General features: G+C 40.0%; 5 protein-coding genes across 7 annotated transcripts in view; 4 read left to right on the forward strand and 1 right to left on the reverse strand.

Annotated features, from left to right (window-relative positions):
• haao (3-hydroxyanthranilate 3,4-dioxygenase) overlaps positions 1-2,316 on the reverse strand; it is a 9,096-nt gene extending 6,780 nt beyond the window's left edge. The window contains exons 1-2 of the mRNA XM_034122643.1: positions 2,128-2,316; positions 1,926-2,004 (exon numbers count right to left, since the gene is read on the reverse strand). Of these exons, the coding sequence (XP_033978534.1) occupies positions 1,926-2,004; positions 2,128-2,216 (168 nt within the window). The 5' untranslated portion in view covers positions 2,217-2,316. The remainder of the gene's footprint in view (positions 1-1,925; positions 2,005-2,127) is intronic.
• Positions 2,317-4,555: 2,239 nt separating this feature from the next.
• On the forward strand, positions 4,556-18,925 carry papolg (poly(A) polymerase gamma). Of its 3 annotated transcripts, XM_034122605.1 has the most exons (24): positions 4,561-4,900; positions 6,004-6,162; positions 6,343-6,409; positions 6,579-6,660; positions 9,123-9,232; positions 9,983-10,036; positions 10,711-10,822; positions 11,035-11,124; positions 11,235-11,373; positions 11,478-11,550; positions 12,976-13,096; positions 13,251-13,335; positions 14,175-14,228; positions 14,320-14,439; positions 14,920-15,029; positions 15,153-15,274; positions 15,366-15,523; positions 15,674-15,921; positions 16,438-16,643; positions 16,730-16,807; positions 16,897-16,950; positions 17,088-17,191; positions 17,295-17,395; positions 18,224-18,925. In XM_034122605.1, exons 1-24 carry the CDS (start codon positions 4,884-4,886, stop codon positions 18,397-18,399), a joined length of 2,640 nt encoding a protein of 879 aa, XP_033978496.1. In that variant the 5' UTR covers positions 4,561-4,883; the 3' UTR covers positions 18,400-18,925. The 3 variants fall into 3 exon arrangements, with proteins under 3 accessions (XP_033978498.1, XP_033978497.1, XP_033978496.1); XM_034122606.1 differs by lacking the exons at positions 16,438-16,643; positions 16,730-16,807; positions 16,897-16,950; positions 17,088-17,191; positions 17,295-17,395 and having other exon boundaries at positions 4,559-4,900; XM_034122607.1 differs by lacking the exons at positions 11,478-11,550; positions 12,976-13,096; positions 13,251-13,335; ... (10 more) ...; positions 17,295-17,395; positions 18,224-18,925 and having other exon boundaries at positions 4,556-4,900; positions 11,235-11,377.
• A 3,485-nt stretch (positions 18,926-22,410) lies between these two features.
• On the forward strand, positions 22,411-39,480 carry rel (v-rel avian reticuloendotheliosis viral oncogene homolog). The gene is made up of 11 exons (XM_034122608.1): positions 22,411-22,478; positions 22,922-22,954; positions 24,094-24,233; positions 25,249-25,397; positions 26,324-26,415; positions 34,758-34,898; positions 35,661-35,765; positions 35,954-36,172; positions 36,587-36,652; positions 36,763-36,828; positions 38,075-39,480. The coding sequence occupies exons 1-11, from the start codon at positions 22,472-22,474 to the stop codon at positions 38,977-38,979; spliced, it is 1,923 nt and encodes a 640-aa protein (XP_033978499.1). The 5' UTR covers positions 22,411-22,471; the 3' UTR covers positions 38,980-39,480.
• Positions 39,481-53,304: 13,824 nt separating this feature from the next.
• Positions 53,305-58,138, forward strand: pex13 (peroxisomal biogenesis factor 13). The gene is made up of 4 exons (XM_034122640.1): positions 53,305-53,536; positions 54,543-55,261; positions 56,062-56,184; positions 57,083-58,138. The coding sequence occupies exons 1-4, from the start codon at positions 53,463-53,465 to the stop codon at positions 57,445-57,447; spliced, it is 1,281 nt and encodes a 426-aa protein (XP_033978531.1). The 5' UTR covers positions 53,305-53,462; the 3' UTR covers positions 57,448-58,138.
• Positions 58,139-58,565: 427 nt separating this feature from the next.
• kiaa1841 (KIAA1841 ortholog) overlaps positions 58,566-70,814 on the forward strand; it is a 13,602-nt gene continuing 1,353 nt past the window's right edge. The window contains exons 1-19 of the mRNA XM_034122628.1: positions 58,566-59,108; positions 60,460-60,611; positions 60,759-60,939; positions 62,190-62,286; positions 62,485-62,723; positions 62,869-62,927; positions 63,290-63,450; positions 64,175-64,261; positions 64,377-64,487; positions 64,609-64,732; positions 65,154-65,306; positions 66,141-66,283; positions 66,373-66,469; positions 66,569-66,601; positions 66,781-66,880; positions 68,827-68,912; positions 70,269-70,297; positions 70,494-70,567; positions 70,672-70,760. Coding sequence (XP_033978519.1) covers positions 60,462-60,611; positions 60,759-60,939; positions 62,190-62,286; positions 62,485-62,723; positions 62,869-62,927; positions 63,290-63,450; positions 64,175-64,261; positions 64,377-64,487; positions 64,609-64,732; positions 65,154-65,306; positions 66,141-66,283; positions 66,373-66,469; positions 66,569-66,601; positions 66,781-66,880; positions 68,827-68,912; positions 70,269-70,297; positions 70,494-70,567; positions 70,672-70,760 — 2,013 coding nt within the window. The 5' untranslated portion in view covers positions 58,566-59,108; positions 60,460-60,461. The remainder of the gene's footprint in view (positions 59,109-60,459; positions 60,612-60,758; positions 60,940-62,189; positions 62,287-62,484; positions 62,724-62,868; positions 62,928-63,289; positions 63,451-64,174; positions 64,262-64,376; positions 64,488-64,608; positions 64,733-65,153; positions 65,307-66,140; positions 66,284-66,372; positions 66,470-66,568; positions 66,602-66,780; positions 66,881-68,826; positions 68,913-70,268; positions 70,298-70,493; positions 70,568-70,671; positions 70,761-70,814) is intronic.

Below are 70,814 nucleotides of genomic sequence, written 5' to 3' on the forward strand. Positions count from 1 at the left end.
ATTAATTCATTATGGAGACAGTCCATTTTCAAAATAATTAAAGATTTATTGAATTACAATTAAAGGTAGGTAATTTTGGAGAAACCAGCTTGAGTGCGCTAGAATTTGAAAATACACAGCCGGAGAAAATCTGTTACTTCCTTACAGAGCCCCTCCTCCAACACACACGAACACGCACATGACCAATGAGGGCACGAGATAAGTTTGTGCACAGATGGAAGGCTGACAGGCAGGTAGGCCATCCAGTTATTTTAGCCGGGCCGGCTAAAATGATTGGTCGTGCTTTTTACAGTACTACGGCTTCCACAGATGAAAATTTGTTATGGATTTTTTGTCAAAGCACTTAAGATATTCATTGCTATCGAGATGTTAAGAGCATTCCATGGAATATAACAAAAAGTGTATCTCGAGCCGGTTTCTCAAACTTACCTACCCCACCTTTAAAATTGACCTATCATGCTATATTTGAATAATATAGTGTAGGACCATACCTATATAAGGCATATTTATACTTTTTTTTTTTCAAAATACCAAACAGATCATGCATTTTAGCAGCGTCTCCAGCGCTTTCGAACGGCAATGGCCGTGGCTGTCTCCTCCTGATTGGTGGAGTTGGCCCAATAGCCGTAGCGCCACCGTCCTGACGTCAGGACAGTGTTCAAATCTGGATCAGTTTTTATCAGATCCGTTGCAGCCCCTTTTTTAGAGATTTGGGTATGGAGGAAAATAGAGAGGGTTGTGTTTTCTGACACTTGGTGAGTTCCCTGGAACACCGGGGACACATATTCATGTATAAAAGACGTACAAAAGTGCATTTTGCATGATAGGTCCCCTTTAAGATAAGATGTACTTTATTTGATCCAAAATCTGGAATTGTTATCGTTGCAGCATTTGATAAAAAAAACAAGGCATTGCACATAATTAGAAATTAAAAAGTAGAAAATAAACAATTATATAGCATGTATGTAATATTATAAATAAAACTGAATTGTAAAAGTAATATGTTACATTTCCCTGTGAAAATAAGGCATACAAAATATGTGATTAAATGCTATTCAGCAAACACAACGGCGGAGCTGCAAACATTATTGAAGTAACAACTACTACTGTTAGTCCAGGAAACATAGGCCTACTGTGTGAACCAAGGCCTAAACAAAGACCCAAGTTTACCCAGTAAGCTGTTTATATGTGAAGGAAGCGCCATCTCATAGTAAAATCCTGGGCTGCAGTCAAATAGTCCAAAAATCAGCTAATCGTCTATTCCTATCGTCTATTCCTTGACCTCTGTGTGAAACGTCACGGGGTTAAGGAATAGTGGATAGGAGAATTCAAAAGGACTTAGGAGAAGAGTGCTTTGAGAATCGACTGCACTTATCCGACGTATTTATGATGCGCCAGCGGACGCCATGAATGTCTGCTGTGGGGAAAACTACAGTTTTCTATACGGCGGACAACTGTAAACTCATCTAGAGACTCTGCACCGCGCTCTGATGCTGTTGGTTTATGCTTTATGAACGTGGACAACAGAGAAACATATTCTTCATCACCAAAGTTGGAATTGAAATACAAAAGGAAAGTGAAATGTATGCTTGTCACCCTCTCCCTCCGGTCCACATTAATAGATCAGCCACTGGGATTGGTTAGGTTTCTGGCTGGAATTCGGTAGGTAGATGGGCATCTAGATGGCTACATCTGTACTTTGATCCTGTAAACTTCAGTCAAAATCAACAGTGGCTGGTGGAGTTTGCCCTTTGTGGCAGAAGCTTTTTGAAGCACAACCAAAGGCTAAAATGTTAACTCTCTTATCTCCCACTACTGAGTATATGGAATGGCTGGGACCAGTGATGCTCAAAGGATTTTGAAGTTAGCATCCAATCATCTATGTTTGAAATAGAAAATGTATGCAGAATAAAAAAAGCAGTTACCTCCTCTCCTTCCTCAATATGATAATCCTTCCTTGTATTTGGACCTCCAACAAACATGATAATCAACTGGGAGAAATGCCTGAAGAAAAGGGTATTAAAGACAAGCTTATACTCAATACCCTCAAAGAGACAATAGAACTCCATAAGTGGTTAAAACATACACACATAACAATGTGGCTTTAATAAAAGTAAAATTACTCACATGAGCTTGTTGCACACTGGTGGCAGAAAGGCATTCTCATTCTGTGTGATCCAGTTTCTCACATTCACAAGAGGAGGACTGCTGCTCATTTTTAAAACTAATTGTGCTTTGTGCTAAAGTGTTAAGCTTCTCTTATAATCTGCTGCCTCGACCAGTATAAACAATGTGACTGATATACCAGTAGTCCAAAATACAGAAGTTCAAGTAAGCCAAAGGGGAGGAGCTCTGTTCAGACAGATGAAAGGTTGCTTGCTCTTTCATAATCAGTAACTTTGATTTGTCCTGCAGTGACTCTGCAGGCAGAATCCATGAAATTCAACATTACAAATGTAACATTGAGAAACAAACAAAAATAATAATAATTGCACAATATTTTCTACTTGGCGAAACATAAACCTTTAGGTGTAAATGCATAGAGTACATCCATGTTTTTACCACATTTAGTTAGATATTTGGGTATGAAATCATGATGAGCAAAGACTACGGAAAGCGATTCAAAACACAGTGTTATATTGATTGATCTTTTATAATGCGTCATATTTGACAAGGAATGTAAACAATGTGACTGATACAAGACTTTCAAATCAGAAGCTGGAATAGTCCAAAGGTGGGGGTGGGGGGTTTCTATTCCCTGGACAGAAGAAGGGTTGCTTGCACTTTCATAATAAGTCACTTAGCCTTGTTCTGCAGTGACTCTGCAGACCTATAGGAATCCATTGTAACAGTCATGAAGTCAAATTGGAAAAGCCAATAGGCTACATACAGTAGTTTAACACAGGGCTCTTGAGTCATGGGTGATTCCTGTTAGACAAGAACATCAACACTTTGACATTGGGCAATAAAACACACAGATACAATGTGTACAATACTATTTACTGAGCCAACCATGACTCCCTTTATGAACATTGACTGTTCACACTGAAGTCACTAAGGTTGGTACTTGGTGATCAAAACGTTTTAAGTTATTTTTGACACTCATTGTAATTCCTCGAAATGTCCACTAGATGGTGCTGTTTGCTCTGGTAAAATTAGATGAAAGCTGTGCATTCTTCAGAAAACCGGAATCTTTAGCAGGGTCTTCCCGCCAAATTAAAGGGAGGCGGGATCTGTAGGATCCACGCCTCCATGGTAGGATCGACAATGGACTAGGCTCTTTACCGTCTTACGTCCGATGGATCACATGAACCAAAATAGCTGCAGTATTCAGGCAAGAGGTTTTATAAATGTAGAGTCCTTTGAAAGTAAGTTGCCAACAATGTTGGACGAAGTACGCAGATCTTTCACAAGTAGTAATCCCATAGTGTAGAAATATTGTGTTACAATTTAAAGTCCAAATTGAGTGTAAGCAACAAAATATCAGAATCAGGGGTATAAAGTTTATCCAAAATGTTTTTGCATTCATTATTCAAACCTAAGTACTTAAATTGTCAAATAAATGTTGTGGAGTAAAGAATATCATAATAAGTACAAATACTGGACATAAAATACACACTGTTTTCACACATACATGTACATATTATATATCTAATATATAGGACCCAAATATGTTTAAATGTTCATTTTAATTCATTTCTTATTTTAAAGTTACTTAACTGTATATAATTGTATTTGTATCTTTGATTGTATTAATCTCTAATCTGTGTGAATCTGTGCTGTCCTTCCCCACGGGGATTAATAAAGGTCAATTTTATTTTATTTTATATTATAATAGCCTCTGTAAAGTATTATAAGTTTAAAAAAATGCTTTTGTCCTCAAAAATAATATTGACATTTTATCCAATAATTTGTTTTCAATATTTTAATACGTATTGTTACAACAAATAGATTAATATTGTTGTTAAGTTATTGTTTGCACCTTAATTGTAAAATTAATTCCACTGTGTCACTATGTCACAAACTTTCTAGTGCCAACTCCTTTTTTATCTTTACTGATAAACATTGCTGATAAAGTAAATGATAGTCAGACATTTAAGACCAAACCCACATATTCTCACAAAAAAACATGGAGAGAAAAAATATGTGGGCCTTACAATCTTTCCTTATTATTTACAGGTATCAGGGACAGGATTCAAAGACAATGTAATATATCTATGCATTTTAACAATGGTATGACTTGGACAGTTCCAATGTTTAAAATACACAACGTATTTGAATTGTCACAAGCTAACATACAGACATTATCATTATATTGCTACATTTGGCCAACGTATCCTCTCAGCTAAGTATTCAACGTAAGCGTTTATTTTAAGTAATTTATTATAATTGTTTCGACATATGTTGTATTTAGCTTCTTCAAACCCAGCGTGTTTACAGGTGTGTAACACGGCGCAGTGTGTGTGCAGCTAGCTTGTATAGAGCATGTATAGAGCTTGTGTTGAGGCCTCGGTGGTCACGTGATAGGAGGTGCCTGCCTTCTGACGATGGTTGCTCAGCGTGCTGCGCGAACACAAATGCCGTTACATTTGTAGTTTTGAGTAAAGAAAAAGTCTACACTAGCTATTAAACGCATGTCAGGTGCTACCTTCCAAAAATACTGTGCGTTTTGTTAATGAATTAGATATGAATATCCCCGCAGGATTGCGTGCTGCTCATACGTTATTTTATAAGAAGTGATTCCGGTTCAGTGGGAAGGTTTGAACTGCTCCAAAGTGACCATTGTTGTAATCAGGTCGAGGCTGTTATCATTTCCACTTGCTGGCTTTCTTAGTTTTTTACGGGTTTACAGCAGAAAAACAGTGCAAGCTTTTTAGAGTGTCATGAAAGAAATGTCAAGGTAAGTCATGCATACGGTACATTTTCCTTTCATGAGCATCTTTGTTCGCGTTTAAGAGAGTCCTAAAGAATAGGCTAAAGGCTAACGTTAGCCAACTGTCACAACAACCAAACAAGGCCTGCAGCCACCATTTGTTGGCTAGCGCGCTTGTTTGTTGTTTCTTAACTATGGTGGGACTATGACCATCAAAATGAACGGATTGCACGTGTTTTTGTTTGATAAAATGTCAACCCTTAATTAGGACTAACCGGAAAGCGAGTCGTTAGTTAGACAAATTCTTCCGTAGCAGCAAGCTAACGTTTGCTAACTTGCTAAATTAGCTAATTTGTTAGCGCCTGCAACCTGTTTGTAGCCTCTCGGCTAACGCTCGTTCGCCGCCAGCCTGAATACCAACATTAACGTAAATCACTTCAAACTCATGCCTGTATTTTCGATAAACTCACTTTTCAGATTTGGAATTGCTCACTACTATGCTATCATTAACACGCGTGGTGTTATGTTATTGTGGTGGGAAATCCGGGGTGGATACTTCATTTAAATCGGTCGTTTAGTAGTGTTGGACTTGGGATTCTTTAAGTAAACACTAAAATGCTAAACTCGTTAAGTTAATACAGGTTCGGGACGGTCCTGACATTATTGAATAAACTAAAAACACCATATCCTATGTTTTAATCCAATGCCTAAACGAGACTAGGGTCGAATGAAGAACAGATTATTAAACTACACTCAACTGTTATTGTGGCGTGAAGTTTACATTCTCATTCAATATTGTGTACAACGAACTGTTATCTGAATCCACCCAGTTTTGCTTTGCAGACTAATTCCAAGTCTTTGTTCAGATAACATGGATATATCTTCCTCTGATAACGTGCTCCCCTTTTGACTTCAAAGTTAAGCACATTGCTGCATTACACAGGTTCGCGGTAATAATATAAAGCAGGGGAACATAAACTAGCAAAGCATTGCACTCACAATATGTGAATGATGCATTCCTTCGTCTTAACTTTGAAACCTGGCATGAAAAAACGAACATGGACAGTGTCGTGTAGTAGCTGTCATTTCATGTTTTGACTCCTATTCCCTTGTCGTGACCTCTTTTGCAGCGCCATGCCTGGTGGGCAGCAGCCTCAGAAACATTATGGCATCACCTCTGCCATCAGCCTTGCACCCCCACGAGAAATAGACCACCAGTACACCAAGAAGCTCTGTGATGCTATGAAACCATTTGGGGTGTTTGAAGATGAAGAGGAGTTGAACCATAGGTAAGAAAAATAGTCTAATTTTATTTTAGCCATAACACTACTAGGCATCTTGAGTGCATACATTTCATAGTATTATGTTTGAATCTACATGTTTAGGCCAAATTAATTTGTGAAGTTGTGGTATAATTTTCCTTCTCACTATATGATTGCCCCCACTAAAATGTTGTTGTTCTTTTTTAGACTTGCCGTTCTTGGGAAGTTGAATAACTTTGTTAAAGAATGGATATCAGAGATCAGTGAACTAAAGGTGGGTTCTGTCGAATGCCTTCCAAGTAAAATATATGATTTATGTTGTATTATGGAGTCTTTTAGCTTAATGGTGACTATTAATTCAGAGACACCAAAGCTATCCATGGTTTTGCCCTAATGATCAAACGACATCATACTGATTTCAATGTTTATCCTTCTCTCCACAGAACCTCCCACCATCAGCTATAAGCTGTGTTGGGGGCAAGATATTTACATTTGGTTCATACAGACTTGGAGTGCACACAAAAGGTATGTCAAGTCATTGCGGAGACATCATCCATCAACTTTGATTTCAACATTTGTACTATGCTTGGCTATATTGGTATTCAAAAGGAGCAAAGAGAGATTGAGTTATCAGAACATAACTGCGACACAGCAGTCAACCCTGTCTAAGCAGGCGTATCTGTTTGTTTTTGAAAAGTTCAGTTCACCCTGACCACATTGCATTTAGCTGACGCTTTTATCCAAAGCGACTTACAATAAGAAGATACAAACTTGAAGAAAACAGAATCATATAAGTACATCAGGTTTCATAGAACCAAAACATTTCAAATGCTACTCAACTAGCTTTAGATAAGCCAGTCCTTTGTTAGTATATAAGTGCTTTGATAGTAATTCTATTGCTCGAAGTCGAAAGAGATGAGTCTTTAGTCTGCGCCGGAAGATGTGTAAGCTTTCTGCTGTCCTGATGTCAATGGGGAGCTCATTCCACCATTTTGGAGCCAGGATAGCAAACCGAGGTGTTTTTGCTGATGGGAACTTGGGTCCCCCTCGCAGTGCGGGTGCAGCGAGCCGTTTGGCTGATGCAGAGCGGAGTGCACGTGCTGGGGTGTATGGTTTAACCATGTCCTGGATGTAGGAAGGGCCAGATCCATTCACAGCATGGTACGCTAGTACCAGTGTCTTGAAATGGATTCTTGCAGTTACTGGAAGCCAGTGAAGTGAGCGGAGGAGCGGCGTGGTGTGGGAAAATGTAGGAAGGTTGAAGACCAGACGAGCCGCTGCATTCTGGATGAGCTGCAGAGGTCAGATGGCACATGCAGGTAGACCAGCCAGGAGGGAGTTGCAGTAGTCTAGGCGTGAGATGACGAGAGCCTGGACCAGAAGTTGCGTCGCTTTCTGGGTCAGGAGGGGACGTATCCTCCTGATGTTGTAAAGAGACTGTATCTGCAGCAGTGGGTTGTAGCAGCGATGTTTGCAGTGAAGGACAGTTTGTTATTTAGGGTCACACCCACTAGGGCTGCACGATTTTGGGGAAAAATCGAATTGCGATTTTTCTGAAAAATATAGCGATTCGATTTGCAATATTTGTTTTTAAGCGACCCAACGGAAGTTTATTGTAAAATGCGGCCATGTCTCCGGCTAGGAAGGTCGCATCAACATGCTCCCGTCTCTAGCACCCCCGCAGCCCGAGCTACGAGTGAAAGAACTAAACTTACATGAAGCTTCCGTTGGGTTGCTTTAAAGTCAAGCTTCAGTTTAAGATTCACCCTGTAATAGATGTAAAACATGTGATGGAGCATTACTAACCTGACTCAGATGGTTTGTTTCACCAAACCATCTAGGAAAGCTCCATTGGAAGCCATTTGGAAAGGGCAGGCACTTTCAAAAATACTTAGACAGATTGATCCAATCACCTGCCATCACCTTCTATCATGGGCCACTTCTGATTGGTTAACAATGGCTGGTACATGTGGAGCACAGCACTTCTGATTGGTGTGGATGACTGACACACAAGAAAAAAAAAGTTAAATAAAATCGCAGGCTTTGTGATTTGATAATTGCATCGGTTCAAATCGCGATTTCGATTTAAAATCGATTAATCGTTCAGCCCTAGGTCACACCCAGATTCCTTGCAGTCTGAGTCGGGGAAACAACAGAGGGCCGATGTTGATTGTTAGGTCAAGAGTGGGACACTCTTTTCCCGGAAGAAAAATCAGTTCAGTCTGGTCAAGACCACACTAAAGCACGAGGTTAAAAGAAAAGTCAGTTAATTATTCAAAATTCTGTACGCTTTTTATGGCGTAATTGATTCAAACATGTTAAAAGTTAGTGAGCAATTGTAATTCATACCTTTCCCTGGTTTTGTACAGACTAGCCTATGTTATGCATTTCAACATTTTTCATTGATTGCAGAATATAAATATATATGTAACAGTAAATACTAAAACCTAATTATAAGGACCCTTACTACATTGATTTGACTTCACAATTATTTTTGGATTTGTCAGGATTTCTTTTATCAAAGCAGAATTTGAGACCATTGAAGATGTACAAGCTTTAGTGTAGAGAAATGGATATGGTGGCGGCACAAAAGGTGGAAGATAGACACTCACCTGTAGTCTTACAAACATCTTAAAAAGGTTTTCTATTTTTCCTATTTACCTGCCTTTTTACAGGGTTTACTTAAGGATATCATTGTCTAGAAATAAACATCTTGTCTTTTATTTAATTTTTAAAAAATCGAATCCTTGAAACATTGTCAGCTTTGACTGTACAAAGCAAGGCCAGGCACATTACTACATTCTAAGGTTGCTGCACTTCACTTGAGCTACTCTTCGTGTTGTTTTATAACACAAACTCTCTTTAACCTTGACTGCCGAAACTTTAATCAGTTTATTTATCAGATTGTTATGAAATTCATAATCCCTTTAACCTACTGGTCAGTGGGCAGCGTCGAATACTCTTCTGAAAGTGACTGTTTCTTACAGGAGCTGATATTGATGCCTTGTGTGTGGCTCCACGCCATGTAGAAAGAAGTGACTTTTTCTCATCTTTCTTTGAGAAATTCAAACAGCACGAAGAGATCAAAGACCTGAGGGTAAGTTTCTGTCGCATGTCTGGCCGTTTCCTTGTGGAGGAAGCCCATGTTTCATTCCCGAGTTCAAAACATTCTTTGCAAATAGTGCAAAAGCAACTTGCCTACTTACATCACCGCTCCCGAGTGAGAACTGTGGAATTCAAAATGCATAACAAAACCTAACATTGCTTAATATTCCTCAATTATATCCTGAAAGCCGAGACACTTTATTTTGGCTGAATACATTGGAGCGTTATAATGAATGAACCCTCAGCAGAGCGCAATACCCAAGAGCATTAGCCTTGTTGTTGTAAGGTCTGCTCCTAATGTTAATTTCCCAAGGTGTGTGTCTTAATTGGCATCAATATAAATGATGAAACAATATGTACACCCCTTTCAGTTTGTATTTGTTATGACACTAAATTCATTTTTTATTGGAACAACCAAATTTAGATGCTATGTTTAAGTGTTAACGTGCAGTTTAAAGTAAAAACTATTCTAATTTGATATCCCAAAATGAAAGCTGTTGGAGCCTTTGGTGAAAAAGGGTTACACATGTGTTTATTGGATATTGTAAGGAGGAGGTGATGATTGATTTGAACACACCCAGATCCCCAAAGACATCTTGATGTCACCTAGTTATTTGACATGTCTTTTTACAAGCTCTGTTTTCTCGACTTTGATTTTCACTTGTTGATCATGTTGATGTCAGTCGACTATACATTCTCTCAGATGTGTTGTTAATATTGTCTTTTTTGTTGCTTTCTCAAGGCTGTCGAGGATGCCTTTGTACCGGTGATAAAATTCAAATTTGACGGAATAGAGGTAAGTCACTTTGAGATGCAACTGTTGAATTCATACAGGGGTATTGCATAACGACAGGCATACTTCTCAGAAATTACCATTCTGGCAAAGCTTTTATAGATGTGTAAGTGTAGTAAAGACATTGGCAAGACAGTGATTTGAAAGATGACTTCCTGTCAGCTGTAGCTGTCCATTACAATAACATACAAATATGTTTTTGTTGAGAACTTCATCAGAAAAATGGGTACAGATTAATACCCAAGGAAGCACGGTGTTGATGGTGAAATAGTTTGGAACAGCAATTCTATAGAAATAAGCTAAATGAAGGGGTAAGGCGTCTGCCCTTTCCAAACAACCCCTTATGAAACCGCCATTGCACTTGTCTGTCTGCATTTGGAACCTCTGTTATTCTTCGATCTGCCAATTGTACTTTTATTGTCCCTTTCTTCATAATTAAAACAATATTTCTTAATCATTTAAAAGCTCATCTTGAACCACATCTTTGAACTTTCTTTCCTGTCCCCCAAGAAACAAAGTTCAACCAATTTTTTTTTTTATATATATGATCCAAATAAAATAAATTTTTGTGCCTTGTAGTTCGCTGTTACATATTTGTACTACCCAGTGTGTCTAGATACGAGTTGGGCAATTTAAAGTCCTTAATACTATACTTTAATACTTTCCTCTCTGTGCAGATTGATCTGCTTTTTGCCAGACTGGCCTTACAGTCCATTCCAGACAACCTGGACCTGAGGGGGGACTCCATCCTGAGAAACTTGGACATACGGTGCATCCGCAGCCTTAATGGTACGCTACATGGACTCTATTGCATTCAAAAGAGAAGAGATGATAATGAATTGAGGACTGATGCTGTTGCAAAAGTAGATTAAGCTTATAGTGCATCACACTTGCAGCAGGTGGTTTGGACCCTTTTAACACTTTCCATACTTGGCATAAACACAATGTATGCAGGAGTGTAATACTTCTATCTATTTAGTTTTCTAATGCCTTTTCTGCAGGTTGTCGTGTAACTGATGAAATACTGTACCTGGTGCCAAACAAAGAGAACTTCAGACTGACATTGAGAGCCATTAAACTCTGGGCAAAACGTGAGTGCATTCAAATGTTCTGCTTCCATTTGAGTGTATACTTGACAAACCGCTGCTCATCTTTTGGGGTAACACCAAAAAGTATAAATGGTCTCCACCTTCGCCTGCAGGTCGTGGGATCTACTCCAACATGCTGGGGTTCCTGGGTGGAGTGTCGTGGGCCATGCTGGTGGCCAGGACCTGCCAGCTCTACCCCAACGCCGTGGCCGCCACGCTGGTCCACAAGTTCTTCTTGGTGTTTTCCAAGTGGTGAGTGTGTAGCTTTCCACTTGATGGCAGTGTTTCATAGCCCTGTCCAGTCATCAGTGTGTTTTGAATATTTACACACTTTACTATTTTCATTTGCATCCTAGGGAGTGGCCAAATCCTGTGCTTTTGAAACAGCCTGAGGACAGTAATCTGAATTTACCTGTGTGGGATCCTAGAGTGAGTATGACACCAGTGTATTGATGATTATGATGTTATGCCTTTTTTTTGTATGTGTACTGCTGTGTAGTCGTAGGACACACAACCTGGACTTATTCTGCTAAATTGTGAGTTTTTTTAGTGTTACATCAACAGACAAAGCATAGGTAAAAACCTTTTTTATCCTATTTCAAGTATCCTTAGTCCTCTGTCATCATGGAAATGTTTCCTCTACCATGAGTTCCAATGTTGTCCTCGGAGGAGGCTTCCAAGAGCAGCTTGGAGCAAGGAAGATTTCCTACATGGACGTCTTTTATCAGACACACTTCTTCAAAAGTGCTTTAGTAATTGAGAAGCAAAAAAGATCTGAAATTGTGTTCAAATCCCGTAATAAACACTGCAGTCCATAGCCTGTGTGCACATATGAATACACTATCTTATGCAGGATATTCTTTTAAATATTTTCTCCTACGCTAGTGCATTGATACATTAGTTTTGCTTTTACTGTTTTTTTTTACAATATCATACATTTATCCTAAACTAATTAATCTATATCCTTAATATAAAACATTTAAATGCTGTAAATGCTGTGTCAAGTTTGCTGTGTCTATTAAGCAATAAACACGTTTGAATTATCTATTGTTGTTGTTTCCGTTCAGTCACAGTACGGCCAACCATTATCGTGCATTGGGCAGAAAGTAGCTCATATAAAATGTAATAGTTTCCTTAATGTTTAGGCTTCTATACATACTTTCTGAACTATGAATCATGCTCAACATGATCTTAAAGTGAGGAAGTAAATCATTGCATGGTAAAGGCTTTTGCTGCAGGCAAAAATGATTTAAAACGCATGTAAAGTTGCTGTCAAAAAGCCCTTCAAAATAAAGTCTAGTGAAAAGGCATTCTCACATTGTTCCTTTTTTTTTTAAACAGAGCCTGGATTTATTATTAAGATAAATACAAATAAGCTTGTAATTGGCCAGTACACAGTTTAAAACAGGTTTGATGTAGATGTTTTCACATGATGTTAAAGCTCAATGTGATCATGCAGTTCAAATAGTTTGTCCAATTGGATAACTTCATAATCAAATGGCTAAATTGGGTGATTTGGCTTACATATCTGTTAAGAAAAGTACTTCAAGGTAAGAGGCTAAAGCTCCGTTACAAGCTACAGATCCAAAATCCAATTTGACAGATGCTTTTACATAATGTTTTAAAGGGAAGCACGTCACGTCAAGTTTCCTTCAATTCTCCTTGTTTTGTTTGGAAAAATGCAAATAAGGGAAACACGAAGAGCATAAAGGTGGATTGGGAGGTTCCCTGTGTGTGGGATGTGTCTGGTGCTTTACAGTGTGTGGGTGTAGAGTTTCCCTACACATTGAAAGTGGTGGGTGGTGTTAGAGAAGTCTCTCATGTCTGCAGCCAAATCAATCCCTGTGTTTTTAGGTGAACCCGTCTGACAGATACCACCTGATGCCCATCATCACCCCCGCCTACCCCCAGCAGAACTCCACCTACAACGTCTCCTCGTCAACGCGCACCATCATGAGCGAGGAATTCAAATACGGTAATACAGACAACACATCAAATATCTACCTACTCTACCAGTTCTGAACATCTCATATCGTGCCTAATTTTAACAGTACAATTAGGTTCCTTTGAGTAACAGTGTCACTTTGAATGTCTGAGATATCTTTCTCCCACGTGTCTGACATTAACAGGCCTCAGCGTCACAGATGAGATTCTTCAGGGAAAAACAGAATGGTCCAAACTCTTTGAGCCTCCCAACTTCTTCCAAAAGTACAAGTAGGTGTTGATTCCTTTCACATAAAGGATGTATTGATGGAATATTGTATCTACAACAGCAAGCCAAGCAAACAGAGCTACATGTGTCTCATATGGCATGGGTAAAAAGTCTTTAACATGTCTGTATTTGTTCACGTATTGAAAAAAGCAAGCATTAAGTTATGTGGACATTATTTGGCAGGCCATAGATTTAAAAAAACGTAAATGCTATTGTTTTGACTATTGTTGCGAATACCAGAGAAACTCATAATGCTGCAGTCGTAGCAAAACATTTTTAACGTTTCAATCAATTGCAGCGCCCTACCATACTATGCAGTTCGAACAAAAATTGGATGATGCAACTTATTGTTTTCACTTTTTGGGTTTGGGCACATTTGACTCATCCGAGCTGTGGTCAGTAAAGTTTGTTTATGAGAGTTTCTTCCCACACAAGAACCACAACTGCCCTGTTCTGTTGGTGCTGCTGCTTCACCATTGCAGCTACATTACCTGAGTGCTGGTGTGGCACATCGAATTGAAACGTTTTAAAGAAGAAATACTGCTGATAACACTATTTCATTATTTGAATGTTCATGTAGAATTATACAAGACGCAAACATGTATTGTATTTAGTGAAGTTTTCATTAGTTATGTATGGACAGTTGTGGAAAGCACCTAAGTACATTTACTCAAAGACTGTTGTACTTTCTACTTTAACATTTTACTCCACCACATTAGCATAGGATATAGCAAACATTCCCATGGCGCTGCAAGTCCATATATACTCATTGTTATGTCTTAGAGGGTGTTGTGTTCAGTTACTCTGCATCTTGTCTGATTTTCTCTGTCGTGTTCTGCAGGCATTACATCGTTCTGACTGCCAGTGCCTCCACAGAAGAAAACCACTTGGAATGGTAAGTGTCGGAGTGAGACCGCAACGCTGTGAGGATAACTGGTTTTGTTATCGCTAACTCTGTAAATACAACCTGATGTTATTTCCCTCAGGATCGGTCTGGTGGAGTCCAAGATCCGCGTTCTGGTGGGAAACCTGGAGAGGAACGAGTACATCACCCTGGCTCATGTCAACCCCCAGTCCTTCCCCGGGTCCAAGGAGAACCGCAACGAGTGAGTTCAGATCTAATCCATACATGCAAACTGCTCTGTGAATATGAATGTATGAGTGAAAGCAAATCCTGCCAGTCATGAATCAAAGCTACGGTCAATTGGCATGTTTTTTTTAGCCCTTAAGTGAACAGACCATGTTGCCTGTTTTATCATATGCGAGTTATTTTTCAATGAGTCATGAAGTCTAGTGGCTTGACCAACTCAACTCTACTATAAATATTAAAAGGCCAAAACTAACAATCTAATGCGATTTGGCAACCTCTCATATGACACGTGTCTGTGTCTCACTTGGAATATACACGATTTATTCCAATCGTAAAAATGCATTCTTTTACATGAGCTGTTTCTTTTTCTTTTTATCTGTAAAAATGTATCTTTAGATGTACATCAATATCATTTTATAATGCTTGCATATACATGGACGGGAGCATTGATGCAACAAAATAGGTATGACTAACTGCTTGTGTGTTTCTGTAACAGGAACGACTTTGTGTCCATGTGGTTCATCGGGATCATCTTCAAGAAAGTGGAGAATGCGGAGAGTGTGAACATTGACCTGACGTACGACATCCAGTCCTTCACAGACACCGGTAGGTCCTGTAGTATCACAACACCAAGAAATTGCCAGAAATCGCTTGAATAAAAAGTCAAACGTATGTATAGTTTCATGCCAGTAAATAATAACCCATACCACAACATGTTGTTCTCTGCAGTGTACCGACAGGCCAACAACATCAACATGCTGAAGGATGGGATGAAGATCGAAGCGACACACGTGAAGAAGAAACAGCTCCATCAGTACCTTCCCCCAGAACTGGTGCAGAAGAAGAAGAGGGTGATTTATCTTCCTATGCATGTTGAGACAAACCCATAATCATCATTTTAACTATCATCATCATTGACTGTATTATTATTTTCCTCTGCAGAGCATAGCAGAGTTGAACCGCAGCTCTAACGGGGGCAGCTCTAAGCGCCTCTCTCTGGACAGCAGCCACCTGGACAGCTCCAGAGACACGGACTCGGGGACCCCCTTCACCTCCCCCAGCAGCAAGCCCGCCAAGCCTGCGTCTGACACAGATGACGGGTATGACGCAGCTCTTCACTTCTAGCGCAGTTTATTGTTACGTTTTATCTCATGCCGTTTAGCCTTTTCAATTGCAATCAATGCTTTTATACAGGCTGAAATACACAATATGATGCTGATCAAATGTGTTCGGTCTTGTTGATTTTGCAGCGTAAGCCCCCCAAAGCAGCTTTTCGTGGAGGGCTCTCCAGCTCCCAGTGCAGCGACCGCAGCGACAGCATCACCAGCAACACCTGCAGCGCCAGTGGCAACCGCAGCAGCAACTCCAACGGCAGCAGCAACTGCAGCCGCAACTGCAACCGCAACTGCAACCGCAACTCCAACGGCAACTGCAACCGCAACTGCAACCGCAACTGTTGCTACAGACCAAGGGATGTCCATTCCTGTCATTGGCTCAAGTGAGTACTTCTTCCCCATTGACAATTACACAGATACTCACTATAATCAGGGCTGGGCTATACTGCTTTTAAACAATAATGCCTTTACAATATAGAGGATATACTTCTTTCAATATTCTCTAAAATAATATAACCCTTTGATGTTTGAAGTCATTTGTCTTTGGAAATGTATTACATTTTATTCAAATGTAATAATTATTCACGCATTTAAAAAGAAATCTCAAAATGACTGTGAGCAGGCAATGGTTTGGGCTTTTTTATGATCTTTTTATTATTTATTTAATAATTTATTAATTATATTGCCCATCCCTTAATTAGTGAGAGTCCTAAGGCATAATTGACATTCTCATTACCCAGCCAGTATATAATAATATCACATACCAAACAAACTCTTTCAAATGTGTGAACAGTCTTAAATAAGCACAGGTATGTTGATGTTCAAAGCATCCTAAATGGGTGTCAAAAACGCGAACATATGATCCTGATCTAATTTCTCCGTCTTCTTTTTTTCTGCAGAACCTGCGGTTAAAGCAAAGCCTGCCTCTCCCCCCCCCAGCAGCTCCGTCTCTGCGGCGCTGATGGAGGACGTGCTGCCCGACGCCACCAGCAGCCCCCGAGAGGAGCCCAACAACGGCCTGGAGGACTCCCCCAACGGAGCCGCTGCCAAGAGACCCCACTCCCCGACACAAGAGGACCTGGCCAAGAGGCCCAAAGAAGCAGAGGTAAGGAGCGTGTGTGTGTGTGGAATATATTTGTTGCTGGATTTAAACTTTTTGCCAGATTAAAATTGTGACATTTTCTTTTGCAGGTGGTGCCCAATGATGACTCTGCATTTAAAGAACCATATCCACCGTCCTCTGACTCACACGGAGAAGGACCCAATGCTGTAGGTGTCATTTACTGTGCCTGCTTCTATTGCATGTGTAATGGCTAAGAAAATGAACACTTTCAAATGTTGTCTCTCTTCACCTTTAGCAAACTGGATCAAAGGCTAAGCCCATTCCAACCATTGATACCTCAAGAACACAGGTAGCGGCTCTTTTTATATTTGCTTAACGTTGGATATTTATTTCTCTATCTGGACATGTGTTCTGTTAAAGCAGATATTAAATACTTTTAAAATAAATGTATGTTTTGAATTCTAATGACGTTATTTCCTCCCTCAGAGACTTCCCAGCATGGAGCTGCCAGACGCCTCGTCGCCTCTCCCAGCGAGCAACAGTTGTCGCGTCGTGAAGAATTCCATCAAACTGGCTCTCAACCGCCACAAGTGAGCGTTCACATTTCTTTCCAACATAGTCACAGCAATAAAGTCTGACTTTCTAATGTTTTAACACTTATATTCTTTCCTTGTGTGTTTCATTGTATTGTAGCATCACACCTCCCAAGCCCCCAGTGTTCGAGGGCACCCTCACCACTGACGCTCCCCCTGCCGACGAAGAGAAGGGCATGTCCATTCCTGTCATTGGCTCAAGTGAGTGTATAACTGCCCTTACAGTCAATTATCAGTTCTGTTCATTTATCAAGGTGCTATTCACTTTGTTCAGGGAATCATACCAAATAATAGTTTGAATCGTCCATATAGCATGTGGTTGTAAAGTTAATACCACTTTCAGTCAGATGTTCTTTGTGCTGATTGAATACAAATGTTCAAAATGATAATTGTCCTTCACCCAACAGTCTTTTTTACGAAATAGAACATATTGGAAATTCTATTAATTATTTGTTGTCAAACAAGACTTTGCTGCCCACCGTCTCCCAACAGCGACGTTAGCTAGCATTGTTCACAATGTAGCATTATCAGGAAGAAATGTGGGGCGAAACATACAATACAGTGTGTGGGGGTTTCATCATTGTGCATACATGTTGGAGATATTCGATTATAGGACTCCATTATCACAAAGGCATACATCTCCAATGAATCACACAACTTTTACTTTTATACGTATTCATGCTCAATGCCTTGTTTACGTGCGACAAACGTTTTTTCAAAAATGATGATCAGTACAGTTACTCAAACCTAACTAGGAAGTGGATTTTGATGCCCATCCCGTTTTTCACTATTCAAATTCTTTCTAGAGACGAATAAAGCTAAACCGGGATCAAGGAGGGGGAAAAAAAAGTTTTTTTGACAATCTGTCTCTGATAGGCAAGCATTGACCAGATTTGACCTGATTTGACTGTCAAATATTGGCCGGTGACACCCTTACTATAATTTCATTAAGACATGTTACCATGGTAAACTTATAATATGTTTTGACTGAAGGCTCCAAATTAACAGTCCATCTCTTTCCCTCTGTAGAACACGTGGCAGCCAAACAGGCGGTGACCCCCGTCGGCAGCTCCATCCCAACATTAGTGAGCCGAGGGGCCGACCCCCTGAACGGAGCAACCGCCAAGAGAGCCCACTCCCCCACGCTGGAGGAGCAGGCCAAGAGGCTGAAAGAAACAGAAAAGGCCAGAATCCACATAGCTTGAACACAACAACTATAGACTGGATTCATATACATACAGAGTTGGGGCTTGAACGTTAAGTCAAAACAGCGAGAAGATGACTTCACACGGGGGCCGGGAGTGTGTTCAGGTCACATCTCATGTGTGAAGCAGCAGAACGGACAGCTCACCTCCACTCTTCAGAGGTTACAGATTTGCCAGGATAGGTGATTTTGGTCAAACCAGATGTTGTGAGCGCCCTCTATCACGCTCACAGCCGGAGGGCATTTAAACACAACACTATCGAAGACCTTAAGCGACCGTTTTTTTTACTAGTCTTCTCCCCTCTGTGTTTAAAAAAAGTACACAGAACAGATGAAAATTTAGCTGTTCTTCTTTTCATTTTCTTTCTTTTGCGTTTTAAAACAGCCCAGAACCTTTATCGAACGCTTGCTACACACACTTCTAGTGTATGCTGATTTATTTTTCTTTTCTTTTCTCCTGAACAGAAACCTGTACAGTAAATGTTGATGTACATAACTTTTTTTGTCTTAAAAAAAAGCAAAAGATCCCTGTTAAGTCTTTTGACCATTCTATTGTAGTTTTATCTAAAAATGTCTAAAAAAAAAAAAGTTCTAAAAAAATTGTAATTTTTGTTTTGTTTTTCTCTATTGCTTGTCCAAAAAAGACCTCTCCCAGCCCCTGGATATTTTTTTGTAAACACTGTATAGGTTTGGATACAGTTGCGGGGGAGGCTTTATTGAGGGTTTGCTTGGATATGACGGATATCACAACTACGACTCTTTGGAAGCACCACGACCGCCCAAAGAGGACTCCAGGTTGGTATTGGATTTGCAGTGTGTAGGTGATCGTAGACGCCGAGTGCTCCTCAGGTGTCCGTAAAAAAAACCTCCCTTACAAGAACAGGAACAATTTCCTTGAAGTGGTGAAATTGGTTCTGAAGCTTTTCGGTTATTGGTTAGTTCTCTAAAGGATTAGCACAGAACCATGTCGATGATGCCACGCTAATCATTCTTTTCAGTGTAGTTTAAGTGTCAAACGCCAATTGTATGTCTTGGATTAGAAGGTTGACACGTTTTTCTGCCTACTTCTCCTGGTGTGTTCGAGCTCTTGGATGTCGGGATAGGCGAGGTTGACACAAACAAGCGAGTGCTGGACACTTTAGACGGTCACAAGAAAGTGTTTGAATATCAGTTTTATGTACGTAGGCCTACCAGTGATTGTCCGAACTAAAAACGAATTTCCTGTCCGTCGGGAAGGCTAAACGGCTGATACTGCTTGACCCCCCCCCCCCCCCCCCCCCCCCCCCCCTCCTACACCCTCACCAGTTTACCTTGGTCTGCTAGTAAAGCGAAGTTCTGGTTGTTTTTGCATCTATGGAAGAGTTTGTCGTGCTTTGTTAAAAAAAACAATGGTTTGAAGCTTTTTGATGATTTGAGCTGGTTGGCGAGTGTGTGCATGTGGTTGACCGTGTGTGAGCGTGCATGCATCGATGGTTGTTAATGTGTTGGAGAAAGACGGAATTCCCTTCGTTTTGGGTGTTAACCCTCTGCGCCTCCTGTGGAGGTTCTTAAGAAGGCATCTCCTGAGGCCACGGGTGGGGGGGGTCAGGAGACAACTCTTTTCCTGCCTTAGGCCCCGACCTTCCATCTTTCCGGTCTGAAACTCAGTGACTGTTTGATTTCAGAACAGAAGATATACAGTAACAAAGTATAAAGCGATGCTGACGAGGCGCCCTCTCCTTCAGAGCAGGTAGACACACAGGGACACAGGCTCTTTTTCCAGCATCAGTTTCCCCTTCAATGTACAGAGAACTGTTTTTTCAAAAGGCATATTCTTCATTATTGGGGTTTTTTCTTATCACTTTATTTATATTTGCATATTTGTACCATGTGATCTTTTTTTTAATAGCATTCATAGCCGGTAGGTCTCTTTTTAATGAAAGCTGCACCACTCTGTTTCAGACAACTCATGTTTTGCTGTTTGGACAAATTTAACAAAACAGTTCATTTAGATGTTTGTTTCTAAAGTGTATTGAAAGGGTATTTTTGTATGTGTTTATCACTTCCTTTAAATGAATCCGTACACCCATTAAACCCCTAAAAACTATGCCGTGTCTGTGTTCTTTGTTACCTCCCGCCAAGGAGGGTATGTTTACAGCTTGGTTTGTCTTTTTTTGTTTGTCATCAGGTTTACAGAACAAAACCCATGTTGATAGTGGAAGGGTGTAGCATGGCCCCTAGGAAGGACATTCATACACAGTCTCTGGGAAGAACCCATTTCTTAATGGAGCTGATCCGAATCACGGGGCGGACACGCATTGTTTAATTCTCAATATTGCGAGATAGGGCATCTGTGCTGTATTCATCTAGCATTGGAAGATTTAAAAAAAGAAGTGTATTTTTTTTTAAATATTACTTTACATCACCCAAAAAAGTCCATGATATTTTTGGAGTGAAATACATTTTATGTATAAAACAATAAAAATAAGTTAAATCTACTAAACGGTCTGTGTTGAGATTGTTTTGTCAAAAGCTGATTTAGGTACTGGGCTCATTCTAAGCAAAGGACGTTTGTCTGATACAACAGAGCTGAAGATTAAACTAAAAAGACTTCGACTATTGAATACCGTTTTGTCAATAACAGTTTCAAAGGTCAAGAAAATATATAGTTGTTAATTACCCATTTCTCACAGCATTTCCAGGGATAAAGGGTTTTGTTTCTTTAAATGCCATCCAACACACTCCAAGGTGCCCTTCAGTTGGAGAAAGAAAGATCAACTGCCCATCCAGTGGAGAAAACATGAAATGCTCTTTAATCCAGTGGAGCAAATGTTATGCAGTGCACTACTGGTGAGCCCTTATGGGAAAACTGGACGCTGTTTGAGTCAACAATAACAAAAAAGTGCCTGTTGCACTATTCAACAACTCAGGTTTTTCAAAGATCTTCTATTTTTTTTCATAAGAACAGTATGGTTACGTATGTGAATGTAATGCTAGTCATATTAATGGGGTGTCTGCTACCATCAGGCATCCAGCCATGCACAGTGAGTATGGTGCTTTCTGATGCATGTGGTGACATGTCTGCAGTACTACTAACAGTATTATCTAAGTGTTTTTTAATTTCATCTTCACTTTTGCTGTAACAATGTAAATGTCCCCTTTTGTGGGACGAATAAGGGTATTCTGATTCTGATACTATTTCATTTAATTGCTATATTTTTTCATTTGCTTTATTCTTTTCATGACTTTTATACAATTCAGAGATGCTGTCAGGGGCCTTTCCTCCATGTTGTCTCTTATCACTGAATCTCAGAGGTGGGTTTACATAAGTACTTTGATTAAGTACAATTTGGAGATACTTTTACTTTACTTGAGTATTTCAAATGTTATGCTACTTTGTACTTCTTCTACCCCACTACAATTCAGAGGTAAATCATGTACTTTTACTCCACTACATTTATTTAATACCTTTAGTTGCTTTACAAACTTGAGTTAATAATGTGAATTATAATCAACACTTAAATAAGACTGGAGTAAATTCACAAGCTACCCTGCAGTATACAAAGTAATTTAAACTAGCTGCACCTTTACCAGCTTTGATAACACTTTAATGATCAATGATTATAATCAAAACATATGTAGTTCTGAATTGGACCAATCTGCATAATGAGTAGCCTACTTTTACTTTTGGTACTTTAAGTATATTTTGATGGTCATACTTTTGTACTTTACTTGAGTAACATTTAGATTGCAGTACTTTTACTTGTAACAGAGTATTCCTACACTGGTACTTCTACTTTTACTCGAGTACAAGAACTGTGTACTTCTCCCACCTCTGCTGAGTCTCAGGTATCAACACACTCTGGGCTCAGATAGGCAGCGTGGAGAGGAGTGACCTCACTGCGCACGTTCTGCTCTCTGCTCCGACTCGCGCGGCCTCTAATTGGTCAGTTCAGATGAAGGGGGCGGTGACGGAGGGGAATTCCCCGCGTCGCCTCTTTTCTAACAAATATCACTTTCCTGTCCACTGTCACTCATTCAACTCGGGCTTCTCCAAGAGACAACAACGTTTGATACGACAGTGTTCCTGCATTATGGATGGTGAGCGGCAACTCTTTTATTTACTGTAGAATAATAATAGTAACTCGTAGAATAAGAGGTTTAGACTAAATGTAATATTGACCAATAATTATCATGACTTTGACGTTCAAGAACATATATAAGTGTACGTTTTCTTTCCTAGCTATATTAAGACAAATGTGAGATTGCAGCCTAAGTATTTCATTCTTAATTTAAACACTTTTTGCCACTGTTACAAGTCTGTTTAACAGCACAGTGAAACTTCCTCCTTGTTGTGATTGATGATTTACAGTGTGATTGGAATAATTACATGATAGCTTTAGCAGAACTACACAAACCCCCTTAAGTAAAATATTGTTATTTTCATTTTATTTATGTTATGACAACTTTTTTGTATGATTTTGTATCTCATTTGCATCAACATTCGCCTGATTATTTCTTATTTGTCACATTTACCTCCTCAGTTCTTATGATGCTAGGGGACGATTCACATCTAAGTAAGTAGACTTTTAAAACCTCTTTTGTCAAAATGAGCTGCCTGTATCTACAAGTCAAACAATCTGTAAATGCAATGCAGTGTCTTTCACTTCCTCATTTAGCTTTATTGGTAAGCATTGCTTTTTTTCAGACCTGTGCTAGGAGTGTCTGAGAAACAGAGGTAGTTTTAATCCTTGTGTATGTGGGTTTTGGTCTCTGAGTTTATATAGTGTGATATAAATGTCTGCGTGTGAGCTACATCATCTCTCACTTCTCTCAAATTGAGGAAGGCAGGACATGGCTGAGCCAACATTTGGCAAACGTAGATTTCTTAATCAAGTCAGAAATGTAACTGGACTAGTTTTATTCTGGCCTACGCAGTATCTTTGTTTGTGTGTGTGTGTGTAACACTTTGCTTGGATTGCTTCTCACTCAGCTGTAATGTCCACAAAAACACATTGTTGTGTTGTAAAGTTATTGGCAAACCAAAATAAGAGACACTTCCCTGATCAGTTTTAGTTCCTCTCTCTCTCGGGCATCAAGTGTGGCAGGCTTTGTCTCATGCAATAGGTCAAGTTAGTACAGACAGTTTTTTTCATGCATTGTTTTGAATGCTGATTTTTTTTTTTAGCAAGCACAATGATTTTCAGTTTAAAAGAAGCCTATACATTTTATTGGTAATTTCATCTTGGTCACACCTTTCTGAAACCGTTAAAAACGTTCACTTTTCAAACAAATTCTACTTTAAACCAAGATGTGTAGACTGCAAACTGTATATTTCAGCAGACAATTTGGGTTTTAAATCTCTTTTTCACAAACCTTTCTCCAAAATAATAAAATAATAAACATCAACACTAAAACACATGGCTTTGTAAAATTCTGATGGGCATTTTTGTTTCTCTCTCTGATTTATAGACCTTTTTCCTCGAGGACATTTTAAAGTCAATTTGTCAAAGTCTTAAAATCTAGATGACTTTTGACCTGCAAAGTCAATGCCCCTGGGTTATTACTTATTAGAAACATGGTCAATAACCAAGTATACTTGATGTATTGATCTTGTAACTTGTGTCGACACTCTTTAGCAGTCATGTATATTCAAACAATTGGGGGAAGTATCTTCATCCCTTTATTGACTGTTTAAATCACGCGTTCTCTCTAGTGGCCGAGCCTTCTGTCCAGATCTTCGAGCAGCCGAAGCAGAGGGGAATGCGCTTCAGGTACAAGTGTGAGGGTCGCTCAGCGGGAAGCATCCCCGGAGAGAAGAGCTCTGACAACAACAGGACCTACCCCAGTCTGCAGGTCAGTCGGTACAACTTTAATTTCCTCAATCGAGAGATTTACATGTTTATTTTGCATAAAACCAACAAGAGTTCACTCCCGAATCATCATATACAGATGCACATCGAAAGCCTTTGATGTCACTTTCCAACGCATTTCCAGCATGTTTCAACATATAGGGCAACAAGTGGTTAATAAGTGGTTACATGAGTTCAGTTTGTCACGTATATAGGTTCCAAACTTAAGTACGTATTGTTTATACTTGATTAGGTTTAGCAAAAATATTAGGGTTTGTGTTCAAATAAGTACTTGTTTCCCCCGTTACTTAAATCACATTTGAAAGTTTGGAAGGCTACGTTACATAGTTAACCTAAAAAAGTAAATGTTGAGTTGTGGTTTCCCACCGGGGCACGAACAGCAGTTCCTTTGTTCGTTTCCTCTTATTTTTTTATATATATATATGTATTTAGTTTCTGAAGACTTGAATAGACCATATTTCAATCATTAAGTTTGTACATTTTAAAATGCCCTTATAGCCGAATCCAGAGATATTATCCTTCCTCTATTCATTTGACTGACCTGAGACCCTCCATGATGCTTCTATGACGCAGCGGATGGGAGGCGGCGATTAATGAACACGCAATTGCTCATACTCTATGGGTGCGGAAGATCACCATAGATCAGGCCATTTTGGCTTCATGGGCCATTCAGCAATTTTCACACTTATGAACGGGGCCCCGCCTCCAACGCTGAATCCAGTTCTCTTTACACCCTTTATAATTACTACGACCACTAGAGGCAGCGGTTCATGTGCCAAACTGACGCTAGTGGGGTAAATGTAGTGTCATATTTTAAGGCATATGGCCAATGACCAATGGTGAGTTGTCAAAACACATATAGAGCATGGCTTTATTGGTTTTACAGAAAAACACCCAAAGCCCTCAAAGCATCTGGTTTATTCCTCCTTCTCTCTTCTTTACACCTCTGCATGCATCTTTCTATACGATTTTCTATTAATTATTTGATTCCTCCGCAGATCCTGAATTACTGCGGTAAAGGGAAAGTACGCGTTTACTTGGTGACGAAGAACGAGCCGTACCGACCGCATCCACACGACCTGGTGGGCAAGGACTGCAAAGAAGGGTTCTACGAGGCCGAGTTTGGTCCAGACCGCAAAGTGATCGCGTGAGTCCTCCTCCCACAGTAACCTCCATCAGCACTCTCTATGAGTATTCAATGACCTCACTGTCACTGACGTCATCACAGCAATTATAGCCACATTGTCTCAGTCTTAATCATCAATATAAGTAAACAAACACACACCACAACATAATCAATTTGCTCTCTATTAGTAGAACTTCATTTTTTACTTGGTGGTTTCAGAAGACATTGAGTGTGATTGGTGACCTCGCAGATACAGAGGGAGAGCGCTGGGAATCACACACGGAGCATTTTTGTCAAACCATGTCTGTGATGAGGATGGTAATATGGGAATTCCCAGAGTGACATCACCCATATTTGCTGTGTGTCAGAGAGAAAATAGAGGTTGTGTGCGTGTGTGTACTCAAGCATGTGTGTGAGTGTTTGAATGAGTCAGTTTATTTTGGTGTGTATAATTTGCAAATCCTCCATTCATGTGTGTAGTAAATTTAGATTACTTTCAACTTTCAACTCCTATGTAGATAAATCATGCCTGTCACAATAACCACTTTTATTGGGCGGCATTTGGTCCAAGAAATAATTGCAATAAACAAAATGTTCAGATGTTATTGTAACATAATAGCACACTTATGCAAGTACACTCTCCCAAAGAGCAATACAAATGTAATTTTTACAAATATTCCGACATTAACATTAAAACATTTTTTTATAAAAGAACATAAAATAAATAGCTGAAGTCTTTTAAAAGTAGAGTCAGACAGGTTGGAGTAATTGCAAGATTGCTATGTCCTTTCCCCCAGAGTTATGCACAACAACATTATTTTTTTTGACGTCATTCCACTCAGGTGTGGCCCCATGTGTTTGTTGTTTTTATTATAAGTTATTATAAGTTGCAGCATAGTAAGAGTCTGCCAGTTTCTCACAGCCCTGTTGCTTTATTATCCCCACAGCTTCCAGAATCTGGGTATCCAGTGTGTGAGAAGGAGGGAAGTGAAAGATGCGATCGTACAGAGGATGACCAGAGGGATCAACCCCTTCACTGGTGAGTCCTTCTTCCAATGTCACATCCTCTGCTTCTGTTTTTATCTTACATCATCACACTGACTGAGAGCAGTAGTTTCAACCCACTTGTGTTAGCATTAGAACCTGACTGAGTCTACAGCCATGCTAGCTGCTCTTTAAGGTTGTGCTAGCATAGCTTCAAGCGTATTGCTAACGTCAGCATGCTAACAGGCCGTCAATGATAATGCACATGTACAAAAAGCAATAGCAATTCATCCAAGTTTGAGATAGGTAATGCAGAAACCGTCCTACTAAGAGTCTGTTTTCATGTTCCGTCAAAATCACAATTACAAAAATTGCTGAAAGAAAGAGCTTTAAATCTTGTTTCAATCCACTGCACCGTAGCTAGCTAATAGAAGGTGTCAATTCTATAGCCAAATTTGAGGGCGCAACAAGATGACGTTATTAAATAAAAGTCACTCAGATCACTCTCATGTGTTAATAATAGGAAGGGTAAATGAGATCACAGTGTGTGGAGTGATTGACGACTGATTGGATCTGATGCAGAAGCTTCAGGTGACGATGAAGTCACATGTCATAAATATGTTGCCATTACACTTCATTTCTTTTATTGATAGACCAACTCTTTCACCTCAGCCAAGCATAACATTTGTTTTGCAATATATCAAGATTTTCAGAATTTTTGGTGTTTCCACTCTGCATCTTAGATTGACATACCGTGGATGTTTTTGGCTGCTACTTTGTCTAAAATGACCAGTAGCTTATGGTGTGTAGTGATTGTGTTACTGTGTAACAGATATTGCTGAGTCAACTCAAGCAACAAGAAAAAAACAAGGGTCGAATAGATTAAAATGTTTGACTAAAAGGTATTTATATGGCATATCTGCCATTATACAAAGCTAAGAGTGTCATTTTAGTTACTAACTGTGACTGTGGCTGCTCACTGTCGATGCTGCTGTTGCTTTTCCTGCTGCTGTTACTGTTAAACAGGTTCAAAACAATTCAAAATAATTTCTCTCGAATGCTGATTGACCCAATTCTCAAGCAACGGCGATGATTTTTCTAACATCAACTCATAATTCCGCTCTCCTGCAACCACACTGTGTACAGTCGTGCTGTTTCCTCAATGCACTTTCATTCTGTGGTGCTCCGCTGCAGACAGGCAGCACTTCTCATGTACAAACAGGCGTTGAGCTACTTCCCCATTCTTAGTCACAGTTGCTCAATTCAGCACAGTGCAGGATGCCACGTGAGAGCTGGGAATGCAGGATCCATTAAAGGGGGAGGGTGGACCGAGGGGCTTCCCCAGCTCTCAGAGATGATGATAAAAGTAGGGTATGGTGCTTTACAGGTCTGTAAAATCATGGAGGGAATGGAGGGTTTACAAGCAGTTACACATAAATGTGTTTTAGTTTTAGTGTTCCATGTTTGCGAGTTGCGATAACTGTTGACTGAATTAATTTGATTTAACCAGATATGCCGCTGACCACACATATATGACAGATTTATAATTTACTCTAATGCTTTGATTTATTACTTTTCATGTTTGCAAAATAGTTTGTATTTGAACTTCACTGATTGGTTGACTAAGGGACTGGTAAATGGACAAAAATGTTACTGCCAAATATTTGGAAAATCAATTAATAGATGAAAATAATATTTTTCTTTCAAAGTAGCAGAACATGCTGTTTTCACTCTCTCAAATTTAGAGATTTTCTCAGTTTCATATAATAATAAACTGAATATCTTTGAGTTTTGATTGACAAATAAAGACATTACATCAGACACAGAAACTGGGCTGGAAAGGTGAAAAAAGAAATGAAACACATGGCTTCTGTGTGATGTGAACCCCTTACACTAGCTCTATCTGTCTGAGCTGCAACATAAATGACTACATCTCTTTTATTTTACATGCTCGTTAGTATTTCATTCACACAACTCATTTAAGTCAAAGAAGAAGTAATTGAACTGTGTGTTTTTAACCATAGAAAATGTGCCTTTTGAATCTAAATGAGCAGTCACTGAGCCATTTTAGCAAATCTCATCCCAGTAAAGTGCCATGTACTGTACTATAGACATTACAGGAAAATACTGTTATAGCAATATTATGTGTCAATGATGTCAAGGATATATTGTTACACCAGTTAAAAGGACAATGAACTCTTAATTCCTAAACATCTTCAGACATCTGAATTGGAATGTAAAAGATATATTACAAAATTCTATAATAATAAAGCAAAAACATTTGATTTCTGAAGCCATGTACATATATTGTAAGATAGGTCCAAGACACAAAAAAAGTGACGTCATGTCCATATAAGATGTCATGTCCATATAAGTCAATTGACAATAACATAAAAGTGATGGAACTAATGTCACTAAATGGTATGATAAACCAATTCTTTAAGATATTGGAGGTCATGACCACATATTTTACAAAAGGATTATTGAGGTTGTGTTTTTTCATCGTTCAATAAGTCAATAACATAAAGAATAGTGAGGTTGTTTCCATTTACTGTTGGATAAGTTGATAACGTAAAAATGCTGAAACTAGCCTCCATATATGGTACGATAAGCCGATAACATAAAATGAATGGAGGTCCTGTCCATATATCGTATGATAGGTAGTTTACCGTAAAGTAATTACCGTGAAATGCCTAGTAGTCCCTGTATCATGATATGTACAGTAGGCCAAACACAGACAGTACAGACAAAGCCTTGCCAATAAACACATTGTTGTTACTGTAGATTTCAGGTAGCCATAGCAAAACCTAAACACAGATGCAATGTGTTGATTACTACAGACTGTACTATGGGCAGCTGGATTTCTTTTTCACATGACTTTAACCTTGCCTTCTCTTCAGCTCACTTCTGCTTTGAAACTCAGCTGCTTCCTGTGACAGGGAGATATGCCCCATGAACTCCCCCCACTCTAACAAAAAACACCTTACACACATACACATACACACAAACCCCCTGACCGCAACTCATGTCATGCATGTGAAATGTTGTTTGTGCTACATTAATGTTTGTGTTAATGTCTATTGGCCAAAAGCTCACCTCAGCTGAAGTAGTGTTGACACAGAAGTGAATAATGTCCGTGTGTGATGTCGTAACATGTTGCTGTATTAGGATGTCTTCTCGTTTAACATTGGGGGATAAACCTAGTAAATTGTTTCACATATTTCCAAATGATTGACAAGTTAGAGGCGTGGATATAGATTAGATTGTTTTCCTGAGGAGAAAAAATATATATATATTTTCCATTTGGTCTTTTTCAATCCTTTTCTATGTTTGTATCCAATAAAACTGCAACGATTAGTTTAGTTATCCAGTTATACTCAACAGAAAAACACGGCCAACTAGTTCAATAATCAATGAATCATTGAAGTTATTACATTTTTCATGCAAGTATAGACAGTACATTCGTATTTCAGACTCTCAAATATGGGGATTTTCTGTTTTCTCTGCTTTATATCATAATAAGCTGAATATCTTTGAGTTAGACTGACAAAACATCAGATTTCCATCTCAGTAAGACACAAGAACTAGCGATGCATGTCATGAAACTTGATGAAATTGTGAGTCATGCAATGGAGACACCGTTTGTGGTGAGATTTGGCACCTGCCGCCCCTCCTTTCATACTCTCATATTCTGCTCCCACATTGACTCTTAACCACTTACCCCACTGCCCACCCATCACCGACCCCCTCCGTTACCCTCCCCGTCAGCATCGCAGCCGATAACCTCGTCCCTCTGCAGCTGCAGCGTTGTGCAGCCGGGATGCCCACTAACTCCGGGCCTTTTTCCACCACACAGGTTCACTCACCACTGCTTTAACCTCTGAGCCACTTTATTGCACCTGTCCAGCATCTCAAACACACACACCAACTTTTTATGTTCCATCAATATTTGATACAACAGTTCCGCTTTCATACACAAGCAATTCTTCATTTCTCCCTCCTTCAGTTTCTCCACTGTCTGTCTTTCTCTGCCACCCACAACATTTGTGTTACGGAGACCATTCAGCACCCAGAGGTTGATTTTCACAGTTTCACTGTTGTTGATTTTGTTGTTGTTAGTGTATCATCAGCATGGCAGTGATATTTGAATATATGGTGGTTACAAATGTTGCCCAGAAGTAGTACTTGCTGATACAGAGGATATCAAATACCTCAATATAAATATTGTGACGATATATATGCAAAATATTCAAACAATAAGATTTTTGAAATGATAAATAATAATGAGTTAAGTCATAAAATGACTAACTGGGTAAATGCAAATAATAGTTAAGCTTGAACAGTCTAGTCAATTCTGAAAATGACATCACTTTACTTTATTGCAGCATTCAAAGTCAAGTAAAGACACTTAAAGGTCCCATGTCATGGCCATTTCTACTGATCATAATTCCATTGTTGAGGTCTACTAGAATAGATTTACATTGTTCAATGTTCCAAACTCACATTGGTTTCTCATACAGCATCTCTGTATAGTATGTGTATTCACTCTCTGTCCTAAACGGCTTGTTGGAGCTCCTGCCCCCCCCTCCCTATGAGCCCACTGTGCTCTGATTGGTCAGCTCGCCCACTCTGTTCTGATGAGTCCACCACCGTTACAGCGGAACATCAGTGATTATGTTTTACAATGGTGTTAGCAACCAGAAAATGACACCAGTAATGACAAACAGATGAGAATGCTGCGTGGGGTCTGGGTGCCGTGTTGGCGGGACGTTGCGGGGCTCGCTGGTGCGGACAGTGTGAGCTGGATTACTGGGGTCGTTTCCTGGTTGCTGCGTGGGGTCTGCGAGACAGCGAGACACCGCGAAACTCAGCCTGAGCACACACACTCACAGCCTCGCTGTCTCAGGCTGAGTTCAGGCTGAGAAATCTGCGGAGCCGCAGCTGAGAAAATATAAGGCTGAGTGAGTGTGTGTGTGTGAGGAGTTCCACGGATTGGTCCATTTGGACCTGGGCATGGTTACGTCACCATACTCGGGAAGAAAAAAATGGAAAAAGAGAAATCTCCAACGAGGCGTTCTGGGGCAGCATAGACAGCTATTTTCTGTGTTAGAGTTTTACTCGCTACAGGGTGTACTTTGAGGGTTTGTGACTTTGCAGACCATTTACATGCAGAAAAGCTACATAACACACAAGGGGACAGGTAATAACCGGAAAAGCATGACATGGGACCTTTAAGCAATAATGGAACATCCAAAATATAAGTCTTAATCTACCCTCATACGTTGATATCGATATAATATCCATATATTGACCTGCAGTACCCAGAGAGAGCATGTGTAAAGAAAAAAAGAATAGGACCTACAATGCTTCCTTGAGGAACACCGTATTCAATGTCAAATGTACGAGACACAAAGTAGCAAAGTTACATCTGCTTGTAAACCAGCACAATGCAAGTTAAACTGAACCTATTATATTCAGGGGAGTTGAAATTAGCTTTAAGTATCAGTATAGTAGAACAGATATGTTTAAAGCAGGGGTGGGGAACCTCCGGGCCGTATACGGACCGCGAGACCATTTGGTACGGCCCTCGAGGTAATTTACGCAAAAAAGAAAGAAATTCAAGAAATCTAGACCGCAAAATAATCAAACAAGCGAGTGCCTGTTTTTCCTGGCCAAGGTCAGGGTCCTTGAACACAACACAAGCCTAACGTGTCATCACGTGGTATATGTCTCGTCTGACAGGGGTGCAGTTCTGACGGAGAGCACCAGAACGCCGCTCCGGGCCGGGACTTCACAAATTGCAGTACCCATAAGGAGCCGTACACATGCCGCAGTTTTTGCGTGGCTGTGTCTTTAGTTGGAAGCCCAGTGGTGATCTGTTCATCTGACATACTGATCATACAGTCAATCACTTTTTTTTCCTACAACCAGTGAGGTAAAGGCACATCTTTATATGATCATTATAGTTATAAAAAAATAAGAGAATAAAGGAAAAACTGGTATAAAATACTATATGACAGTAAAAAAAAGTTGTTATTAATAACAAGAATACAGTTTAAAAGGGGAGTGATTTGTAAAATATCCATAAAGAAAAAAAATCTGCTTACAGTTCTGTTTCATATGGATGTTGAGAGATGTATCCATACATCTCCTAATGTTGCTCTCAAAGTGCACCAGATTGATGCTTTTAACTTCAACATTTAAAAAAAAATCTTCCCCTAGAGGAGGTTAGGTCCACCCCCCACTTAAATCATGTTCACATGGATAGGAAACTAAATACATTTGCACACATCTTGTGTCCATATATTTCTGTTTTGGTGGTCATGCCACAAACGTGCACGTGCATGCATACGCCGGTCATGGTAAAATATCTGGATTAAGAGGTTGCTTTTTCTTTGCACAGCATGAAAGAAAGGCAAAATTAATGGGCTGTGATTTTAGTTTTTTTAAGCAGACGTTGAGTTCAATAATTTGTACGGCCCTCGGAGGATGTTGTAAAAATTGAAATGGCCCTTGAGAGGAAAAAGGTTCTCCACCCCTGGTTTAAAGGTATCACATTCTATCTTGTTGTACACTTTGTGTTTTGTGCGGTTGACACAATTAAATATTAATTGTGAATGAGTGAGCTCTAGAGTGATGGTAGACGCTTGATGATGCTTTGGATAAAGCAAGGCTATCTGTTTCCCCTTGTATCCAGTTGTTTTGATAAGCTAACCTCCTGGATGTTATATAATTAATTCATATGTAATGGACATTTATGAAACTGGTATTGATCTTTTCATCTAATTCTCGGACCCAACGTAATGAGCGTGTTTCCCGAAATGTCAAACAATTTCTCTACTGCTGTATCAAAGTAAAATTGCAGTTGATAAAGTAGGTCAGAGTGTGAATGTTAAATGCCATCTAACATAGAACATTAAGAGCAAGGCTGTCATGTTTTGGTCAAATCTGATATCAAATTTCGGAATTTTTTAACAAAGCTTGAAGCTTCATATCGACAGCAAACCAACAAAACTGGTGTCGACATGTTTACTGCATCATGTCTAACTAAACATTCTGATAACACTTGGAGTGACATTTGTTTTGCCCTTTTGTTCTCTGCTTGTTAATTACACAGGACTCCAGATACAAGTCACAATTTGATGACTTAGCTAAAATCAAACAGACTTGTAAATGAGCTGATGAGCTGTGACTTCATTTGGAATTGAGCCTTGAAAAAAATAATGGCTGATGCCAACAGCGCATGCAGAGGCAGAGCTGTAAAATAATTAGCTGTCAGAACTGAGCATGTCCAATTGACACATTCAGTAAGGATGAGGAGTTTCCCTAAATCTGTGTCTGTGTCTTGGTTGTATACCAATGTGTTTAAGACTTTTGTCCCACCACTTTCACACACGTCAGGAGGCAGTAGGCCCCATGGTCACTCGTGCAGGGAGTCACAAAGGCACACACATACACTTCTTTCCACCCTGAGGTGACGTCGCCGAGCGTCACCTTGGCCACAAGTTGTAGGCGGGTATGGCCTCGGCATGAGTGCGAAAGATAGAAATTGAAAGATGGTGGAAGAGAAAGTAGGCAGATGTGAAAGCCTGGTGTGTGTGTGTGTCGGTGTGTGGGCGTCTCTCAGTCAAAGCAAGGTGTGTGTTTGTATTTGTCTCCGGGGGCGGTATGTGTGACGCTTGATTGTATGTGTGTGTATAAAAGAGTAGGCTGCTTGAAAATAAAAAGATTATCTGTGACGTGTCTGCGTTTATCCACAGTTGAGGTTTTGGGGACAGCCTACAGATGTGAGAAGCATGAGAACACATATCTGTCTATCTATGCTTTTAATGGTTTGACACATTTGTCAATAAGTATTCAACACATGATTCATTTTGCATATTTGGTTTATTTTCATCATTCTGTGATTATAATTAATACATTGCAATTGCATCCAAATTACAGAATGCAATATAAAACTATTAAGAATGCATTAAAATATGCATACACCAATGTATATTTATCGTTGTAGGCACCTTTAAATATTTATGATGCTTCAAAACAATAATCATAAATGATAAAGCATTTTGTAATGACTTATAGTCATAATAGCTCATAATTGCTCCATGATATTATTTGCAAAACCTTGTCTAATGCATGATAAACATACTTCAAATTTGTTGTATGATAAACCTGCAAAACGTTTTTGATTATACTTAATTATACAGCATTATGTATGTCATTTAAAAAAGATGTTAATGTATTACAGCTATGGTTTTTTTCATTACTACAATCTTTTTTGCAAGGATGATGGTGTCATAACTGGATATGTACCTTTGACACTTCTGCAGTCATTTGTTCATGTTGGTCAAATAATTTCACTACTTACATTGAATTTTTGTGTGTGTGTGACCTCAGTGCCACGAGAGCAGCTGCTGCAGACGGAGGAGTACGACTTGAACGTGGTCCGCCTGTGTATCCAGGTTTCCCTACAGGACGAGAGCGGCCAATACACCCGGCAGCTCAATCCCATCGTCACAAACCCCATCTACGACAACAGTGAGTGTCTGATCCATGTCTGCGTCAAAGGGTTTTCATGCTGACATCATGTCTGGCAAATGCAAGTTACGAGAACCTGTTTGCATTGCCATATAATTGTTCTTACGCAAATAACGACTCCCTTAGTTTAGGCGTGTTCACCTTAGACTTAATTTGATAGAGCTAATTACAGCTGGAAATATTTTGTCCTTATTTTCACTTCAGTTCCTTCCATTGCCTAGAATTGCATTATTGACCTACTTAAGTAATAATATTTTGCAAGAATTGATAAGTTGCACAAGTAGCCGTGGTTGCACAATTAAATACAGCTACATACTGTAATACCTGTAGCTGTGTAGTGTTTGTTGCAAAACCTGCATATGTGTGTCCTATATATATTCTTTTAATGTGTTTTGAGTGTTGCACTTCAGTCAACAAGTTCAGTGTTCATCACACACATTGAGAAAGGAATGTTCTTTATACATACTTACTTAACAACACTGTTACCATGGAGCACTTCCTCTTCTGACAGCAGGCATGTGACATGTGACTCAACCTGCTGAGGCTTCAACAGTAAACTGTGGTCTGTCTCTAAACTGAGGCAAACCCTGAACAAGTTACACTGAGCCACAGGACATAGACTACTAGATCAAGTAAAGGCAGATTGTGATTGTATCACTCTTAGAAATACAAATGTTGTCTCGCTTGTAGATTGCAGTCTGATTTGTTAGATTTGTTGCGTCCATTGCATTCTATTCCTACAACTTGTTTCTGCATCATCAGGGGCCCCAAACACTGCAGAGCTGAGGATCTGTCGGGTAAACAGGAACAGTGGCAGTGTCAAGGGAGGGGATGAGATCTTCTTACTGTGTGACAAAGTACAGAAAGGTACATACAATCAGTAAATCAGCATTATATTTGTCAGTATAATATTTGTTTTTCACATAGCTTGCATCTATTTTCTCTCCATTTGCATTCACTATCAATAAATCAATCCTTATAGCCATAATGCCCATCTATTTGCATGATCATTCAGTCTCCATTCTTGTTTTCCCATCATCCCACTATTCCTCTAGATGACATTGAGGTGCGATTCTTCTGCTCCGAAGGCTGGGAGGCCAAAGGCTCCTTCTCCCAGGCCGATGTTCATCGCCAAGTCGCCATCGTCTTCAAGACTCCACCCTACTATAACACCTCCATATCAGAGTCGGTCACCGTGCAGATGCAGTTGCGCCGACCTTCCGATCAGGAAGTCAGTGAAGCAATGGATTTCAGATATCTGCCTGACGACAAAGGTAAGCATTGATCAACTTTTTGTTACTAAACTCAAACTCTCGTCATTCCACTCTAGGGTTAGCTACAGTTCATTTGAACCAATACTGGTACCATTAACTTCAGTCCTAAAAAATAAGTCAAAATCTCCTAATTTGAAACAAATTGTTTTTAAGTCCGTCAACAGGGCATAGTGGGACACACAATCATTCTCGTAGAAAGCACATGTGAAAAGCGTTGCCCTGTTCAGCTTTGCATTTCCCACTAGAATATTAACACTGTTTGTTTAATCGTGAACGGTACTACTGACGTTATTGGTCGGTACCCTTAAAAGTAACAACTCAGGTATTCAAACCTATTCCTCTTTGCCTGACAATAGTGTCAAGGAACTGGTTTCAGTCTGAATCAAGTGATTTACGTTTTTGTGTTTGCTTTAGATCCTTACGGCTACAATGAGAAAAAGCGCAAAATAGAGCACTTGATGAGGATCTCAGGATTATCCGGTACGTTTTAAGTTTTTCTGTACAAACATCTGATATGTCTACATGTGCATGTATTTTGTATGTCACTATACATGTATGCATTCTAACAAAGGTTTCTGGCCTTTCTTTAGGTGGTCCTTTCACTGGTTTGACAATGAACAGGCCAAAGGCAGTGCCAACGAGCCACATGCGGAAAGGTAACTAATTTCTCTCAAAAAGCAATGTTAGATCTTTAGCAAGATGCAAGGCTTACATAAAGATCAGAATAACCCTTGCCTGTTATAATGCCTAATGCTACTTTAGCGCATGCCTACTAATCGGAAGTACCGCCCCTGCTGTATTCATGTTGAAAGTCCTTGGGCAAGATACTGAACCCCAAACCCTTACCTCCTGCCATCGCTGTGTGTGTGTGTGTGAATGTTAATCGCTCCTGATGAGCAGTTAGCACCTTGTATGGTAGACTCTGGCGTAGGCTCCACGAGGACGAAAACGGGTTGAATCCGCATATTTCTCATGCGTATAGCCCTTTAAGCTCGACGACGCCGTAACAGAAACGTAGAAACAGACCCCGCAAACGACAACGGGTCCAAAGGTGGATAGATCTGGGAACGGAGCGCTCTGGGGGGTCCAACGGGGCCGTGGGGTCGCCTATACGGTCATGCGTTTCATAGCCCCGCCTCTCCCCGCCTCTCCCCACCTCTGCTGCTCACCCCCGCAAAAGTACACTGCACACTGAATTCAGATTATTTATCTTTATCTCGATATGAACATAAACGCGAGTGAAGTCTAATCTGACAGGACGGAGACACGCAGCTCCTCCGGCTGTGATGCAGCGGGAGCAAAACACACACTTCAAGTCAGATCACCACCCTTAGCTATTTTAATTACCTCTCAAACTACCTAAACTAGTTATAAATATGTTTATTTTTACTGTCGGGTTTACTTACTGGATCAGCTGCTGCATGAGGAAGCATGAAGATTTAAACTTTAACACACATTGACCGGCGAAAAACTCTGCGCGGTTCCCTCCGCCCCCACCCATGGATGTGCCCCCACCGCGGAGAATAAACAGAAGTGCAGCCATGACAACCATTCTTCTTCGCTGCTTTTGTGGAGGAAGTTGCTGCTTTTGTGGAGGAAGTTACAGCGCCACGTACAGGTTCGGCATATGTACTGCAGCTTTTCCAGCGGTTGGATGTAAACGGAGCCGTCTCGTGGAGCTTGACACAATCCGGTGTATATTGCGTGTGGGCGGAAGGTTTTTTGCGGTTGCGTTTGCGTTACTCCGATGCGTTTTGCCGTATTTGTCCTCGTGGAGCCGGGGCCTCTGTCTCCAGTGTATGAATGGGGGAATGCTGGCTTGCATTGCAAAGCGCTTTAGGTGAACACTACAAATGTGCTATATACATGGAGTCCATTTGACATTTACCATATCTTTTCCAGACCTCAACAACTTGTACCCGAGGCAACAGCCCACACCTCCGATGCAGCAACAAGCGCCTGTATTCAACCATGCCTACCAACACGGTGCTCAGAATGTAATGATGAATCCTCAAGCTCCTAATGTGCCTGTCAGCCATTTATGGGCAAATCCCAACCCAGCACCCTCAATGGATACGGTCACCATAAACCAGTCAGGTGCCATGTGCAATCTGCCACGTTCTAATATCAATAGGCAACAGCAGCAGAACCGTGGATCTGGTTACCCCCAGAGAGTGGCTCCTAGCCGCTTCGAGAATAACACCCTCCCTCAGCTCTCTGTCGTGGACTTGCAGTGTTTGGAACCAGTTCCCCAGGCCCCTGTACTGAGTCAGTTAGATTCTCAATCGCTCTACAACCTGCAGCAGCAGCAAAGGGAAGAGCATGTGTCTAATACTCAAGCCCAGACCAATCTAGGCAACCCGAACCAGGGTCTCCAAACTGCGTGGTCCAATTTCAATAACCTTAATCCAATCCAGAACCCCTTTAGCGGTGCAGTACCCGGAGGTGGAGGGGGGTCACAGGGGCTGGCCACTTTCCCCTTCGAAGGGGAAGAGTTTCTGAAGGGCTTTGTAGGAGGAAGATCTCACACTGGCTTCCAGCTGAAGCAGGAGCCACAGATCCCAGTGGCACAAGAGACCCATGCTTCTCTGATGCATTCCCCAAGCGAAAGCCAAGAAAATACTTACACCAACTTGCTTCCTCGTATGAGCAATGGCATCGACATGGATCCAATGAGGCAAGGCGATGGTGGCAACATTCATCCTCTTAAAAATCAGCAAAATCCATACTCAAGCAACAGCATGGCCTCAGAAGGCCACTTCCCAACTCTGGATGACTGGTTAAAACAATCCCGGCAAGCTGACTAAAAGGAGTGACATTTATTTGATAATAATATATAAACAGAAGCAGTTCCAGTACTGCATTGGTCTTGTTTAGTCTTGCAAAGCCAGACAATTTGCTTCACCTATTCGGGCCCATTAGGGCTCAGTGCTTGGGATGTTACATCAGTGGGCACAAGAGAGAAATGATTGGAGGCCGTTTGGAATCTCTAACCAGGCAAAAGCATTGTCTATGCGGTACACTTAATTAGGAAAATGTTCCATAAAAAAAAATGGTAAAGATACCACCCAGAATGTTTCGTACCTACATCTTAACCGCCAGCAGTGCCGCTTGTCACATGCCCCTTTTCCACCAAACCAGTTCCAGGGCCGGTTCCGAGCCTGATTTAGCTCTGGGTCTTCCTGTTTCCACCTAAGCACAGAAAACCGGTTCTTAGCTGGCCCCACTCGGCTGCCCGGCAAGAACCAAGAACCAATACTTCACGCTTACGTCGGAGGGGGGCGAGATTAACCTGAGCAATAACAGTTAATGACGAGTACTGCGAATACAAGTTGTAACAAGCAGTAGCACTGAGCAAAGTGACTAGAACGTGACCACACGACCATTGAAAACACACTTTATAATGTCTGACCAGGCTTTGTGTGATTCTGTTTATTTGTACCTTACTTTAACCATCCGTTTGCTGTTATTGATCATTGTGGAGAGCAGGCAGACGATGTTTTTTATTATAGCAGCTATCGGATGGAATCAATACATGGGCTGCACAGGTTGCCATGTCCGACTATCACAAGAAGGATCATAATGAAACATACGCCGGTAAAATGTGCCTGTAGAAAACGGTTTATGCCACAATAGGATAGCAACAAGTAGTCAGATTAGCTTCGGTTGCTATGCTAACATCACCCATTTTATACCAGAGAATCTTTCATAACAGCGTTGTGATGCCAAACAGCGTCAATTCAGACTGAAACACATTCACTTATGGGGATGGAGGATATGTATCAGCTGCTTGTGTGACAGTCAGACAGTGAATACTTTCCAGCGGCCGCTGCCGTGAGTTAACGGGAGAATAAACTCCGGTGGACGAGCAGCACTGCAGTGGTCGGTTAATGCCGCTGAACCACATTAATAAACAATGAACCACGGCACTCTGGAGAAAAGTATAAGGTTGTAGAAGTAGTTCTATAATTTAATCTGGCTTTGTATGATTAAAAGCAACACGATCATCGACCCGACGCAGTCCCCCATTGTTGTTGTTGTGAGCGGCGTTTGTGAGAAAATCGGCGCCGTAAACGATGATGTCATGACGCAGCACCAGTCAGGCTCTGGGCGGTGGAAACACAACTTGGGCTAAAAAGAAGAACGTTCAGAACCAGAAGAGCACTAGCACGGAGCTAGAACTGGAACTGGTTTGGTGGAAAAGGGGCAAAAGTGTCTTTGCTTCCCATTATTAATCTGAAAAGACACTATTAAACTGATTTTAAAAAACATTATTTCTTCGTATATTTGAGAAAAGAAATAGCAGTGCTGTTGATATGACATGTATATCAATGATGCCTTTTCAAAAACCCTAGTTAAAGTTTGGTACGATTCCACCTCAACTTGTAGCTCTGAACTGGTGGGGTGTGCCATCGCTGTTTCATTGTCCTTTTAGTCACTCCGCCTAATTCACTGATTGGTTTACAGCTGCTGTTGTTCAGTAGATATTCTCCAAACTAGTCAATAAAGCTTACCTCAAATGAAATGTGGCTTCTGCAAGCCAGAGAGCTGAAGGTTGTAAGGACAACCATACAATGCCGATGGTTTCCAAGCAAAAGTTATATTTTCGCAGAAGTGAATGTACTACTTTCTTTCTCAGGTGAAGCTGGATTCACTGTTAACATACTGTATCGTTTTTAATGTTTTGTTGGGGTGTTGAATCTTGAAAGAAAGAACGGGGGGAAATGGATGTTGGTTGAATTTGTACAGCTTATTATCATGTGTTTACTCTTTTTATTGCTTTGTAAAGGATGCTTACATATTTTATCGTTTTATTGATTTTTCTTTTTAGCAAATCTTTGCTTTTGTATGCACTCTGTACATATATGTTAGCCATAGTTGAGAGTGAAAGCAAAAACCATGCTGAAACGCTCAAGAACTGGCAAGGTACTGAAATTTCCATTGAGGAAGTGGTTGGAAACACATTTAGTGTTGTCTTTCCTTTGTAATGACTATGTCATACCAGTGATCACATGTGTTTTCCAGAGTTCTCAGATAATTTCTACTATACATTTTATATATACAGATGTCAATTGTGTTTTGTATTGATGTTTCATTAATTCAGCTGAAGTTCAAAGTTTGCCTTGCTAGAGGACATTGTGAATAGACACAGGGCTGATGATAATAATAGTGATAAACAAACTGTCAAATCAAGCCTAGTGTATCCTAGCGTGTATGCCCTCCAGAATATTTTCATGACCACTTTGTAAGATTTGCTGTTTTTGGATTTTTCTACTAAATCATTTCTTAATAAACAGAGTCTGTCTTGTTCCACTTATTTTGTATTTTATAGGCTATTATTCACATCATCTTCATATACAAGCATTATGCATATGTGGTAAAGTATGACCAGGTGCCCGGATATATGATCAGAAAGGAAGAGGAGGAGAACAAGTATTATATACAACATTATTGTTTTGTATTGGTACACAGAGTTATCACACTTATTACATGGACAGTTATAGGTACACTTAACATTTGTTGTCTGGCCAAGAATTATGTTAAAAGATCTATACTATTCTCAGAAATATGTCTGTTTGGTAAATATGTAACAAGTGCCTGCAGCCATTTAGCACAAAGAATGGGAACAGGGGTACATAGAAGAAGAAGTGACACACTTTGCATCAGTGTTACTGCTACAGTTAACTGTACTTCAATATAACCAGAGTTATGGTTTAGAAGAAGGGTTCATTTGCTCCTGCCAGCAAATCAGAAACACATGTTTTTTTACATGGTCATGGTATATATTCAGACTTTCTAAAGATTTTGCTCCCCAACTTTGTTCAAATCTACAATAGTGCATAAAATCCCCAGATTTCTTCCTCGCTTATGCTTTGAAGAGCAGTGTCAATTACCTTAATATAATCAATCAATCAATTACCTTAATATAATCAATCAATGGAGCATAAGATACCATGCACTGGGCTTTAATCACCCATGACATGAGTGTGTAAGGCTGTATCGCTGCTCTGGTAGAGATCATAGGGTGACAGCCTGACAGTGAGCATGTCTTTGTTACTCAACAAAGTGATGAGTAGACTGAACCACATGACTTAGCACTTTCAGTTTGTGCTATCATGAGCCTGTCCTCAACTAACCTTTTATCATGATTTTGGTCATGGACAAAACATTTTCTTCCTTTTTTTTTTTCAATCCTTCAAAACAAAAACAAAAATCCAAACTAAGCTATTGAACTTGATCTGCAACAGCCAGGAGACTGCTAGCTTAGCTTAGCATAAAGAGAAGCAGAGAAAACAGCATGTCTGAAGCTAACATAGTCTGACTAACTTATATACTTAGGTTTTGTAATCACAAAAGAGATATAATGTATTAATTAGTCAACTTAGAGGTGCTGGTAGGTAGGTGAATTTGGTTGCATTTGAGCAGAGCTAAACTGGCTGTTTCCCCCTGCGTTCAGTGTTTATGCTTTGCTAAGCTAACTATATTCCTGATGTGGCGTTTAACAGTTATTTATGAGATTATTATTCATCTTCTCATCTAACTATATAACAAATGTACTGATTGGCAAAATAACATTTGCTAACTAAATCCTAAACATAATTATAGTTCAACATGTTTTTATGGCTTAAACATAGCCTACACCACAATTACGCTGTGTGTCTGAGAAACACACTTTAGTTTTGGTCGCACATTTTTATGCAGTGCTCTTTATTATCTGGTTTTTGTGCAGAATATGCATGCTCAAATCACCAGTTGCCCAATAAAGGAAATGTAATGACTATACTGTAATAACAGTGCGCAAAGCCAGTGGAATAAGTGATACATTGTTTTAAGTCAACATTTAGCTTGAAAAACCTGCACAAAACCATTGTATCAATCATCAAGGTCTTCAAATCTCCTATTAGTCATGTCATTTTAAAGATACATATTTCTCCATCTGATCTTGGCCATGCTAAATTAGTATTTTAGTTTGGTACATTATTTTACATGATATGATGTGGAAGTCTGACGCATGTAAAACTGATTATAATCTTGAGGTTTCAATCAGGTGTCAATAGTCTAAGATATATCTACTGGATATGCATTTAAAATGAATCCATTCATTTTCAGCTGTCACCTGCCAGTGCTTATGGCACTCAACCAGGGCAGATGTTTGCTGATACAGGTGCAAAAAAAACCACAGATTGAAGGGTATACTTTCTAAACTAACAGTCCAAGCTCCGTAATTATGTTCTTATACCCTAACCCCACGGACTGAGCTACTGTCGCCCTGTTTCAATGGTAAATGTAGTAAACTGATGCAAATAATTCCCTAGTGGGTGCTATATTGACCTTTAAGCAGAGTTCATGTAGCCTATCAGGATGTATTGCACATGTTTGATTTCAGGCACTGATCTGACCCTGGTTGAGGGTTAAGATAGTTTGAGCAGTGGGTTTCACAAGAGTTTGTGACGGTCACCGCAAATCAAGGATTAACTTCAAGACACCACCAAATCTTCTTAGTTTATTGAGCCATGAAAAACGTATTGAAGGCTACATTTTAAGATTTGATTAGAATTAACTGCTCAAGGAAACATCAGGAGATCACTAAAGTCATGGCTTCATCCTTTAGGGATGTATTATATTTGGCCCTTAAATTCAATTGATGAGAAAATCATTGATCACAGCCTTGACATACTTTTTTAGCAAGAATGCTATATAGACAATACAGACTCTGTGTTGTGCGATTTCATAACTACATCAGTTTCATTCACGTTTTCATTTCAATACAAACATTTTGATTCTTAGCAGTAAGTCCTGAAGCGTCATTACCAACGAATCCAGGATGTACATTGGAGATCATTTTGTTTTCTGTTGTATTGGGAGGCTGAGGTGAAATGCTGTATGTAGCTTCCTTCCTGTCTTATTGTACGGAACCACAGTGAATCTTGATTTAACCTCAGAGCACAGAACACTGTCAACAATTTCGCTCACAGGCTTTTGGTTTTAATTCATTCGCCCCAACTCATTCGCAGACAGCATTTTTTTGTTTTTGTTTAAAGCTACGTGTTAGCAAACTAATACTATGGTAAAATTAGAACAATTATTGTGATCTGAGACACCCTAAACTGTCATGTTTATGGCCACCTAGCAGAGTCCTCCTTTTGCCTTAAGCTTCTCTTTTCGAGTGCTGGATGCTATTAGCTAAATGCTCCACTATGTTGACCAGCTTGTTGCTTACTTTGTCTTTCAACTGTTTCAAGGGCAGGAAGGCACAGTGGGTTCATTATATTTGTTTAGAAATAGGACACTTAACCAAAATAGTAAAGTTGCAGGTCATAAAAAACACAATGAGCTGAAAATAGATCATTATAATTCTGTGTATTTTATTGGAAGCAACACCTTTTACATTATTCAAATCCATTCAAAGTACCATATGATGTATACATGAGTCAATTTACCAAACTGTTCACTTGAAAACATTAAGAAGCGGACCTTTAAATGTTTGTTTTTTTAAGAAAGAGATATGGATGTTAATAAAAAATATATATTTTGCAAGCAATCTAACTGCTTGTTAAAGTGTGAATTAAGAACATATTGCAATGTATTGCACCATCAAATCTAGTGTTGTTTAATATTCAGAGGATCAAATGTCCTAACATAGACATTGAAGAAGTAATTATTGGACAGTCAGGATATTTCACTTCTGCAAAAATCTGCATTAGTATTTGAGTGAACAGAAAGCTCTCACAATGCACACAAAGCAGGATTGTGCTGGTGCACATGCATGTACTGTATGTTGCGTCGTCCTGTGCACACATAGATGCTGGGTGCAGTGTGTCTCTTTCAATATTTCCTTACCATGTCCTGGAAAAGGCAAGTTAGACCTGTTTAGCCACCTATTTCCAGTAAAGCCCCTCCTCTGCTGCTCTGTCTCCTCCCCTATCTCCCCCTTCCTGTGAAGCCCGCAGAGACTCTTTCTCACTGCAAATGGTTGCTGACGACACCGGCATCCGCTCACACTACACCTGAGTGAGCGCGCCTTTATCTCACAAAATCAGGCCGGGGTTACCACAGGGCACGCTTTTCATTGGAAGCAACACTCAGAGGAGTTTGCACAGAGTAATCTTAATACAAAAGTTTAATTTTGATAGTATTTATTCACTTACTTATGTTTATTTGCAGTTTCATTTTTTGGTTTGGATAACCAAAAATGAAAATACAAGTGGTATTTAGATCTGACGCTTATACACACATTAAGTTTAAGTTATTTTGTATGTATACAATATATTAATATAAAATGTTACCAAGTTAAAAACAATCTTGGTTCTTTTCTTAGCACATATACCCACTAATATATAGATAATCATGATTAGTTTTGTCTTTTTGAATGCAGATTTCTTACTCAAATTCTGGACCATTGCATTTTATACATATTTTATATTTGTTTGCTATAACAAAAAACACAATGAAGATGGCACAATATCTGCCCCAAGAAATACCACATTTGCATTTCTTTACATTTTTCTAAAGGAATAAAGTTCACATGCCAATCTGCATGAAGTTATTTACCTTTTTTAGGAACACAAAAGGTCTTTTTCTGAATCAGATCATGGAATGATGCCCAAACTATGTCATAAAAGCATATAGTCATCTTTTCCACCTATAAGATCACTGAGTTGAAACCTCTCTATGAAATATGGAGAGCAGTTATTACTTTCATTCTCTGAGAGCAATTTCCCTGATCCTACAATTTGCAAACTTCCTGCAGCACATTTTAATTATAGGTATAGTACCTTATGTGTAGCTAGAAAGGCTCCTCGTGCAAGACCTAACTCATGTTTCGGAGCCGGGAAAATCCCACAAAGCTTTCACTGTGAATGTTTGACCAGAGCAGTGTATACCTGTGTGTTCCTGGGTGTTCAGCAGGTTGGTGTCATTGTTTTAGAGATCATATACCAAATGTGAACAACTCAAGTGAGTAACCAAAGCTCACTCCTTGCTAATGTAAACTAATGTGGGTAGAAAGAAGCGGAAAGACCACTGCTTTCATTTACTCTGCACTGATATGCTGAGCTATACAAAGCTAACACTGTATGCTACATATTTAGTCACAAGTGAGTTGTTTTTTTACTTCTGGTGTACACCATATTTATAACTTTAACGCTAGTGTTAAAAGCTAACTAGCCTATCTTGGTGCCTTTCATGTTGCCTGAACAGAATTAGATTTGATACTATATAGGAACAAAAATAATGTTTTCAAAATTGCACACATTGTACAAGTAGCCTTTAAACTTTAGATACTTTACATAGTTCCCTTAGGCACTGCTTTCTTCTGCATTTTTACGTTCACATCTCAGATAAAATTACTCGATAGCAGTGTTTTGATAGTGTCAGTCACTGCATTTCCCTTTTTTATGAGCAGCTGCACGTCTAGATACTCCAACGTAGCCAACACATGCATGTTAAATACACAAAACGTAGTTCTGTATGTTCCACCAATATTTTCTCTTGACAGTTCCACTTTTTTATGAGCCTCCATCTTCCTGTCTGTCACAGAGACGACACACACACACACACACACACACACACACACACACACACACACACACACACACACACACACACACACACACACACACACACACACACACACACACACACACACACAGAGAGAGAGAAAGGAGGAACCACTGTTTGTTAAAAGCACCCTCAACACTTTGAGGCCAATCCAGCGTGCTGCCCAGCAAAACTACACCATAACCAGTCAGGAACAGTGGAATTTCAGAGCGAGTAAATGAATGCTGCGTTCAATTAAGTCATAGGTCAGGCTGGACCTGTTAGTTCAATCTGTGCTAAGGAAAATAGATGTAAAATAGATTAAGAGCATAAAGGAAATCTGAGGGATTCTTAAACTATTTTATCGCGTCACTTTTGTGATTACCAGCTATTGTGGTTTAAACAATTTAGGAATATACAGGGTATGTTTTAGGCTGCCACATACAAATGTCAGACTGCCCTTTGATTGATAGATAGATAGAGAGAATACTGAAAGAATACTGGTGCACTAGCCTCTAGTTTCAACACGAGGTCATCAGATTGTTTTAACTCAGGAGTCGAGACACTAAAGAGTTTATACTGAAGAATCCATCCATTCTATGCCTTAACTTATCCTAAATCAATATCAATATATACATGAACCATGAGCCTTCAAATGCGGATTTGTGGGGAGAACCAGTCTCCGTCATTTACAGCTACAAATTATTATTTTAATAGCTTAGTATTGTTAGCAATTAAAAAAGATGTGTCAATATAGGCGACCCTCATTGATAACGACTTAGTTCAATGAAACCCAATTTGTTACACATTTAGTAGGGGGTCCCTGCTCTGTCTATCTTTTAGCTAAGGGGTCATTGACCTGAAAGACTTTGAAGACACCTTTCTTGAACTATTTGTCCAAAGGTATCTACACATATTTGAAGTCCTCTTTGTCTGGGGCTGTTGAAAACTCTTGTGAGAGTCCTAACGGGAAACATATCCTAACGTTAACCATTTGAGGTCAATGCCTAACCTTATCTTTGCAAACTGACGGTTACCATGTATACTTTTTAATATTCATGATGGGAGCAAAACCTCTGTGGCCATGAATGGTTCCAAAAATAGTTGGAAAGCTTAAAACCAAAGCAGTGGATACTATTTGCATCCGACAATCGAAGAGGAGTGTTCTCATGATTTCGACCATGTAATGTATTTCTCAAGCTCATTTGTATAGATTTGCTTAATGTAATGATCTTTAATATTCTTTGACCTTGTTATACCACACAGTACAAAATGTCACAGATGCTCAGCACAAACCACAAAAATACCAGGACCCTCATCAGCTTGAGCGCCTTCCCACCCACTTCGACATCACAGGCTTCAGATCCCCACCTTTCGCCTGGGATCCCGACACCGTCATGTCACAAACGGCAGCCCCACTCACACACACCTACATTGTGGCATCACACAGGCATCTTCCGTCATCCTACCCCCAGTGAATCTAATGAAATAGCTCTGCAACAGCTCTCCCCACACACACACACACAAACACACACACACACACACACACACACACACACACACACACACACACACACTATCTTGACATCACAGGACTCCCTCCTCAAGCCACAGCACACACCTCTGCACCCACTGCTTCGCTCATAGCAGCATTCTTTACAGAGCAGCGGAGTCAACCCCCTCCACGCTAACCATACTACAGGGTTAACGCAACACTCAACACTTAATTTGATGCTGAAAGCTACAAGGGGAATCCATCCAAAACCAAGTTGACATGTCATATAGGTAAAATCTCAGAGCTGCTATGTCACCAATAAAAGGAGAAATATATAGAAAATAGTTATTAGTGTCCCATGTGACAAACTAATGTAAAGGGTGGGTGTCAAACATAATTGAAAGTTAAATACAATGTTACATATTAGAATTGTTTTTAAAACAAGCCCAATGTGAAATTATTTTTACAATGAAAGGAGCTATAGCGACACTAGCTCCAAAAGTTGCTTGAACTAGCAAAGAAGCAGAGGTGGGAGAAGTACTCAGATCTTGTATTCAAAATGTTACTTAGGTAAAAGTACTGAAGTATTAGCATCAAAATATAGTTAAAGTACCAAAAGTAAAATTAGTCATTATGCAGATTGGTCCATTTCAGAATAATATATGATATGTTTTATAATGATTGATCATGAAAGTGTTCTCAAAGCTGGTAAAGGTGCAGCTAGTTTGAATGACTTTGTATACTGCAGGGTAGCTTGTGAATTTACTCCAGGTGGAACTAAAGTCTGATTTAAGTGTTGATTATATTTCACATCATTAATCCAATTCTGCAAAGTAACTAAAGGTATTAAAGACATTTAGTGGAGTAAAAGTACACGATTTACCTCTGGATTTTAGAGGAGTAAAAGTATAAAGTAGTATAAAATGGTAATACTCAAGTAAAGTACCTCAAAATTGTACTTAAGTACAGTACTTGAGTAAATGTATTTAGTTACTTCCCACCTCTGCAAAAAAGTCCCCACTGCATCCCTTAAAGCTCCCACCTTTTTAGGCTACACACCCCCACGTTTTCTTAATGAATGCAAAACATATCATAATGAATATAAACAACCTGTTAGAATAAATTCTTTAATTTGAAACTAAATGCTTTTGGAACTGCAAGGCGCTAAATAAGCTCCTGGTCAACTGAAATGTCCACAGTAAGACGGTCTAATCCCCATATATATAGGCCTACTTAAAGGGGACCTATCATGCAAAATGCACTTTTGTACGTCTTTTATACATGAATATGTGTCCCCGGTGTTCCAGGGAACTCACCAAGTGTCAGAAAACACAACCCTCTCTATTTTCCTCCATACCCAAATCTCTAAAAAAGGGGCTGCAACGGATCTGATAAAAACTGATCCAGATTTGAACACTGTCCTGACGTCAGGACGGTGGCGCTACGGCTATTGGGCCAACTCTCCACCTATCAGGGGAATGTGGGGTTGGGCCACGGCCGGCCATTGCCGCTCGAAAGCGCTGGAGACGCTGTAGTACATATACCAGGCCTGTAAGTGGCGCTGTAGTCTGCCACAAAAGCAGCGAAGAAGACTTCCCGCCCATAGTTACCATGGTTACCCTTCTGTTTATTCTCCGCTGTGGCTTTTTTTCTCCCTCCCCGAGGCAAGCGTTTGCTCCCGCTGCAATGCAATCCCTCCCCGTCGAGGCAAGCACTGTAATTCTCTCCGGTTAGTCCACCAGCAGATGACAAACACCCACCTCTCCGCCTCTTCCAAGGAACGAGGGGACCGTGCGGCAGAGTTTCAGTTTCAGTTTGTTTCGCCGGTCAAGATGTCCGTTAAAGTTTAAATCTTCCGGACAAAATTAGAAAAGTGCCGGTCAAAGGTCTTCTTTGTTATTTATTGAGCTTTAAAACAAATGAATAACGACTCTATATAATAAAACACGGAGGACGGAGATCTCTTTTTCTCCACCTCTTCTGACAGCCCAGCAGCTGATCAGAGCACGTCTCCCCTCTCCTGCAGGGGGGCGTGGTCAGCAGAATCAGACCCGTAGACAGCAAACAGCACATAGAGCGAAATGAGGCATGGCTAAAATGCATGATCTGTTTGGTATTTTGAAAACAGAAACGTATAAATATACCTTATATAGGTATGGCCCTACAATATATCATTTAAATATAGCATGATAGGTCCACTTTAAATAATACAATTATACTTTATATTAAAGGTAGGGTAGGTAATTCACTTCAGAAACACTTTTTGTTATATTCCATGGAATGCTCTTAACATCCCGATAGCAATGAATATGCAATAAATACGTTCCTGTGTGTTGGATAAGGGAGTCTGAAGGAAGGGGCAGATTTTTTTCGGCTGCGTATTCTAGCGCACTCGAGCTGGTTTCTCCATTCTTACCTACCCTACCTTTAAAAGTATATACATGTGATTAATGAATAATAGTAATAGTAGTTGTATTTTAAAGTGAAATAAAGCCTATTTAATTTACAAGTAACAGCTTAACAGCAGTGGCGGCACCCCCCAGGATAGCCATAGCACCCCCTAAGCACCCCCAAGAAATGTATGTATTTTTATTTTTTATGTGTGAAATTCATAATTTGAAAAAGGATTGATTCGAAAATAATATGCTACAGTCCAGTACAAGTAGCCTAGTTCTGGGTCTCTGTGTTTCATTCAAGCTCTGCTATGTGTGTGTGTGTGTGTGTGTGTGGCACGAGCCATTTTGTGTGCGTGCGCGAGCGAGCGAAAGAGAGAGAGCGCGCACTGGTACCGGAGATCGTTGTGGTTAGCATCTGGTGCTAGCTACGCTAGCGGATATAAGGAGCTTTTTCAACAACAAGGTGGAGGGAGAACTCTCTCCTGTCAGACTGAGAGTCTCAGATAACCTCAGCTCAGGTGAACTAAAGGACTCTCTCAGTGTTTAGATAGTTAACTTTAGTCTAAGTTATCTCAGTGGGTCTCAAAACGATTTGGTCACGATTAATGTAAATAAGTATTTCTGAGGCACACGTTTATATGATCATAAAGAGCATAAATGAAAAACAGGTATGAAATACTATATGACAGTAAAACAAGAATACAGTTTAAAAGGGGAGTGATTTGTAAAATATCCATAAAGAAAAAGTAAATCTGTTTACAGTTCTGTTTCATATGGGTGTTGAGAGATGTATCCATAGATCTCTTGATTTTGCTCTCAAAGTGCACCAGATTGATGCATTTAATTTCAATATTTAAAAAACAATCTTCCCGGGGGAGCATGTCCCCGGACCCCCCGAGAGGAGGTTAGGTCCACCCCCCACTTGTAAAAAGAATAGCACTTTACCATGATCATAACACCAGAGGGAGCTCCACAAATCATGTAAAACCCAGATTTGGCACAAAAAAAGGGGAATACACGTTTCGCAATTATGCCACATCAAGGTGGAACGCTCTTCCCACAACTGTAAAGGAAAGTAAAACTATACTTACCTTCAAAACCTCTCTTAAAGAGCACCTTCGGGGGAAAGCATTGCAAAACTGGCCCCGGTAATGGTACAAATCTCAACCTGTCGTACAATGGACAGCTTCCCCCCCCCATCTATGTATATACTCGCATTTTAGACTCTGTTACTAACTGTATATCTGTAGACTTGGTATGTCTTAAATGTCCGGTTAGGATGTATTAGAACGAAATCTAAAATGAAAATTGTAAATAAGCCATCTGTATGTAAAAAACCACCTGTATGTAAATTGTAAATAAGCCATCTGTATGTCAAATATGTCTTATATGTCTTAAATGATATGATGAATTGGAAATGGGGGACCCTGATGTAAACAAGACGAAAGTCTTTCTCTGGTCTGCATCCCCTTAACAATTGTATGTTTTGAGCTGTACTGTACTGTACCCAATATACAAGCTGTTAATAAACTTTTCAATCAATCAATCATACCCCTGGTGAGCTGATTATCGAGCCTTCATTGTAACAGTCGCGGGTATACTGTGCATGTGCGTGTGGGGAGTGTTGCAGTAGAAAATGCAACTGTAGCGCCCGGGACATTAATGGGAAACCCTAAAATGTTTGAGCACCCTCTATGAAACGTCAAGCTACCCCACAGCACCCCCAAAAGAAAATCTCTGGCGCCGCCACTGCTTAACAGTAAAGTTTTATTGAATTTCCAATTAAATGTATTTTATTAATATTTTGAATTGATCACTTATTTTACAGTTATTTTGTAAACATGCATCCTAGCAAGCATGTCTCTATAGTAATGTTATTATTTAGAGTATAACAAGCAGAACTCAGCCACGTTTCAACAGAAGCATCTTATCATGAAGAGGAATTATATATAAGAGCATAGTGTGTGTGTCATGTTTACTTCCTACTGTAGTCTGTTTATTCAGCTAATATTTTAAATCCCGGCTTCCTGAAGGTTGGGCAGTTGGGTAGATAATGAAATCCAAACTTCTGCTTCTGTTTTAGCCAACCACATGAGATTGATTACTGTCAATGTGACGAAATATCAATATGTAAAATACTAATGAAATCCGTCTTCTTTGTTCAACATATCCGCAATATGTGTATGTATAACTCTAAAGTATACAGACAGTTTTGTGAGGTATCACAGTGACCTCTGCTGGACAAAGATGAAAAGTGCATTTAATTGTTTAACCATCCAGGGTGAACTAATCGAGTTTGAAAAACATACAGGATTGTTAAAGGTAGGGTATAGGCAGCGCGCTGGCTCTTCCGTTTAGTTGTTTAATAAAGAGAAACAAATGGACCGTAGATACACGGATTCTGACCTCATCTGCGCTCTTATTTTGTAAGGTAACTTCCGGTAGCAGAATATGAAAAACCGGTCGTTTTTGTTTCTGTTTTCTAGTGATTTTATTTTAGTTTTGAGAATTAGAAAATGAAAATCATCCCGTTTTTTAAGTTTAGTAAATCCATTTTTTACTATGATAAAGAAAAACGCCTTGTATTTCAATTTTGGTTTTTCAATTTTAAAACGAAAATTAAATATCCAGTCGTTTTTTGTTTTTGAATATCCTTTTGTGAAAAGAAAATCCAATGACCAAAACATACACTGACCACAGTCCAGTACCTTTAGGGCTATTGAATACGTCTATAAACACATGAGTTACGATATCCGATCCGAAGCAGGAAATTACGGAGGAACCTGAAGGCAGCGGGACAGTCTGCCAGGGGGACAGAGTTCGCATTATATTTTTTACACTTTGTGGAAGTTATTCTGCCATGGATCCACAGCCTCCTCAGAAGCCATGGGAAAGGATGATCCCAGGGGCAATGGGTGCACCTATGAATTACAGGTAAACGCTATAGCCTTAGTTTGACACGGTTTTTGTTTACTAACTACAACTGGTTCGCAGTTGTTGTTAGAGAGTTAGCTAGTTTACACTAAAGTTGTTGCACAAGCGAGGTGATATGTTCCAAACAGTGGAGACTTTGACATGGTGGTTTAAAACACTGAACAATGATCTAATTAGTATTTGTCAAAATATTTTTACCGACGATAGCCGTTTAAATAAAGTAAGCTATCCTGTGCTACTAATAGCTAACCAGCTAGCTAGGCCTAATGAGGCCATGTTGTGTGTCTGCTATCTGAAGTTACATAAAGTGTGTATCGAAACGCTGTACATTAAATGCATCGCAACATGTAAACTAAAACCATTTAATAATTTCGAATTGCCCCTTACAACTTCGGGTAGTTTTCAGTGGTGCAATGAATAAGTAACCTACGTTTACTCAAGTATATTTGAGCTACTTGTAATTTACTTGAATATTTTCATTTCATACTTTATAACTTTTACTTAACTACTTGTATCTCAAAAATACTGTCTTTACAAATCAATCACACAAATGTGAAAGTTTGCTGCTATTTATTTGAATAAACTTAATAGGTCTAAAGCATTAGTAATAACTGTAATGTTTTTGAAATAAAATACATAAATAATGTATAGCATAATATAAATCATATTCATGCACATACTTACACGTACGTTGCAATTGGAATGGGAAAATACATAAAAGGGGAACCAAATGTTAAAAAATCATCCAGCCAAAATAATACATAATATGGACTCTTGGGCTCGATTAACAAAAATATCAATAACAAAAAAAATTAAACCATGTATTACTTTACAGGCAATATACTGCCAAACATTACATATAAGCTCAGTTTGATACAAATAACAACAACAACACTGTTATTTGACTTAAATCCTAAAAGTTCCCACCCTAGTCCTGTGGACCATGTTGATTAAAAAAATAATTGACAATGTTTTGAACCGTTTGTCTTGTCTTCTCATTACACAGATCTGCAAACTTTGGCTTAGCTCCAGGCCCCGCTCCTGTAGGCCGTCCCGTCCTGACCAGAATGGTTCCCCCGGTGCCCCCTCGCTCCGCCCAGCAGTCTTACCGACCTTCCTACAGCTCTTTTAATTCCTCGTCTTACAGCCCCTATGGGGGCTCCATGCATGGTGGCTACAGCCCATACAGCTATGGTGGTGGTGGTGGTGGCTACGGCATGGGAGGAGGGTACGGCCGCCCCCCTCACACGGAAGAGGTCGCCCCCAGCCGGTTCGTGCAGCAGGCGGAGGAGAGCAGTCGCGGAGCCTTCCAGTCCATCGAGAGCATCGTCCAGGCCTTTGCCTCCGTCAGCATGATGCTGGACGCCACCTTTTCAGCCGTGTACAACAGTTTCCGTGCTGTGCTGGACGTAGCCAACCACCTCACACGGCTGCGCTCACATCTCACCAGAGTTCTGTCAGCCTTCGCTCTGGTACGCACCTTGCGCTACTTCTACCGACGGTTACAGAGGCTGCTGGGCCGGAGATCAGACGCTGAGGTGGACGACTTGTGGGCAGACAGTTCAAGTGATGCCCTTGCTACAAGTGTGTCCAGAGGGGATGGAGCGGGGATTGAGGGCCAGCCTGTGAAGTCCTGGCCTATCCTTCTGTTCTTCATTGTAGTTTTGGGGGGACCCTACCTTATCTGGAAACTGCTGAGCTCTGGCCCTGGCTCTGAGGAAAGCGGTGAGGCTCATATTCCAAATTTTACACACGAGATGGTGAACTTTTAAATGTGTACAGTATGCACATACTTTCTTTAGCTCAGGAGCTGTCCTTCATTTATTTTACACTTTAGATCAGCAGCTCTGTTTGTAAAGAAATGTCCAACACTTAGCAAGCAGATGCTAGCACAGTTGAGTTCACCATTACTGCTGGCTTTACCAATTATTTGTAATGAAAACATTTCTGTGTCTCATTGGCCAACAGTTAAGAAACACTGTATCTATATCAGTGTTTTTCTAACTTTTTCAGACCAAGGACCACTTAATACTAATTCCCCCAAAATCCCCCAAAACAATAGACCTCCAATGGTATATGACAGACTACAGGCAAATTAAATGATTCTATCGTACAGTTTTAAACTTTGAAGCTACATGATGTCGCAATTATTATTAGTATTTAAATTCTTATCTACATAGTGCCAGGGTATTTTTTCAAATGCTCTGACCAGCACTTTTCTGCTAGAGAAAAAAAAGCGTACTCATCCTTACAGAAACATTACACGTAATACCCTCTCCCTCTCCCTCCCTCAAACACACAGACGGAGCAAGTGCTGCGGCAGGTACTCGTCTCTGTTTGAGTTTTTGAAAGTAGCGAGAAAATATCAAAGACTTACAGTTGAAGATGTTTTGATATCTTTAAAAAACATCGTTTCATTGACCAAAGATTAATTCTGTACCAGAAAAGCTGATTTTGGTGTACGTAGCCTGTCTTTTACTCTTAATACAATAATAAGTAACAATGTTTTGTGTTTCTTTGTTTAGCCACTAACTGGGCGAGTGGGGAGGATGACCATGTGGTGGCCAGAGCAGAGTATGACTTCTCTGCTGCGTCTGAGGAGGAGATCTCTGTGCGGGCCGGAGACATGCTCAACCTCGCCCCTAAAGGTGAGAGCTCGCTAATAATAACAGGACAATGTATTCTGTCCTCACGTTCCTCTCATACAAAAATGATTCATCACATCATGGTAAACTAGACCATTACAGTCAATGTAATAAATCCTTGAAAAGTGTTTAAAGACAGAATTGGAATTTTATTTTTGCATTAATTTCATGAAGTTCCTTGATTTGGTTTCTCATCTTATTTTATTCAAGTATTTTAACAAAATACACTTCTAGTAATTTGCCGTGGAAGTTATGTTAGCGTTAAACTAGAATATAGAAATAACTGAAAATGACATATCCAATCAAAAAGCCTTTAAAAGTGTGTATTTTGAGTGAAGAGTATCAAACAAATAGTCAATTAAAATGGCACTTGCTCCTCTAATGGTGAGTTGCTGGTTTTTGTATGTGTTTATGAGGGTTATGTTGCAATGTGGGAACAATATGGATGCTATAAAGAACATGTGTCGTATTTAATTGCTCAGAGCATTTAGACAACATATGAGTATTTGTTTCCAAGTTGTTCTAACTTAAGGTGGCATTCATGTGAATTTTCCCATTCTGGTACCCATTTGTCAGATTTCTTTGACACCACGTGAATGCAGCACGGCCTGCCTTGCAATGTTAGCAAAAGTGAAAATGATGTTGTGCTTCCATCCCCCTTGATTAAGATCTCCAACATGTTCTTCCTTAGGCTATGCTAAACCAAGGTTTCTGCAAGTAGTTTTTCTGTAATTCTGCTGAGACCAACAAACCGAGGCAAAATATAAAACCTCCTTGGAGGAAGTGATCATGAAAGGCATTTTGTGTAAAAATTCAAGATTTCTCTAAAGAGAAATGCTTGGTGTGTGTGTTTGATGTTGATGAGCTCAGATTGTGACCTTGTATTCTCCCCTGTGTTTAGAGCAACAGCCCAAGGTGCGTGGCTGGCTGCTGGCCAGCTTTGATGGCCAGACCACAGGACTCGTCCCAGCCAACTACGTCAAGGTCCTGGGGAAGAGGAGAGGCTTGAAGCACGCAGAGATGGAGAGGCTTGCTCAGGTCCAGCAAGGCACCACACAGGCCTCAGTAACAGCGCTTTCTTCTCACCAACAGCCAAGTCATGCCCCAGGCTTTCCACCGGGTCTCGGCTCAGCCTCTGCCCCTGTTTCTCAAGAGGCCCTGCTAGATTTAGTGTACAGAGAAACCCCCGCTCCCTTTAGTGTGGGAACATCCAACTCCAGTATGCCCTCGATAGTGCTAAACATCCCTGAGAAGACGGACCTGTGATGTGTGTGCATGTATGCATTTCTCTTTATGCAAGGTTATGTGTGATTATTATGGGTTAGCTCATTCAGTATTTGTGTTTTAGTCTGAAGCCTGACTAACAATGAGCTGACAGGAGATCTTAGGGGAAACAGCATAGTCCTCATTAAGAATTGCTCAAGTTGTACTACAAATCTATAATTATTCAAATTAGATGAAACACAATCTGGACCTGATGATAAACTAAATGGTTTCCTGTTGTACTGTTTAGAACAAGTGTGTCTGGAATTAAGTAATCCTTACATATCTTCATTCAGAGCTTGTACAAGAAAAAAGGTTCTGTGTATTCGCTAATTAGGATACACAACTGTACTAATGATAATGTCGGATTTTGTATTTAATATGTTGAAATTGTTAATTAACATGAATTAGTTCAATGTTTAAGTTAATGTGGTGCACTGATTCATCATCTGTATACTGACGCTGTAAGGACAAAGCCAAGGTCTTTTATTTGATACCATAATAATGTTATTTGGTGTTTGCCCCTACATGTAGTAGTTCTCCACATAGTCTTATTTGTGAAGCAAATGTGATTGGGTTATTCAGAATGAGAAGGGGGCTACATTTGCACATTTTCAGCTTTTGGTTGGTCGAGAAAGTAATTTTGTAAATATTTGATATAATTATTTTGAAAATAAATATTTAAGAAAATCATGTTGGGCTCCTTGTGTAATGGCTTAATATATCATTAGTAGCTAGTTGGATTATGAAGTGAGTTTCATTAGTAATAACAGGGTTTCACCACAGACATGGCCAAGATAGCAAGATAGTTTTTTTTCTAGGTTTCATTGTACTAATACTGCTAGTATTACATTTTTCCATGTGAATTTATTACGTTTTGGGAAAATGTTGAGGAGGACAAAAGTAATCGATTTACGGCCTCTGTCTCTAAGCAACAGGACGCCTCACCTGCTGCAGTGCGACAACAGGGACGCAGCGAAGAACAGGACTAACTTAACAGCGTTTATTTGAGTAAAATGTTTCTTGACTTTACTGCAAAGTTCAGATTTAGACAGTACAGCCGGTCGGTAACTTTTCCCCATACTACTGAGCTAGGGGCTTAAACATTTACAAACGTCTGATGGGAAGCTACATAAAGTTACCTAGCTAGCCGATATGCTAGTTGCTTGAAGCTAATGCTGCCTTCATGAAGTATTGGAAGTTATGTTTTCATGGGTGATACTGAGCTCAAAGGTATTTTTGTTGAAGTCGGAAATAGTAATTTGGCAAAATATACTTTTTTTAAAATGTATTTCTTTTGACCGCATAACTTTAAATCACTTCTATGAAAGTGAGCATAACCATTTATATGAATAAATACCGCACAATTTATCATGACATTGCAATATATGCTATCGCCAGGGGTGGTTTTTAGAGCATAATCTGAAATAAAAAGATGAACGAAAATATATGCGACTGACTGTATCACTGGAGTTTGTGACTAGGCATTTACGAGGAGTACTTGAAGGCAGCAGGTTCCTCGAGCTAGCATTAGCAGTAGCTGCAGTTAGCCGGTAGGAGAGCACCGCAGCATCATCATCATCCACACACCATGACATGAGACAGGCACCGACTCCTACTGCACTGTACGAGACAACGGGGAAGAAAATCCCTCTCCAAGATAAGTATGTCCACTATATCTAACCATTCTTAGCGTTTGAAATGTTTGTAGAGAACCAGCTGAATGAATTTGACCTATAATCATGTGGTGTTGATGCAGCAGGGGGCGGACAGAGGGACTCGGCCTGCACTAGCATCACTAACGTTACTCCACTGACATTCCGAAGTTTCTCTTTTGCATAAATTGGATTTATTACATTCGTCTGAATCAGCAAATGTATGTAAAGTGCGAACATCTTTGGCTGCTATTATTATCTTTGGTTAACCTCTGCAGACCCTTCAGTTTGTTACGACCTACGATGTATTCAATGGTAGAACATCGTAGCAACTTTGGTTTCTAGTGAAGGACTCATCATTTCCACCATTTCAAAAAAGTCAAAACTTACACTAGTGATGAATAAATAAAAAATATCCCGTAAATCATTATAATGGAAACTTTCCACTCTATCAAAGTAATAAGAAACTTTCTTAAAATATATCTATTTATTTTAAACTAACGATTTGTTAATCAAAATAATGAGAAACATTCTCAAAATAACGTAAACCTTTTAAAAATATTGATATTGACTTATTTTGAATTACAATTTAACACCATTTTTACACCACTTTTAAATGAGCACAGCTCTCCACTTTAAATATAGCATATAGTATTTGTCATATTTTATTATATTTCACTGTACTTAGTTTATCACTTAATTTTATTTTGTGTAAATATTGTCTTTATTTTTGATTTGTTAGGATAGTCTTAAAATAGTTGTTAAAATAGCTGTTATAACTATTTTAAGATTATTTAGTTTTTCTACGTTTTCTTCTTTCTGTATCTTTGTATGCACCACATATATATATATTCTTTTTGTGACCAAACAAAATACCTTAAAAGTCAATTAATTACCATTTAAAGGTGATGAAATTGTAATTAACACTAAGAATATATTTCTATGAATAATGCAAAATACAAATTGAGAATAAATATAAAAGAAATACAAAAGCACATTTTATACATACTACAATTCACCAGTAAACATTCACATGTACCAATACACCTTGGTAATTTACAGTTCATGTAATTAAAAAATGGAAAGAGCATTGGTTGGTTTTTTCCAGCACTTAACCTTTATTGTTTATGGTTTTATATCTGGAATTAATTTGATTTCCTTTGAAAAGTATTTCAGAGTCAACAGCCTATTTGAAAAAAGACATTGTCCAAATGTACTGCAGTTGTACTATGTGGTATTTTACAGTGGCCATTCACCATGCTCCATAATGATAAGAAAATATAAAATACAATCATCAAGCAGCTGTAGGCATTCATCATTGACTTACTGCCTTTTATTTCTCATCTCTCTGCCTCCGTAGAGATGAGACGCTTCTCCTCGGATAACAACAACTTTCCTTATGACAACAACGTCCTGGTTTTGGACATGGTGCTGGGCTCTCTGTGGGGGGTGCCCCAGCCCATAAACTGGGACAATGTAGCCAAGCTGGTTCCAGGATTCACTTCCAAGGAGGTAACTGGAATGCTGGGTAACTATCATTGTTTCCATCCATCTGCCCCTCCATCTGTCCCCTCCCATCCATCAATCATTCCACCGTTTAGTGACGTTAGGTGTGTTGTTGGTAAGAAATAATACTGTGTCTCTGATGTGATCTTGTAGTGTGCCTGTCGCTTTGAGGAGCTGAAGACCACGGGGGGGTTTCCTCACGTGGACAACCAGTGTAATGCCCTGACAGAAGGAAGCACCTCCCCTTCAGACGGCCCCCCCACACTGCTGGAGGCTGGGGAGGCGGTGGAGGCGGTGGAGACAGGAAGCAGCCAGAGCAGCAGCAAAGTGACAGGTCCGTTAGTGACATCCTGAGTACAATACATCACTTTGTTTATTGAAATTGAAACACACACATGTCCAGATAGTCAAGTATACCATAAAAACTTAAGAGGCTGAACCCTTATATAAAATGCTAGAGCAATAATAAACAATGCAGTACAAACAAAAGACCCAAAAAACATACATGTTGGTTACCTAGTAATAATAAAAGATTAAACAAAATAAACATGATAAAGAAAAAAAATATATATATAATTCCTAACCCACTTAAAGGTGGGGTAGGTAATTTTTGAGAAACCGGCTCGAGATCGCTAGAATTTGAAAATACACAACCGGAGAAAATCTGCCACTTCCTTACAGAGCCCCTCCTCCAACACACACGAACGCGCACATGACCAATGAGGGCACGAGATAAGTTTGTGCACAGATGGAAGGCTGACAGGCAGGTAGGCCATCCAGTTATTTTAGCCGGGCCGGCTAAAATGATTGGTCGTGCTTTTTATAGTATTACGGCTTCCACAGATGACATTTTTTTATGGATTTTTTGTCAAAGCACTTAAGATATTCATTGCTATCGGGATGTTAAGAGCATTCCATGGAATATAACAAAAAGTGTACCTCGAGCTGGTTTCTCAAACTTACCTACCCTACCTTTAAGGTACGATTTTGCAGTTTGACACATTTAAAACTATCATGGATGAACAGCTTCAAACACTACAGGCCAGTGGCCAGCATAGTAAACCCGGAAATGTTGAGTACACCAAAATGTGATGTTAGAAATGTATAGTACGGGTCCCCAGCACATAGAAACTGCCGGATGCTAACTTGTGTATGTTGGGCAATTTGCACAATTAGCATAAGTTGCGTTCATAGAGATGAATGGCATTATAGCCTATGTAAACAATAGTTAAAACATGACTTGGCCGATTTGGACAATGTTGGAGTGGTTTTGGGGGTTATTGAGGATGCTGAATCCCTTAATGGCCAAAAATGGCAGTTTTAACCAGAAATTGGCCATATGTGTACTCTCTGTGGGCTGATTTTCCATAAAGAATGAGTCAAAATCATACTTTTAATTTCCCCCCTTTTTATACTGGACTTTCCAAAACACAAATGTCAGTTAAGTTAAGTGTAACATGCAAATTGAGGAGAAACTAAACCCATACATAACGTTTATTAGAAATATTAAACAGCAAAGTAAAAAAAGACACAATTTGTTACCGTGTGTGACTTTATTTACATTTTTCCTTTTGGTGTCAGCAGGCTCAAAATCAGCGGCCACAGGAAGGGTTGGTGCCGTGGAGAAGAAAGAGAGACGAGTCTCAGCAGAGGAGGAAGACAAACCTCAGAAACCACGAGAGTAAGTATTGAAGATTGTTGTTTTTCCTTTCAAATGAATGTCCATTAATATAAGATTGAATGAGTGTGACCTACCCAAACATATTTCATTCCACTATATTTTAGTTACATTTTAACGCTTTTCCAGCATGTTTTCATGATGATCAGAAACATACAGTGATACTTCTGACACAAAGTATTCTTTTATACCCATATCTAGCCCCAACATGGTGATCCATGTGTGTGATGAGACCAAGAACCTGAAGCAGGACTTCACATGCCCCAGAGATCTTCTAGTCAAAGAGATGCGTTACTTTGCTGAGTATTTGTCTGTGGACGCCCAGAGGTGGGAGGAGGTGGACATCTCGGTCCACTGTGACGTGCAGATCTTCGACTGGCTCATGAACTACGTCAGGAGGAACTCTGCGGGAGAGGGGAACCGGGACAAACCCCGCCTCGGTAAATCCCCGACAAACTACAAAAACATAATCAATATGACATTGTTACACATGGGAATAGCTGTGTTGTGTTTTTGGTGGGTCACTGGCTGTGTGTTCTGTGTTAGTGTTTGCTTGGTTGGTCATGTAGTGTTTGTCGGTTACAGAGCCCAGCAATGTGATCTCAATCCTGATCTCCTCCGAGTTCTTGAAGATGGATACGTTAGTAAGTGTTGTGACGTGCCATTGCTTGCTGTGGTGATGTGCTTCGGCCTTTTGTTTTGAATTGTAAAAAAGACTTATTGAGATGTTCAGAACTGATAATTGGTAATCTCTCTCTTAAAGCAGAAGGCCCTTATATAGAGCTTTGTTAAATTGATGTTGCATGGATGTTAAGAGTGTTGACGTTATTTAGCCCCAACATTTATTTAGACAGTTTGCTGTGCATTTCTATACCCATGCTGTATTTAAAGATAACATTCTAACAATGACAAAGTAGGGCTTAATCAGTATATTTCTAGGGTCATTGAAATGAAATGAATTATTTCTGGAAAAGTCTCCAAAAGGTGTATGTTTGTCCATGTTCAGGTGGAGGAGTGCATCCAGTACTGCCACAAGCACATGAGCTCCGTCGTGGCTACGCCCTGCAACATGAACTGCATCAACAGCAACCTGGCAACCCGCATCGCAGAGCTCTTCAACCACAACGAGGCCGACGACATCCGGGACAAAAAAGACAAGTTCAAAAGGTACCAATATGGGAGAGCATTCGAGGCTTCACATTTCTGTTGTCATATTTTATTATACTGTCACCATTCAAAGTCAATCATCCAATACATTCCTTAAATTGAATAAAGTGATTCATAACATTGAATAAGTATTAACATAATGACATCTTGAAGGAACACCAAGTTAATTCAGTTACATGATATGATTGTTTTTGTGGTACGCCTTAATATTTTCAATAATTGTATAAGAGCCAAAACAAATTTTGTAATTGTTTTTTATGGTAGTGTTAAACTGCTGCTGGAGCGCCCCTTTATTATAGGTGCAGCAAGCAGGAAAGCAAACCGCTGTAAAACCTTTTATTTTGGAAAGGCTTAATGGCAACAAATATGGATGGAAAAATAACAAAATTAATTGTGGAAATGATTATGATCTTTTATTTTGACATGTTTGGATCACACAAGCTGGTCACTACCCCACCAGCCACCTCTGGAATCTAGTCCTATAAATACTATATTTCTTATTATATTAGTGTAACTTAATCTTAATCTGTCACGGTTCAGAAATACCTCCTTTAAACAGAATGAATACACATGCAAATACAAAGAGTTCAAATGACAAATGTAAACGTTATGAATAAAGCTTTGAAGCTTCAAACTATCTAAAATAATAAGTAATCTTCAAACATTCTCTGGATTCATTTACATAAATAGATTATTTTGCTTTTTTTAAATTTCCTTCCCAAAGTAAATTGTTCCAGAAGAAAATTGAGCGTCTCTTCGATCCCAACTGCCAGAACAGAGACTCCCCTGGAAACGCCTCGACCCTGTACCGGTGAGCAGCTCGCCTCTGTTCCACCAAGCATTCCCTTCACTTTTATTAAAGGTTTTAGTCGCGTCTTCTCTTATCAGTCTCACTGTTGGACATTTATATGTGTGCTCATTCCCAGGTGTGGTCTCTGCCTGAAGATGCTGACCAAAGACACAGAGAGGAACATCTCTTGTGTTCCTGGGAAAATCAACATTGATTCTCGAGGAGAGATCATCTATTCACACACTAAGTAATACAGCACAGAAAAAGATTCATGTAGCTCCTTTGTTTGTTCAGCTGAAAATAAACAGAAATATCCCATTTACTGTAAAACTCTAAAACACAGTGTATCCATGTGTGTGTGTTTTAAGGCAGAAGAGCTGGGATGTGCATGAATACATCAGTGCCCTATATGAGGAGCTCAAGTCCTGGGTCCTGGTCTACTGGAGGATCTGGGGAACCATCAACTACCTGCCCTGCTCCCGGTGCCAACAGGTGAGTGCATACATGGAAGGACACACACATACTTTTGACTGTATCCATCCCCAGCTAAAGAGGTGTGTGTGTGTGTGTGTGTTGTGGTGTGTTGTGGTGTGTGTGTGTGTTGTGTGTGTGTGTGTGGTGTGTGTGTGTGTGTGTGTGTGTGTGGTGTGGGTGTATGTGGTGTGTGGTTGGGGGTGATGTGTGTGTTGTGTGGTGGTGTGTGTGGGTGTGTTGTGTGTGTGTGTGTGTGTGTGTGTGTGTGTGTGTGTGTGTGTGTGTGTGTGTGTGTGTGTGTGTGTGTGTGTGTGTGTGTGTGTGTGTGTGTGTGTGTGTGTGTGTGTGTGTTGTGTGTGTTGTGTGTGTGTCTCATGTGGGTGTGCTGTGTGTGTCTCTGTGGGTGTGTGTGTGTCTCTGTGTGTGTGTGTGTGTGTAGGTGTTTGTGTGTGCAGAGCTGACCCAATGCAAGTACCACCCGGACACTGTGCTGTACCCTGGGATGGCCACTGAGAAAGGCTGGCATGGTGCAGGAATCTACCCCTGCTGCAACCAGAGGGTGCTCCGCTTCGACCCCTCGGGTATGCCAAAGGTATGGACCCCCACACACACACACACACACACACACACACACACCACACACAGAGTTATTTTATGAGGTGCCAGTTCCCCTCCTGGGCACTGCCGCCGTGCCCCGGGTTTGTTACAGTGGCTGCCCACTGCTCATAAAATACTAGAATGTGTTAATGCAGACACTACGTTTCACTGTGTGTACGGTGCTGTGTATGACCACATATGTGTGTGACCACTAAGATAGAAATGTATACGAATCCACCATTTACAATGTCCAACACTGACACCAGAGTCCCAAGCAGAGGAGCTAGCGGAGCCCTGCTAACCCAATCAGCTGCCTTCACATGACCAGCAGTAAAACAGCTCTGCGCATCCTGTGCTCATATTTGTCTACGTTGAAAGCAGTGCCCTCGAAATTGTCGCCAAGCACTGCACTCAAAGTTCTAATTATTTCAACTTTGACCTCAATTCCCACTGATCTTTCATGCAACCAATGAGATTACAGCCGTATTAAACACCAGGGGCAAGCAGCAAATGTAACCACAGAATTAAAACTAACTAAATGCTTTCACTGCAAGGCTTTGCACCCACCTTCGCTGTGAGCAAAGAGCAAAAAGCGCAATGTGAAGTTTAAGAGTTGGGGCGGTCAAGCGTGTGTTTTGATATCATACAACTTTGCTATTGTTACATACATTTACAAACAGTTCCCAGCTTTTTTATTAGACACTCCAGACACCCAGAGGCTTCCCTGGCCGACCCCAATCTTAGGTTTACTCTTCATATTTGTTGCCAATACATATTTCAAACCGTGTGTTGAGGAGTTCTGTTACAGCGTGAATGTGTTCCTGTGTAGGGCTGTAAGATGCGGGACCACATCGTGAACGTCCCTGATGAAGAGGACTGTGACGAGGCGACCTTCGCTCAGACCCGAGTCCTGAACGACCTGCTGCTGCACCGAGACGCCGTGTGTGTGTGCAGCACCCCCACTCCAGAGGGGTGAGCAGGAGTGTGTTTGATACTATTACACAGGTGCAGTTGTTGTGAGAGCTTCTGAATACATGTTTTTGTGTTTGTATGTGTGTTAGTCCTGAGGAGAGTCCCTCCGGTGCAGAGAAGGTTCCGGACTGTGATGTTCTGTTGGAGCCCACCCTGCTGGGACCCCTGAAGGGGGAGGGCTGCACCGTGAGTCTCTCTCTCAGTGTGTTGCTATTCTGATGCTTCTCTTCTACCAGCATGTTATGTTTCTGGTTCTGACTTAAGCTACTTTATTTTTTCAACCAGTTTTCCCTTTTGAAAAACTGGAGTCTGCAACTGGTAGGACTTTTCCTTCACTTCTTTCATTACATCTGCTTCTATTCTTAAATGTATTTGTTTGTTAGCCAGCTGTCTTTACAGTTACAATCCCATCGAGGTGATTTGAAGGACTTATTTTGTTAGCGAAGTCAGTGTCATCAAGAGGGCTAATGTTTACAATGTGACCTTTACTCCTCCAGAGGCAGCAGTCCCTCCTGTCAGAGGATGAGGAGTACACCACAGGGTCAGAGGTCACTGAGGATGAGGTGGGGGATGAAGAGGAGCTGTCCAAGAAACAAGGTGTGGGAGCTCTGTAGCTCATTATGTGGCAGATGGTTTATATACACAGCCTGTGCTGTGTGGCAGAAGTAATGAGGGACAGAAGGTGTGTTTTAGTTTCAGTAAAGCAGTTCATGTTTTGTTTTTGTGTCCCAACAAGTCTCCTTTAGAGAAGTGTCATTCTGAAATGTTGCGTCATCACATGGAGAATCTTTTACACAAGTTAAACCTATTAACACAAATAGACTCTGACTGACTAGTTGTCTTCATCAGACACAAAGACTTGAACAATAGGGTCCAGGTTTAAAAATACTAAAGTTATTCATGAATACTTAGTAGAGTAGAAACAGGGTCAAATATAATGAGAGGTCTAATGATAACAAAGTAGGCGCACTGCCTGTCTGAAAGAAATAAGAAGAAGTCGTGGAAGTTCCTGTCATTTAAAGCTGCTGTGAGTTTTAATTACAGGCTCCTCTGTGTTCTTGTCATTTATTTTGTAATGATTGCTTTTGTAACGACAGTTTGATGCAGTTTCTATGGTAATTGTGTGTAATCACAATAACCCCATGGACATTTTATTTTTATTTAACCTTTATTTAACCAGATAAAAACATTGAGATAAAATCTCATTTTCAATGCTGACCTGGCCAAGAAGGCAGCAACGTTACACATAACACAAACATATAAAATACAGAGAACATAACTAAGTAAACAAAAGACAAAAAGCAGTCACTACATTGTGCACATTAGGACAGTAAGAAAAGTACACTACTTGTTACTGCAAGAGCAGCTGGTGGTGAGGACTTCAGACAACTTCAATTTAAAGCATGATATAGAGACAAGTGCCCTCAGTTTAAGGCGTGATTGAAGGTCATTCCAAGACCAAGGACCATAATAAGAAAGACTCATTTTTCCAGCCTCAGTCCGTACAGTAGGAACCTGGAACCGTATCCAGGCACTGGATCTGAGGTTGTAAGAGTCACAAACTGGGGCAAATCTGGCACATATGTGGAGTGGAAGCTTACCTAAAATGGCTTTATACATTAATAAAAACCAGTGCTGCATCCTACGCATAGTAAGTGAGGACCATCCAGTTAGGCTATACAGTGTGCAATGATGAGTCCTATAGGGTGCATTTGATATATAACGCAGTGCAGCATGGTAAAGTGGGTCAAGTTTGGCCAAAACAGTGGGACAGGCAAATCTATAAATGGTATCACCGTAGTCCAGCTGGGACAGGAATAAGCCAGAGACCAACCTTTTACGGGATGAAATTGAAAAACAACATTTAAGTCTGAAAAGGAAGCCAAGAGTGAATTTCAATTTCTTTGTTAAGACTTCAATATGGTGTTTAAAGTTCAGATTACTGTCCAACCAAAAGCCCAGATATTTGTAGGTATCAACAAACTCAACAGAGACACCATCAAGGGTGTCAATGGAGAGGCAAGAGGAGGACGCTGACTTGGGAGCAAAAAGCATTGCTTTGGTTTTCTTACTGTTCAATAGCAGTTTGGAATCAAGAAGTGCGTGCTGCAGCGTGATCACATCTGCAATAGAAAGCTATCATAGTTATAACTGCAGTCATTATGAAGGTAACAAAGTGATACACATTCAAATAGACGTTTTCTGTGTTTCTTCCTCATAATCTACATGAACACACTTTGACCTCATGAGTGTTTCATAGCTTTGTATTTCCTTTGACCTTTGTGGTCCTGGCAGCAGCTTCCATTTCATGCTGAGTCACTGTTTCAGCTGAAACGTTGAGAGTAAAGTGAGGACACGTAATGAGCATGTCTCTATGTGTAGCACCTCTACACTGCTCTTCCCTCACTTTGCATTACCATTGAATCTATTTGTAACGTTTCATTGTTGTTCCTTTCTCAGGATGGAATTAAACAGTTGCTGTGTTTGGCCAGCAGATGGCGTCAGCTTGCATCAGCATGCTCATCATGTTTTTGTGTTTCCAGCTGCTAAGAAGGCCAAGAAGGCCCACAGACCTCTGAAAAAACAAATGTCCTCTCCAAACTTCCAGCGCAAAGACAAAGCAGAGAAAGTGAGTCACTGACTGCATTACTGTTGAACTTCGTAGGTGGACCAAACACTGCAATGCTACATGAACATCTTAAGTATTTGATTTGTGTTGTTGTTTTACTAAGGTCAGAGGTGGAAGAGGTACTCAGATCCAAATGTGCCCATTTCAGAATAATACATATATGTTTGATAATGATTGATCATCAAAGTGTTCTCAAAGCTGGTAAAGGTGCAGCTAGTTTGAATGACTTGTTATACTGCAGGGTAGCTTGTGGATTTACTCCAGGTGGAACTATCAATCAATCAATCAATGTTTATTTATATAGCCCAATATCACAAATGTTACATTTGTCTCAGTGGACTTCACAGTTTGTACAGAATATCAGTATGACAATACGAGACCCTCTGTCCTTAGACCCTCACATCGTACAAGGAAAAACTTCCAGAAAAACCCCACAGTTTAAAGGGGAACATGGGAGAAACCTCAGGGAGAGCAACAGAGGAGGGATCCCTCTCCCAGGACGGACAGACGTGCAATAGATGCCGTGTGTAAATCGAAGAGATAATACATTTACAACATAGGTAGTCCAAATGTTTGGAAATGCATGTGTCTATAATAAGAAGATGAATCCACGAGGATGTCAACAATCCTGTGGGAGCCATCAGGGAAGTAGTATGATGAGAGTCAGGCAGGACCACAGTGACAGGTTCAGACATGACTCTAAATCCAGGATTCAGGATAGAGGATCCAGGACACAGGATCCAGGACTCAGATCCAGAACTCAGGACTCAGGATAGAGGATCCAGGATCCAGGACACAACTAAAGTCTGATTTAAGACTTGATTATATTTCACATCATTCATCCAAATCTGTTAAGTAACTAAAGGGAATAAATAATTGTAGTGGAGTAGAAGTACAAAGTAGCAAAACATTTAAATACTCAAGTAAAGTACTAGTGTCTCAAAATTGTACTTCAGTATAGTACTTGAGTAAATGTACTTAGTTACTTTACACCCCTGACTCTGGTACGATGCAGTGTAAGGCTGCAGCATGGGTTGTGTTGTTCTGTAATAGTGTATTATTTCAAGTTACCGTAACACATTTATATCAAATGTAGTATCTTGCTTTTAAAAATATAGTGACTTTAAATCAACGTATACAATACTTATTTATAGTTTGTGAACTTCCATGAGTTATTGTAGAAAATGAGGAACAATGTAGTCTGTGTGATTTCTGAGTATCAGTACTTCTATCCATAGTCAGGTACTTACAGTGGATTTGAGTTGCGGGCAGAACCAAACTATCCCTTGGAGCGGAAAAGTGCAACTTTGAAACCTGCTTCGCTGTGTTTTCTAAATCTGATGTTCTTTCCCTCAGTCACAGTCCAGGGACAACACACCTTTCACGTGAGTACTTCCACAAACACACGCTCTTTCTCATATTCATGCTTACATATTTCTGTATCTACAGTATCAGATGCTGGGTGTTGAGTTGACTAAAACTCTTTTTGAATGTATCTGATAAACCACTTGAATAGGTGTGTGTGTGTATGGCCTCCGTTCGCCTGAGTTCTCACTGCTGCTCCTGGTGTGTGTTTTTTAGAGTGAGTGTCCAGAAAAGTAAGTGGGACATTTCACGCTCCATGAGGTACAACCAGGACGCTCAGAGGGAGGAAGGTAGGACGGAATGTTATTCATATCAATCATCTATCAGCTATTTCAATAGTTAACATTAAGTTCGATCTTGCTGTGTTTGAATTTTTTTGTCTTGTTGAAACCAGACCAGCGTCGCATGGAGGAGATCATCGGCTACCTGACCAAGATGAGGTTTGGAGAGCAGGAACAGAGCAGATCTAAAGACACTAAAGAAGCAAGTACCTGTTCACAAACACAGGGTTTTGGAAATATAATGAAATGATTGGTG

Source organism: Trematomus bernacchii, unplaced genomic scaffold (assembly GCF_902827165.1).
Source record: "Trematomus bernacchii unplaced genomic scaffold, fTreBer1.1, whole genome shotgun sequence".
Lineage (NCBI taxonomy): Eukaryota > Metazoa > Chordata > Actinopteri > Perciformes > Nototheniidae > Trematomus > Trematomus bernacchii.

Excerpts from the sequence above, each read along its gene's own strand:
- papolg (XM_034122605.1), top strand. Across the intron at positions 11,551-12,975 it reads TACCTGTGTGGGATCCTAGA|GTGAACCCGTCTGACAGATA; the intron begins GTGAGTATGACA and ends CTGTGTTTTTAG. Across the intron at positions 15,030-15,152 it reads CCAGTCCTTCACAGACACCG|TGTACCGACAGGCCAACAAC; the intron begins GTAGGTCCTGTA and ends TGTTCTCTGCAG.
- rel (XM_034122608.1), top strand. Across the intron at positions 26,416-34,757 it reads AGGGATCAACCCCTTCACTG|TGCCACGAGAGCAGCTGCTG; the intron begins GTGAGTCCTTCT and ends GTGTGACCTCAG. Across the intron at positions 36,653-36,762 it reads GAGGATCTCAGGATTATCCG|GTGGTCCTTTCACTGGTTTG; the intron begins GTACGTTTTAAG and ends GCCTTTCTTTAG.
- pex13 (XM_034122640.1), top strand. The coding sequence starts at position 53,463 with ATGGATCCACAGCCTCCTCAGAAGCCATGGGAAAGGATGATCCCAGGG. Across the intron at positions 53,537-54,542 it reads GGTGCACCTATGAATTACAG|ATCTGCAAACTTTGGCTTAG; the intron begins GTAAACGCTATA and ends CTCATTACACAG. Across the intron at positions 56,185-57,082 it reads GCTCAACCTCGCCCCTAAAG|AGCAACAGCCCAAGGTGCGT; the intron begins GTGAGAGCTCGC and ends CCCTGTGTTTAG.